The sequence below is a fragment of the Cottoperca gobio genome, chromosome 17 (assembly GCF_900634415.1).
Source record: "Cottoperca gobio chromosome 17, fCotGob3.1, whole genome shotgun sequence".
In the NCBI taxonomy this organism is placed as follows: Eukaryota; Metazoa; Chordata; class Actinopteri; order Perciformes; family Bovichtidae; genus Cottoperca; species Cottoperca gobio.
Window position 1 is genome coordinate 8206371 of NC_041371.1, and position 69406 is coordinate 8275776.

Here is a 69406-nt window from a genome sequence, read left to right on the forward strand (position 1 = left end):
GTTGCTCAGTACACCAGTGGTTTCTTTCTTCTTCAGGACATTCCAAATGGTTGTACTGGCTATGGCCAATGTTTGTGCAATGGCTCTGATTGATTTTCCATCTTCTCTCAGTTTCAACATTGCTTGCTTTTCTCCCATAGACAGCTCTCTGGTCTTCATGTTGGTTACACCTTTAAAACTATAAATGCAGTCTGCACAGGCAAAACCCAAAGCTGAAACTGAGAGTAGACATTCAGTACTATTTATTGTTTGAATAATCAATGTACAGGACACACCTGGGCAACAAAAAACACCTGTCAGTCACATGTTCCTATACTATTGATCACTTGAAAAATGGGTGGGTTCAAATAAAAGGTGCTATCTTCTAAGTTGTTGATCAGATCTAGATTTAAATACCTGGAAATAGAAGCTGAAAGACTGATCTTATTTTCATTTGATGTCAAACTCAATTGTTTTCAGTGTACAGCAACAATAAAAGAATTGGCCTCGCTGTTCCAATAGTTTTGGAGGGGACTGTAATATCAGGGAAATCTGCTGTTGCTGTGAGAGGTTTTGATATTTGATGTCAGCTAATGTCCCGAAAGACATTACATGTTATTATCTCGTGTGTGCAAATGTTGGAGTGTGAACTCTTGGTGCTACTGTGTCTTATTCCCATACGAAGAGGAGCCAGTTGGAAAAAGACTAGTGTAAACTTTAGATGAATCTTAGACTTGTTTGAGGAAGACAGTCTGTTATAGTAATATTACTTTTTTCTTTCATAAATAACTTTAAATTAAAAACATTTGGGTTTTTGACTGTTGGGCAGATAAGAAAGATTAAGACGTCACGCTGGGCTCTGAGTAACTGACGGCATTTTCTTCACTATTTTCTGATGTATCTAAATAATGAATACAAATAAATAAAAGGGAGAAAAGTAATGTGCCACTAGGTGGAACTGTTTTGTTACACAAATCTTTTCGCTTCTGTCAAGTGTGTCATTTTACCCACAATGCACTGCGTCAGTCTTACCTTAGTCACTACTAAGTTACATTCAACAGAAAAGGTTCAACGTCTATTACAAGTGGAAGACTAAGGTCTATCTTTGTGCAGCTGGCTCCAGACAACTTCTTTTACTTTTTATTAAAGCAAAACAAGCAGTGGCTGAAAACTAAATGATATGCTATGTGTCCCTTACCTGGTTCACCTGTAGTAAAATAAACCACGAATACGCTCCTCCTGGAGCCCTGCCTGAACGCTTTAGAAAAACAATCTTTGTCGTAATTATAGAAGATATGTGGTGTAGGCCTATATTAAATGCTTTTATGTTCTGATTCTCAGCTGGACTGAGATGAATGATGCAGAAAATCAATAAAAAAATCAAGCTGTCTTAGTTGTGAAGATGATGCCTTCAGGGCTGCAAACATAATTATTGAGATTCATGCAACACTGGGACATTTCCAAAACCGCTTTGTTGCTAGTTTGCTCTCATGATTTCGTAATGGAAGTTTTTTTTTTATATAACAGAGGCATAGAAAACAGGTAGGCTATCTGCTGCAGCAAGTTAACCATTTATAAAAACTGAACTATGTCTTATATTGTACTTCTTCGTGTTCTTGCTCTGCTGTTGTTGCTTGTGGTCCCATACTGTGTCTATGGTAATAACCTGAGTGAGGCTTCTTGCAGCGGACGTATTTCCCCCGGAGTGAGCCGTTCTCCTCTCAAGTTCTCAAAGACAAAGCTCTATTGTTGTGTTCTCCGTCAGGGGATGGAACCATTTCATCTCTGTGTGCGTCAGTACTGCTTTTTCCTCTGCTCTTGTTCTTGGTCTTGCCCGTTTACGTAATGCTATTGATCACATTTTGAGAATTCACTGTTGTCTTGCGGTTTGCTGGAAAACATACTTACATGTGACCGTTTGGTTTCACGATTCAGCACCCCGATGGACACACCCTGAGCTTATGTGCTCATTAGACTCAAATGAGTTGGATGATCCATTTGTCTTTTTATTTATTTATTAAAAATGCTGGAGCAATTATGAAAAAACAAAGGTTTCACTGTTGCATCTATTAAAACGATTTTCTGAAGGTATAACCTTTGTTGGATGGAGAATAAACTCTTTACACACTTCATATTAGATCAAAATAACATGAATTTTCCATTAATCTTTAGAAGGATAAGGACGAGTAATGAGATGATATCAAGCTAACACAATATTAAGAGCAACACATTTCAAAGTTCACAAGTTCTCCGTTCTACATGTAACATATCTCTGTTGAAAGTTTAGACTATTCTCTATTACCCTATAACTTCTTCTGAAAACAAATGTCTGCAGCTTGTGCCCAGCATCTGTCCAACAGCAGTGAAACCACTCAACACGCTCATTCCCTTCAGCGGCATGTCTCCGAAGTGGGTCAGCCACATGCAGTTGAAACAGTTGAGATAATTTCCTACTAAAAAACTTTTACAACAGACCCCCCAAGAATTGTTTTTCAGATACTTGCAAACCCCAAATGATTTGCCTTTTTCCTTAAAATAAAAACCCATTAAATAACATTTTGAAACTGCAGTGTTTTATGTGTTTATTTCTGAAATGTTTTAACATAAATTTGACAACTCTGCAGTAAATCGGTCAAACTTGCATACGGTTCAGTATATTTCCATTCATATTAAACCATTTGTAGAGGTCAAACCAATATTATCGTACAATATCCCATGATTATGTATCACAGCACATTGAGCAAAGTATGAAACATTAATAACCCTTATAAATAAAATGAATAAGTAGAGTTTATCAACAGAAACATGGCGACATATGTGTAACGACTGATTTAGTAGCTGCCATGGTTTGTACGTCATTTCAATGTTGTCATGTGACATGTCTCGTCAAGGGAGGCTTAAATATGTGGAGTCAGTGTACAAAAGGAAATGATTTTATTTAACTATAAAAATAAGATTTTTTTTTCACAGAACTGCTTCAACAAGAAGCAAACCACAAGGCTCCAGTGTTATGAAGCAAAAATCATGAACAATACTGTTCAGAACTTCCTCCTGCTGATGTCTGCAACCACAAAGTGCACATATTTCTATCAGTCAACAATTGTTTTCCACTTAAACTCTTGAGCTTTACATGTTCAGGTTGGTAGATATCGTTATAAAGTCTTTTGCGGGCTGATGTCTTTTCTTTGCTGCTGGAGCAGATGAGGTTACACTTGCAAGACTCAATCGTCATCACCATCCTGCTGATGATCTCTTCGTTTTGGCATCGGAAGTGGACAGGCAACGTCTGGGTCCGGTGAGGCCTGCAGCACCGGCCGTCCGAGCAGAACCCACAGTACCTCGGCTGGAACCTCTTCAGGCTACGGCAGCCTGCGTAGGACAGTTTAACTGAGCGTCTGGCCTTCTCTACGTCGCTACATTTTTTACCTTTCTGTTAGAGGGAAGACATAAAAAGCATGTGAAAATGTCATTTGTGTTTTAGATTACAGACAAGCATGTAATGAAATAATCAAATTGTATCATGTTAAAAACAAATAGGGACAAGAAAAATGCGGAAATGTACCTTCAATCTGATGAATGGTCCTTTGGTTGCATGGCCGGACTTCACAGATCCGAGTCTCCTTCACCAGTTTGCACTGGGTGTTGCTGTTGGTCACCCTGGTGGATACTCCAGTGCCGCAGGATTTGGAGCAGGGAGACCACGCTGTGGTTCGAGTCACACACTTGACTCCTCTGATCAACATGTGGCCCATTGGGTGACTCCTAAAAGCTGCAAAGAGGAAAGAAAGTTAAATAGAGTTTAAAAGGCAAAACATCTCATGCACATACAAGAAAATGTGAAGAAAGGGTATGTACATATCATAAATCTATTAGTTATTATTGCCACATTTTATATACATAAGTGTAATGTTTTATTGTTTTTTTCCAAATATTTTAAACTGTACATAAAAACTATTAAATCCAAAACAAAGACAACTGTAAGGGCAGATATTGCATTTAAAATATGTAAGTAATTTAAAATGATTATATTATATATTATTATTTATGTATTAATTGTTAAAATATTTGGCATGTTTTTCGAAAGTTTGTCTGTACTTCGGATTGTCAAGATGTAAAAAAACATTTGTTTTCCCCTAATGTTCGTCTCCTCAGACACTTTAACAATGTCACTACAGAAGATATGATGTAAAACTGCTCACCAGGTAAAGAATTAGATTCTCCTCTCCACACAGGAGCCAGCTCATTCTTACTGGTGAGGTCGTCTTCAGACGGTCCGTCTTTGCCGTTCTTTCTTCTGTGTTTCTTCACCACAGAGCTCTCCGTCTTTGCCTCCTCGGGGCAGACGAGTTGTTCACAGCACCCTCCCTGTACCTTCACGCGCTTGGGCTCGGCACAGCCCAGTTTGTGCAGCGTGAGCTGATGTGGGCAGAGGGACACACATCCAACAGCACCGTCCATGCAAGTGCACTGGTGTTTGCAGTTTGGACGGAAGATTTCCCCGTTCTGGTAAATCTTGTTGTTGTACGCGCATGTTCTTCCATCTGATGTGGCTGTTGTATAGAGAGAGAGAGAGAGAGAGAGAGAAAGTAGTGAGTAAAAAGAGTCAAAAGACAAAGTGAGTAAAAGTCCTAAAGGGAACAGACAGATGTACCTCGACAGATGCCATGAGCAGAGCCATATCCCCCTCCAAAGTTACACTCCAGTCCCTTTGTGTGGTCACATGGCTGCTTCTTGCTGCAGTCTTCAAAGAGCTGTCGTGCACACACTTTACAGCATCCACAGCCATCCAGCGTGAGACTGACTCCCGCTGCACATCTGGAGGTGTCGGGGAAACACCGGCAATCCTTCGGGCACAAGGCTGACACCTGATAAAAACAGACATTTCAAATCGAAGGTTCGCTTCCAAATACGGTCCTCTTATAACAACGAAACAAGCAGATTATGAAGTGACAGTGATTACTTCCTCACCAGCGTTACGCGGAGGATCACAATGACACAGACTTTCCACATCTCTTCAGAAGTTGAAGTTATCTTTCCTCTCTATCAAACACCAGACCTGGCAGTGAGTTGACGAGTGCTTGCTCTCCCTCTTTTGGAGTCCCTATCTCCTTTTTATACGCTCCGAGCAGATCTGACATATGCGCGGTCTGAAGAGGTGTCCAGAAACTATGAGAGGAATGCTCTCCACCCATAAGAAGTCTCCCCCTCCCCTCCCCTCCTCTCCTCTCACTCAGTGTGCCAAGAACCACCCAGTCTAACTTCCATTCTTTCAGGCATTTCTCTCCAAAGTAACCATGTTATTATCATTATTTCTTTTATATATATATATATATCTGTTCTGTAATCATGAAGCGACTCTTCTGTCATCAATAAACCAGTTCCTGAAATTATTATTTCTCTGTGATGAAACACTATAAATACAAGTGGCTTAATTACACGTTCTGCACTGGGAACGTATTTTCTAGTCAAGCAATGTTTTATATTGTTATTGTCATAACTCTAAATGCATCCTTACAGGACGTTATATGTGTACGTATGTTACATATGTGGTTTGAGTTGTATTTATTGTTTTTGTGCCACCTGCTCGGCCAGGTCTCTCTTAGTCTTGAATGAGACTTTACTTTGTTAAAGAAAGAAAGAAAGAAAGAAAGAAAGAAAGAAAGAAAGAAAGAAAGAAAGAAAGAAAGAAAGAAAGAAAGAAAGTGTACTGGTGTAATATGGTTATGCAAAGGACTAAATAAATAAAGTATGATACCTGAAATATTAGCCTCATGCATGTGAGCGCAGCCCCCACAAGGGATTCAACATCGGGGCACCACAAGTTCTGACATAAATATTGAAGAAAAGCTACATATTTCTGTGACCAACTGGATTTCTACCTTGGTGGGAGCAGTGTTTAGACTGCTGCACGTTGTCTGTGATCGGTGTTAACATTCCCTAACCTCACTACTAGTGTTAAAAGTCACAGATGAAATCCCCGCCGGTCACCTATAAAGGTGTGGATGGATTAGAGTTTGTTTGACTTAAATATTTAAAAAAAGGAAAAAGCAGTCAACAGCCTGGTGGAATGTTTGAACCCGTAGGAATCCTTTGTTGGGCCAGATTGAGAAACACACACACACACACACACACACACACACACACACACACACACACACACACACACACACACAAAAAGAAGAAGAAGAAAGAAAGAAAGAAGAAAACTTGAGAAATGCCTGAAGCAACATTCCAGTCGGGATGAACTTAGAAGGCTTCCTTTGAAATAGCTGCCAGGATAAAACGCATCCTCTTCTTTATCCACATGAAAGAACAATGCGAGTTATCAGGGGGTGAAAAAATGCCCTTCCTTTCATTATAACCTGTGAGAACGAGGCTGAGCGGCGCAGACTGGCACAGCCTCCCCTTTTATCTAACTGAGGTTACGAGGGCCAGTTTGAATCAGCGCCAGTTCAGGCAGACGGAGAGCGAACAAGCGTGAGCTCGGTGCATCTACGGATGCCTAGAAATTGCTGACTGTTGTGGTTCTGAGTGGAAAGTTTTCCCTCCAAAGCTCTAATATAAAGAATTTGCAGAACCATGTTAAGTCAGAGGAACATATCGGATATATATAAAGGCAGCTGGAGAAGTTCTGACTCAACCCGTAAAACATCCATATCCCAAATCCCACAGAGCAGCATGTGACTGGGGCTTAAAGTGTTTAAAACTCAAATGCAATCCTCACTGATTTTTCTCTCCTCTTTATTAAAGTCAGAGGTCAGGGTGAGGGGACTAAGACTTGGTGTCATGCTCAAGGCCATGTAAGCGAGGCAGAAGTTTGTCTCAACTCAAAAGCTGGATATTACACTACCTTAAGAACAAGTGATTACATAGAACAACTGTCTTTGGCTGACTTCATGCATCAAATATTTAAAACGCCTGTCAGTGAATCCACCAGCGTGAACATTTGAAATGCTGGTGTGGGACCTGAAGGAAGTCACTGTGCTGTTGCATTGTCAACAAAATACTTACACCGTGTAGGATAACTGCACATACAAGCACAGCATTGTTCTGACATATACGTTTGTGGTTGCGTATGAATTAAACAAATGTACCTTAATTAATCAGTAGGTTTTAGAGATACTAGGAATCATATTTTTGTAATTTTGAACAGATTTAGCTGTTTCCCCCTGTTTCCAGGCTTTATGCTAAGCTAGCTAATCGCCCTCCTGACTCCAAGCTCCGTACTTGCGGAGACATCCGACTCTTGGAAAGAAAGCTAATATAGAAGCATATTTCCCAAAATGTCAAACTTTTCCCCAAACAAACTTCACATTTTGTGAAAGAAAAGTCCATATTTGGAGCATTTTCTTTCATCTTGCAGCCAAGCTCCTGCGGTCGCACGTAGCAACTGTAAAGCCGGATTTAGCTTTCTTATAAGAAATGTTATGAAACCCATCCCGGAGATTATCCTGATTGTCCCGTCGGCAAACACTTTTATCTTATTTTATGTAATACTTGATACTGCAGCGCCCTACAGAAATGAAATCCCTTCACAGTTTTAGATCATTACACGTCCCTACGCACTTGAAGATGACATGTCAGTGAAATGTGGTTGGGCAGATAGATAAAAGTGTAATAAAAAGTAATTTCATGCTAAAATACAAATGCAAAAAAAAAAGAGAAAAATAGACAAAATGTGGGATTCAAAGTCTGTGTTGCGTAAAGGCTGGCTGCAGATAATGGAAAGTCAGTAATACATTTCCAGTGCTACTCAGTGTAAAACCACAATGGGTCCGCTTATCCCGGCTGTTATGTGAGAGTCACACACCGTACGGCGGACGGGAATGTCTGCAAACCCAGTCCATTACATCTTTTTCTCTAAATGACTTTCCCCTTTCTTTGTGTCTCTTTCACTGTAGAGGCCCCGCACGAGTCTGAATCTCTCACAGCTGATTCAACATCAGTTCCAGTCGAACTCTCTGCTGTTTAACAGGAATGTTGTGAATCATCATGAAGAAAGAAAAGCGAGCATGTATTGTCAGTTTCTGTGGATGCTTTGTTGCCATTTAACAAATATGTTTTCTTGCGTTAAGAGGCTGATCCACATACAGTTTGACCTTTTTAACACCTGACATTTAAAGGGCATCTTTCAGGGCTGCAGTTCTCCTCCAGAAATGGCTGGGGTGCAACAGCAGCCACGTCGTTAGTGGAGCCTGTATTTCCCCTCCATTTCAAATGATTATCATTACACAGAAAAAGCTTGGAGCGTGCAACAGAAGGTCGTCGCCTGATTTACAGATAGCATAGCTTACTGTTTGGTGTTTTCCAGATACACAGTATATTAAATTGCAGGACATGACAAAACAAGCCTGACAACAATCTCCTCGGGGAGCACCCGTCCTCAAACAGTCTGTGGCATATCATGATTAGAGGGAAGTGGAAATCTCGCTTTGCTATTTTGCAAATTTATTTCATGTTTACTGGGTTGTTATTTTGGTTCTTCTCATGCACTGCAGTTCATCGGGACATTACGAGGACGCTTCGCTCTCTATGCTTTGATTCACACTTTCCCTACCGATCCTCTATAACAGTTTACAGTTGCTACTTATTGTGTAACTGTTGCTATCTTTCCAATATGTAATGCCATGGGCTGATAAAGTAGTATGCAACACAAATCAATAATGTGTGATAGCTGATTGCAATAATAACTGTAATATAGGTGGCATTCAGACAGTGTAGGTGCATTCACTTACGTACAAGTTTTAGATAGTTGTAGTTAGTTATACTTTGCAGATTAAGATATATGATCGTTTTATGAAAAATGATAATGTTAAAATCAACTACAGTATTAAAATTCTTCCCCTTCATTAATGCATCAGTAATTATAATTAAATAATATAATAAACAATATATAATAATAGAACACTCTGCATATATTTGCACTTTTATTTTGAAATGATTCTGAATGCAGGACTTCTACTTGTACTTTTCTTAAAGACCCCTGAATACTCACACAAGTGTTTTCACTTGGGTGGAACTACTGTATGCTGCGAATTACATAAGGTCCCCAAACTCAATGCACAGTACCAATAAGAACACTAACAGTGTAAATCATCCTGCTTTAACAAGGAGAATGAGGGAGTTGTTAGTCAAGCATGGTCTGTACACGCCCACACGGACTTAAAAAGAGGTCTAATAAGGCACAATAAATGAAAACACCTGTGTGCGTGTGTGTGTGTGTGTGTGTGTGTGTGTGTGTGTGTGTGTGTGTGTAGGAGCTTTAAGTGAGTACTTCTTTCACCACTGCATAGTAAGTGCAGTTGCCACTTTATGAGGCTGCATTCAAATGTTTAGGACGGGTGTTGATTAACCTTTATGGTCATTTTGGAGGTAGTGCTGTTACTAAGAGCTGTTTCTAATATTTTATCCACACCATCAGTCAATATACATTTTCAAAGCTGGTGCTGTTGACAACTTGTTAACTATATTTTGTCCAACCATAACATATTTAGAGTAAAACACATCTATATAAGCAGATACATAATTTAGTTTTGAAACACATCTCCAGTGGTACCGGAGGTGTTCAGTTAAGTAAAAATATGAATGCCATAATGTACAAATACTCCAACACAAGCAAAAGTCTGGCACTGAATCAAAAGTAAAAGTACTCAATGAATAAAAATGGCAACTGTGAGCGTTATATACTATTACATATAGCCTACTGTATGTGTAAATTGCATTTCACTGATTTTAATATTTCATACTGTTTTGACGCTTTACTAATTATGTGAACAACAATAGAGATTTAAATTAAACATATATGGCAATTATTTTATATACTGTTGGGTAGTTTAACCTTTTACACTGCACCATATTATATAAGATTACATAATGTTTTGTTTCTAAAATTCTCCAAAGTAGCTGCAGCTGACAAATAGTAGCATTAAATGTAAATACTACAACACAGTACATCCTGTTTCAACGTAATCAATAATCTAATTATACAATATAAAGGCTAATAAAGCTGTAAAAGTCAAAAGGGACATTTTTCTACATTGAATGCTTTTACTTTTAATACGTTAAGAACATTTTTTCAGATTATATTAACACACTTCACCTGTGTGAGGTCGAGCAGCGCCCCCCAGTGGACTAAACCGGAACATCACCCCACCTGCATACACAGTGAATCGCAATTAAAAACACGCATCAACACGAAGAAAGTTGCACAATTGTAGTTTAGTCTGCGGTTGTAGGAGAAGTTTTTATCTTGATGTAAGACTTTTCAACAGACAATAAACTGAATCGGCTCTTAGTGTGAAACAGGACTCTGCTGTCTCTACTTCTCTTCTGGTGTCGACGTAAATCTCCACAGAATCAGGAAGTCCGGGGGATTTTTTGAAACGTAAAAGTTGAATGGACAAGTGGATACGCCACCTTTTTACCGAGAAACAATGAATAGACACCTTTGTTAACGCTTAAAGATTTATCGATGTAGTTTTATTTACATTATTACTATCTTATTACCTTATTTAAATCGTCATTCGTCAACCGGAACACCTGTATTTTCACTTTTCGGGTGAGAGGGATGAATGTTCCTCACCTCACTGAAGATGAGATGTCAGACATTAAAAAAGACGTGAGTACGATAACTCATCCAAACCTTGCTTCCGAATAAATAATCACTCTGATACATTAAAGTATGTGGAGATTACAGACTGATGTTTTGCTCTGCCGACGTTATTTGTTGCCTTGTTTGGCGTTAAAGGCCTGCTAAAAATGAGGAAATACACCACCACACCTTCTCTGTGCTCAAATCTTTTATTTAAAAGTAAAAGTAACTTCAGCAGGAGACCTACCACTGTAGCAATACTTTGTTACAAGTAAAAGTCTGGCATTAAAAAGCACAAAAGTGTAACTTAAAGTATCAAAAGTACTCATTTTGCAGAATGGCCATTTTCAGACTTTGGCTACATTACTGGATTAATCATGTTGCAGCTGGTAAATGGGTTGCTTAACCTGTAATAATGACACTTTATTAGTTGGTTTTACATTTGTATTAATCTAAATCTGCCAAGTGACTAGTAACTAACGCTTTTAAATAATAATGCAGTCAAAGTACTTATATTTACCTCTGAGATGTAGTGGCGTAGAAGTATACATGAAATGGAAACACTCAAAATAAACAAGTACTGTTACATTGTACATAAGTACTTAGTTACAATCCACCACTGGTAGGATTTGACAAACAGTGATAGACAACTATGTGTGCCATGGAGAGCAGAACCAGGCATGGTTAGAGAAGTGATTTCAGATTTTCACCTGCAACAGACTTTTATGAATTTTAGGCTACCTACTGTAGTTTGTTTGGGTGAAAACCTGCAGATTCTCAGCCTTCCCTCCCCTATGCAAAGAGTTACCCCTGCTGTTCAGGGCCTCTACAGCTCACTTTGTTCCCCTTTTTGCCTCCAGGTGCTGGTCAGACTTCGGCACTACCTCTGCGAAAAGATCAGAGCCGAACGCCACCTCGACTACCTGCGCTCTCGTAGGATCCTGACACGAGACGATGCGGAGGAAATCGGCTGCAGGTCCACGCAGACCAAGAGGACGGCCATGATGTTGGACATGCTGGCCGAGAACCCCCGGGGCCTGGACGCCTTGATTGACTCCATTAGGGAGTCGCGCGCACAAAACTTCATCATCACCAAAATCACAGATGAGGTGCAAAAGGCCAAAAACGAGAAGGTCGAGTCTCTCAAAGGTAAATAGGCAAAGTCTCAACGTCTGTTGTGTATTTCAAACCTAGTATATGTTCTTTAATTAAATGTTCCTCTCTCCTCATCTGTCGCTTCACAGCAGGGGCTTCCAGTTCCTCGTCTGACAGCAACCTCAGCTCTCCGAGCACAACCAGCGACCTTCACCCAAGTTTCTCAAACAGCTCCACCCTGCTCTTCCACCCGGACGGAGAACGAAGCCCTTCCACTTCAGGCTTACCAGGCTCACTCAACATGCTGTCGTTACAGAAAATGGAAGATTCGCCCTCTGTGGCTGGTGCTAGTATCAGCACGGTTTCCTCCACAACCTCCTCCATCCTCCCAAGGCCCGGAGACCCGGGAGCTCCTCCTCTGCCAGAGGATGTAATGGTTGAATCCCCCACCAACATAGATGCCGGAGCGCCGGGGTGCACCAGCAGCGGAGGGGACCCAAACATCCAGCCCCTCCGATCGCGCTCTCTCACCCCGACGTCACATAGGAACATCGTTTAATTTCACATCTCAATAAGACACTTTCAATGCAGTTAAATGGACATACCAACAGAATCCTCAGTCATTCGAACTAATGTACACATTGTTGTCTTGCTCTTTTTGGTGTCTTTGCCTTTAATTAGGCAGAGATTGCTGTAAATGGGATTTACTACTACTATGCTGATCAGCTTTCAACAAGGATAGGAACGATTTCTCACTTGGGGTAGATCATGGTTTGATTTATTTTTTTTATACCATTGCCAATTTGTTACCTTAGTTTTGATAGGAGGTCAAAATAATACCAAACCTTTCAACATGAACAATCACAGGTGTTTAAGTGTAGCAGGTGTACTAGAGCTTTGCTTAAATAAATGCAGGTTAATACTGGCAAAAAACATGATTTCAATCTGAAACTGTCTGATCAAAAAATTATTGAGGTTTAATACCCACGTCATGAGCTAAGAAAACTTGACTCACTGATTCTGAACTCTTCTTTTACCAAAGGTGTGATTTCCTGATAAACTGCTGGGTGTGAAAGCATGGCAGCTACAGTTTAGGTGCGGTGAGAGCGTTTTATACACAGGAGCGTCCTGTGTACCGAGCCAGTCTGATCTAATAACATGCTGCCTTTGACCAGAGCACTGTAGCTCCAAGTGATGATTTCATTAAGTCCACAGGAAGTTGCTTTACCTTTCCGTCACTACAGTCTTAAATCACAAAACATATTGTGAAATAACACACCATGTCCCACTTATTACTTCACTGGTCATGTACTATAATCTATTGCATACTAAAGGTTTTCTATATGCATTCAACTCGTGTTTCCTTTCTTCACTGGTGACTGTGTGAGTGGTTTAGGACAGAAATAATGTAATTAGTGAGGATACACTATTAAGGTAACACTAATAAATCCTAAATGCTTTCTAGTAATATGGTCTGCAACATAGCATCTGAGACTCTTGACAGCTCCTCACAATACAAATATGAATTCATTGCGGAAGTCTGCAAACCGTGTCAGTGTCTGTGTGTGCAGAGATTCTATAGCTGTTTTGGAAAAACTGGAAAAGCTTTAAATGACGCAGAGGAATGAATGACATGTCATTGTGGTGGAAGCTGCTGTGGTGACTGCACTGTCTGATCTTCATAGACTGCGGAGAAGACCCGAGTGTTAACACCCGTCGCTCTGTGGCTCGCTGGTGCACGGCAGGTAATTCATATAAATATATATATATATATACATATAGACATTTTCCTCTGTACTTAATACATATCTCAGCATGGGGTTGTAAAACATATTGTAGAATTACACTAGAATAGTATCAATCTAAGTGCCTTTAACTTTTATTCCATTCTTATTGCTGTCGTGATTTTCTGCAAATACTTTCAATCTAATATGTTAAGTCATTTGTTCCACAAGAAGTCTGTATTTGCTGTCTGCCACATGGTCGCTGTTGCAGGCAGGTCTGCTACAATAAGCTGTGGTTGAGCTAAAATGGCTATTGCTTAAAAAAGAACATGTTTGTCGAGTATTGTTTTAACACATTCACTTTGCACTCAAGACTAAAGAAAGTTGAAAGAATGTGAGCACATGCAGGCAAACCCGTTTGATACACATCAACATGACTGGAATGGTTGAACCCTTCACGTCATCTTCAACACACCTCCGACATGTACACTTAGCACTTCTATTTCACGAGACAGGTGTGTAGGAGAGAGACGGACGAGTAGATCAAAAGTTGCAAACAAAGCCCTGCGCTCTGTCTAACTTGCCATAATACATTTATTTGCAACGTTTCGGTGCTTCATCTTCATCAGATGCATTTGCCTGAAGCGTTGTAGGCCTGCATGAATAATACTTTTGCAAGTTAGACGGTGAGAGTGAGATTCTGAACAGCTGTATTCAATCTTTAACGAAAATGATTTCCCAAACTCTCAGAAACAGTCTAATTCTATTCTGTACTTGAGTATGATGGAGGAATCTGAGCCGCTGTCGGCCTCAAAGTCAGAGGAGAGGCTTAACGGACACTGCAGGTGGAGCACTCCCACTCAGAACCTGCAGTCGAAGGTGGTGGAAGACTTCAGACGGAGGCTCAAGTACTTCTTCATGAACCCCTGTGAGAAATACAGAGCCAGAGGTCGCAAGCCATGGAAACTGATGTTACAAATATTTAAAATTGCACTCATCACAGCCCAGGTACTTTACAGAATGAGTTAAAATGTTCCTGTCATCAGGCATGAATGTGCACTGAGGGAAGATGTTTTTTTTCCCCCTTCCGTGCTTCAGTTGGTCTCTTTCGGCCTGAGCAACGAAATGATGGTCACCTTCAAAGACGAAAATCTGATGACGTTCAAACATCTGTTTCTAAAAGGATACAAGGATCACCGGCTGGGAGGCTACGCACTGTACACGAGAGCAGATGTGTACGATCACATCTACTACATTATCGACAGGGTACTGACATTTTACATTCAGGACAAGGGATTTCATGTATGAACACAATGTGTTTCACTCTTCTTTCTGCATTTCTTTTCAGTACATCAATCTCCAGAAGCTGACTGTAGGTAATCTTGCATACGAAAGTGTTGATGGCAAGAACACTCCTCTGTCTGTCTGTCAAGAGTTTTACAGAAACAGCAGCATCGATCCTGGAAATGAGACCTTTGACATTGACCCGCATATTGTCAAAGGTACAAAAAAAACACAAAGATGCACTGTCATAAATACATGAAAAGGAAATCATCAAATTGAGTCATAAGTAGCTGTGGAACTTGTGTATTTCTGTCTAATAGCTACCACGAGTTGCATATTGTTTGAAGTCTTTGTGGAATCTGATTCATGGCACGAACGGGAAAAGAAAATCACAATGTGGATTAGACTTGTGACTCAAAGAAAAGAGGAAGTGGCATATTCAAAAGGGATAAACACTGAGTAATTCCTTTGTTGAACTATCAAATTAAGTCTAACTGCTTTTTGGATTTATTGCCTGTATTTCCGCCTCACAGATTGTATTTCCATATATCCTGTGCGGTCGTTCGACAACAGCGGTTTGGACACACATGTCAACTTCTCTTTAGATTTCAAAAGGTGACTAAACTGAAAATGTTTATTTCATGGCAGGCGATGAGAGTGCTGCTTGCTAATTCATGCTTGTGTGTCCAGGCTGCTGTCGGTGAACATCTACCTTACTCTGAAAACAATCAACATGCAAACTGTGCGGCACCACGAGCTACCAGACTGTTATGACTTCCATATAATGGTTGGTGACGATGTCTGATGAAATGCCACACACTCATCTAAGCTTTTAGGATAGTATATGTTCATACATCATTTCTCTTTAACTTGCCACTCATACATTAAATGCATGTTTTTATACAGATCCAGTTTGACAATCGTGCACACAGTGGAAAGATAAAGGTTGACGTTGAAAATGATGTAAGAATTTATGAATGCAGAGACTGGAATGTGGAAGGCACTTGTAAGTTTCACCCAAACAGAATTTCATCTTAGCCTTTGATATATTAAGAAAACAAGCAAACAAAAAATACTCATGCTGGTTATTACATTCAACGTCCAGCAGGGGGCGCAGTGACATTATTCTGTAACCTTTGACACCTGTATTTAGTAGAAGCAGCAGCAACAAACAAACTAATAACGCCATCTGAAATCTGTGTCTCGGGTTTCTAGCTGGTAAGAACGATTACCTCCTCCTGTTGTTTGATTCTGTGGTCATCCTCGCCTGCTTCATCTCTCTCATCCTCTGCACGCGGTCTGTCATCAAGGGCATCCAACTCCAGTTTGTAAGTTCATGAGGAACAAGTCAATCATTACCATCAGCACTGATGAATGTCCAGGAATTTACATTCTGCTACAATTACAGTTTAACCATCAGGTCATTCATTCAGTAATACATGAGCGATTTAATCAGCACATAATATAAAAACCAGCATTACATGCAGGACGCTGAGGTCATGTCCTCCATTTTTTTAAGTAATTTGTGGGTTTTAAGTATATTATTTATTATTATGAACTTAAAAATGCACGCATAATCTCAAATGTAATACTTTTAAGCCAACAATACATAAATAACCTTATAGTAGCTTATTATTGAGGGGTCAGCGTCGTAGCCAGTATTTTATACTGATCAGATAATATAAGAGTAAGCACCTCGTCCTCAAATAAAAAGTAAAAACCTCTCATTAGTGTCATCAACCTGTGACATGTAGGTATAAATCCTGGTTTGTTGTGTATCGCTTTTACAATATATGAATTTCTCTCATGCAGGAGTTCAACATATTCTTCCACACTTACTACAATAAAAGTGTGTCTTGGTCAGACCGCATGGAGTTTGTGAATGGCTGGTATATCCTCATCATTGTGAGTGACACATTAACCATCGCTGGGTCAGCGCTCAAAATTGGAATACAAACAAAGGTTTGTTCTTCATTGAGCTTCTTTTTTTTTTACTATACTTTTTAATCAGATTAATCACTGGTAGGAATGTTGTAATGGGCTTTAAGGGAATGGGTGATGAGTATAGGCCCTTAACGTGTTCCTATTTGATATCTATTTCCTCTTGCAGTACCTGACAAACTATGACGTCTGCAGTATCTTGTTGGGAACAGCCACCATGCTCGTCTGGGTCGGCGTGATTCGTTACCTTGGTTTCTTCAAGAAATATAATGTAATTTTTTTTTTGCATAATGCATCAGCCAACCGGTTAAAAGTAGCAAATAAAAATCCAGAGGAACTAAACATCTTTGTTCCTTTCTAGATATTAATCTTAACCTTAAGGGCGGCGTTCCCAAATGTGATCCGATTCAGCTGTTGTGCGGCCATGATCTACTTTGGGTATTGTTTCTGTGGCTGGATCGTCCTTGGGCCTTACCATGACAAAGTACGGCAATTCAAATCATAATCAATCTTTTTCAAGTGTCAGTGTGGCCTAATACCCCCCCTCCCTCCCCCATGCATCGGGGAGCTCTGTTCTGGTGTCACTGAAATATTTGAAACTTTGTTTTGTTCCAGTTTCGAACGCTCGACAAGGTGACAGAGTGCCTCTTCTCTCTCATCAACGGGGACGACATGTACGCCACCTTCCTGGAAATGAGGCACGAGGGCTACATGGTGTGGCTTTTCAGCAGACTTTACCTCTACTCCTTCATCTCCCTCTTCATCTACATGGTGCTCAGCCTGTTCATCGCTCTCATCACTGACACCTATGAGACCATCAAGGTCAGTCTGAGTCACAATACTGAGAAATAGTCTTTGATCTTGCTGCAGAGAAATGTTTTTCAGGACATAGTTTTGATTTACATTTGCCTGCTCTAATATGTTACAGCATCACCAGCAAGACAAAGTGCCAGTGTCCCAGCTTCAGGCCTTCATAGCAGAGTGCAGGGACCAGCCTGAGTCTGGAAGATACCAGACTGATGAAGAGTCAGCTACCTGCCTGCCTCGCCTCATGCTGCTGCTTCGGCTGAAGTGAGAAGATGGTGGCGTTTAGCTTTGCCTTTGCTAAATTTGGACAAAGAGTTGGCGTTTCGTGAGACTGAATAAGGCCACAAAGATTCCCGAGTCTGTCTGCTTTGAGAATTTAGTTTTAGCCTAATGATACATGATGAATATCTCCATACTAAGGTAGAATGTCTTTTTTTTTTTACTTTAATTGATGAACATTGCTGAAGTAAAATGCTCAGAGGACCAGTTAGGTCACCAGTGTAACGAGCTGTACTTTCAACATGAATATGCTCTTACAACTAACTCCTCCTCAGCTCAGTGATGCATTCAAACCTCTAACCCCATTTCTTTACAAGATAGATTTCTCAGAGATTACCTGAAGAGGAATATCCTTCTGACTGCACAATATCTGCAAAGTTGTCGGCTGTCTATGGATGTGAAGCACTTGAATAAAAAGTGAAAGTAGATTGTGGACCCTCTTGTCCACAGTCAGGGATAATTATGACAGAGAGGAGGGGTAGTGTCACACACACGCTTTATTCTCACACAGGTACGGGTTATACACAGGCACAGCTGACACAGGTCGCTCTCCTGTCGGTCGGTCGCTCTGCTGCTCTTCGGCTGTCCTGCGTCGTGGCTGCAGAAGCGTCTCCGTCTAGTCTCGAACCCAGCCTACTGCAAGAGAAACAGAACCAGGCCATCACCGTGCATTTATTATGTGACTGATTACCTGATTCCGTTCAGCTGTCTGGCCTCCAGCTGGGACACTCCTGTCTCTCCCCAGCAGCCGGCGCCCTAACCACACCCCACTGCCACATAGATTTACTGATTTTAAAATCTAACTTACCCAGACTGTACTGTATAATGAAAAAAAGCTACTCAATTATTATGTTCATTGTAATTGGTTGTGTTTTATCCTTATCTTGTTGTACTGTGCATTTTTCTCTCCATATATTCTGTATTTAACTATATTAATATATGAACTACATAAATGGACTGCTTCTTTGTTGAATTTTTTTTATCTTACAGTGTATCAATAGTGGTGGAAGAAGTACTCAGATCATTTACGCAAGTAAAAGTAGCAATATCACACATTCAAAATATACTTAAAGTACCAAAAGTAAAAGTACTGATTCTTTCAGAACAATGTATATTATATTATTGGTTTATAATCTATTATTTAATAGATTAATGCACATACTATTTTAATATTGGAGCTGGTAATTTTAATTGTTGTGTATACTGCTAATGTTGGAGCTGGTTTGTATACTGCTGTGTAGCTTATTCTAAATAATAACAATAATAATAATAATAATAATAATAATAATAATAATAATAATAATAATAATAATAATAATAATATAATATATAATATCTTATTTGTTGATCATATTTGGTATTAATATTTAGAATCTGTAAAGTAACAAGCAACTCAATTTATCAAATAAATGTAGTGGAGTAAAACGTACAATATTTCCCTCTGAATTGTAGTATAGTATAAAGTAACATACAATAGAATTACTGGAGTAAAGTCAGCTACAAGTACCTCAAAACTGTGCTTAAGTGCAGAATTTAAGTTTGTACATAATTACTTTACACCACTGCGTATCAAAAGTCTCTACTAAGTAGTGTGGCCTGCTCCAGTAATAACTCTATGTTATACAGTCTATGGTAATGTCGTTTATAATGCAATGTAAACTGGGTATTGTATTTATAAAGGCAAAACTAATAGGTGACACTTACCTCCGGCTGCCACAGCATTGCTTTATGACACCTGAAAGCATGTCTCATTTGCATAATCGTCCACTGCGCGTGTTCATATCCAATGCATGGCTCAGATACTGGTTACCTAACAACGCCGCATCCAATCACAAGACGTTTGGTTTGAGGGCAGCGGAGGCATAGACTTAAAACAAACTACAATCAGCTGCAGCAGCAGCCTGCCTACTGTCGGGGTATCTCTCTGCGTAGGTGAGATTTGTGATGTGCTGCCGACAAGGTGACGACTAAACTCCGCACGGAAGTTACTGTTGTTTTCGATGACGGAGCATTTTGTTCATTTTGACAACACTCCCAAACCTGTCGGTTTGAGTTGACCCACTTCACGCCGCTCCCGTGAGTATGTTTAACTTAGCATACAGCTCGTGTCCAGGTTAGCAAACAGCATCGATAGCAGTTAGTTTGTAAATTGTGATATAAACATTAAATTAATGTTAGAAATCATGACGTTTAGGTTAAAGTTGCCTACCTGAAGTAAACTAACCAACTAGTGTTACTAAAGTTGATTTAAATATTCCACCTTGTAATGAAAACACAAGGGTTTAACGTTAGCAAACTAGCTAACGTAAACGTTGTAATTTAACGTATGTGTAACTTTAGCCAACTTGACAGTTAGTTAACCTAACTGTTAACTGTAATGTATGAAGACACCTTTTTAAACTAAAATATCATGTTAAAGTAAACCAACTAAATGTAACCAAAGCACACTTTATCTCAGCCTCAGTTAGTGTAGCTTTAGATAAGAGTTGTGCATGTGTTCTGGTTAGATAACAACATTAAAGAGGGTTTACTGGGATGCACAGAAAAGCAGACACTCCTAGTGACTGATAGTTATGTCCTCACCAACATGTTGCCCTCAAGCTTTGACTGTTGTATTACTTAACATGACTCTTTTGTTCATCAACACAAAGTGCTTGACAGCCCCTGAACACAACTTTGAACATTTCAGTATATTGTGGGAGTGGCAGTATAGATATCTGGTTCAGCTGGTTGCAGGATCATAATATTGTCCTGAAGGCACATCAGCAACAAAAAACACACGCACTCTACTATTTAGCCCGTTTGCAATGGATTCCCTCATTTTTATCTTTGTAAATCTTTTGGGTTTATGCTGGGATCGTTTTGCCACCCTGCAATTTAGTTGTCAGTGGCCAATAGGAGGGTCTAACCCCCCACTGGCACACATCGGACGGTTAATCCTGTGTGGTTGCAGCAGCAACCCAGATTATCTAGTACTGGTCCATCTCATGGCTTGATACTTCATTTCAGGGCTCAATTCCAGTGGGAGCCTCTGATCCACCGCCTGACTGCTAATCCATCTCCCAGTTGGTAACTCATGACCTTGCATCCCTGTATCCTGATGTGTCGGTGATATGGGAGAATGGTGGACAACTGTGCCATAGGGACATCTATGGGTACGTTTCTCTGCTAATGCTGGGATATATTTGGTAGAATATGACGAGAATAGAAAGGCTCATCAGCTATGCTTTTTTTTGGGATCTGCTAGAGGTGACCCATATTTCTGTTCTCATTTTAGAGCTGCAACCTACTTCAAGCCTCTCAGAATGAGAGCGTACAGTAGATGTAATGTGAGTTGCCATAATTTCCCTGTCTCTGTTCTCTGTTTTAAGGAAACTATGAGATCTCCAGCATATCGCATGTGACAATGTCCCCCTCGAGACAGAACAACTTTGTGTCAATGTTGTCTTCTTTGCCCCTGTCCAGAAGCTCCTACAATGTGATATGTGCCTTTTGCACAGAGGATAATATGCCTCAGTGCATGTCATACATTAATCAGGTACAGAAATGCCCGGCTAAATGCTCATTCTTGCCATAAATTATTTGCACTTGATGTGATTTTATTTTCTGGAGGGATCATTCCCTACTATAGCGACATAATTCCTCTTTTCTTTCACAGGAGCTTGACTCACTGGGCCTCTGCTCCCCACGTATTGAGGCCAGCTCACCAGGGGGAGCTGGTCTGAACACAGTGCCAGCTCTGAACGCCATGTATGAGCTAATGCAGATTCACCGACGCAATATGTGCACTTTAGAAGAGCTTGAGAACGATCAGCTGAAGAAATCCAGCACCTTGGACCACATGCAGATGAACAATTCCAGACTCAAGGCACGTATGACAGGACGGTTTCTCTGGGTTATGTCTGTCTCAATACAAGACCGTGTCTTGTTTTAGTCCTTCTTGGATTCAGCTCTGTGCACGGACACTACAGACTAAAGTCTGTGTCTGTAAGGTGCAGTATTGGATTGCTGACCACTAGAGGGCAGAAAAGAAACTCACAATTCTGTATAATTTTGAAAAGCACAATAATAGTCATGTTGACTTATTTCAAAAGTTGTCTTTGCTTGCTAAACTAAACTTACTTATTCTATTTAAACCTACCAGTGAAGAAGTTGTGGTTATTTCTATAACTATAATAACTGTAGAGGTAGGAGTGGTGCAGGGGTGCTTTATTGTACTGCACATTTTCAACTTTTAGGGCGGTACTGAATAGTTTGAAGCTTCAGTCATAACGTTGACATTTGAATGCTGCGCAGCTTCTTTTTGCAAGTTTTTAAAGCCTGTATTCCTGCATAGTTACTGATAATGATAATGCAACACTAATATCATTAGTATTGTACTATTTGTAGAATTTAGATTCCAGTGGTGGCTGTGGAGGATTGTTTCCAACTTGTATCATCACTTTTCCAATAACTGTGTTTTTAAAGTCCAAAAGTCATAATTTATCAAAAACGATTGATTTAATAACTTCAAAGATGTTTTTTATCTCACGAAATATTCTGCTTCAATCCATATTTGTTGGCTTTTGCCTTCACAAAAACATTTTCATTCTTCTCAAGAAACAGATTGCTCTCCCAGTTACATTTATATAACCACAATATTCAAATTGAGGATTTTGTTTGAGGATTAAAAACATTTATTTTAAGGGTGATGACATCATAAAACATGTCGACGCACATCTGAAGCTAAGAATGTTGAGGGTGGGGGGGAAAATATGTTTTAAAGACATTCGATACAACCCTTCTTCATTTAGAAAATACTTGTCTCACATTTATTGATCTATTTGGTGCATTTACAGTCTTATTAAATCCTCAGACAGCCTATGCCTCTTTTAGGATGGGGAATCCATTCTTGTAGTTTTCACCCTGAACTAATTTCTTGTGCAAAACATTGCCACCTCGTTGTGCTCATCAACAGAGTTATGTGTATTTCTTTCCAGGATCAGTTGGAACTGTCCATAAGGGAGAAATCGGGTCTACATGAGACGGAGAGGCAGCTACAACTCAAAATTAAGACTTTGCAGAGCTGCTTGAAAACAGAAAAAGATGAGGTATAGTTTTACTTTTATAAAGACCAACACATGTTATCTTTTTCACAAAATGTGCAAGTGCATACATTATGCATGAGCTTGCCCAACTCTTGATTTCAATCACCCTGGACAGGTTCAGAAGCTGCAGAGTATCATTGCCAGCCGTGCCTCTCAGTACAGTCATGATGCCAAGAGAAAAGAAAGGGAAGCGGCAAAGCTCAAGGAACGCCTCGGCCAGCTACTGGTCGACAGAAAGGATAAGAAACTAGGTAAATGCACTAGTCTTCAGCAAAAATATATTCCGGGAATTTCAGAACAAGTTAATTTAATTTGACCCGCCTTATTTTTTCCCAACTAGCTCTGGATGTACTGAATAGTTTGGGACGTTCAGATGGAAAAAGGAGCCACTGGAAGACCGCAAAAACGACAACAAGGTATCAGGAAAACCATCTCGTCAACCATGTTTGCAAAATGTGTAATCATCAGTCGGATAACTGTATTTGTAACTCGCTGTCTGCAGCCACGAGGATGAGATGTACAAGTCGTTGCTCAATGACTACGAGGTGAGTCAGAGGTCCTTGTTGCTGGAGAACGCTGAGCTTAAGAAAGTCCTCCAGCAGATGAAGAAGGAGATGATACATATCCTGAGTCCACGCCTGCCTTCTACCAGAGGAGCCGCTGCTGAGAACAGTCGGGAGCAGGTATTTCTTTCTCATTGTCCTAATGCCACAAGTCTTGAAAGTTTGGAAAATGCTTAATTTTGACTGCTATGTTTTCAAAGTTAGGAATATGCTTGCATTTCGAATATATTCATTGAAAATTGTTTAATTTTTAATATCTGTTTTCATTTACACAACCACTCATGTTAACCAAAAATGTTTAAGATTTTGAAATGACACAGTACTGTCGTTATATTTGTTTGCTGTCTCCTGGTGTTAACAGCTGTTAAAGACAATAAGTGATTATGAATTGATTGTTGTGGGTATAAGGAATTCAGTAAACTTATTATTATTTATTTTTTTATTACATTCATACTAACAATTTGATAAATACTTCGGCAGGCTGGGCATTTTTGGTTTATTTACCTTGAAAGTGCTTGAGTTTTACTCATTGAAAGCTGAACAAACTCTCTAAAGGTCAAAAATAAACTTTGTAAATGACCTGCGAGTATATGCGTCACATTTAATGAGATAAGGTGCTTGCATGTTGAAGAGTTTGTTTCTGCTGTATGCTCAGGCTGATTCAGATGGGGAGGAGAAAGCGGGTGACACTAGCAGGGAAACTCTGGACCAATCCTGTGAGCATGCCAGGGAGCAGCTCACCAACAGCATCCGCCAGCAGTGGAGGAAACTGAGGAACCACATGGAGAAGTTGGACAGCCAAGGTACATGCACCACTGTCAAATACCCTCAAATACTGCAAAAGTAACTGATGTTCTTCTGGTGGTAGTTTTATAGAGTAAAGGTTTGTCAAACTACTTTACTGTGAGGTTCTAATAAAAAAAGAAAGAAGTGTAGCTGTTACAGACATAGTATGCCCGGAAGAGAATTCAAATCATCAACTGTGTTGGCGTATTTCTGTTTGTCAAGCCTCGCTAGTGCATCATCAGCTGGAGTCCAATAAAGAGGTGATACCAAGGGAAACTCACGAGGATGAGATGGAAAGGATGAGGCGTGAAGTGCAGCAGTGCAAAGAGTTCATTCATGCACAGCAACAGCTCCTCCAGGTCAGCTTCTGCATGTTTGTATAAGAGCCGAGATGGTCAACAGGTCTGTGAAGGTTAAACATTTCATACAAATGTAAGCTGCTTCTCATTACGAGGGCATATTATGGGATGAAATAGCAGATAAATGAGCCCTTGTCTGTTTTATGTTATTGTTATTATTATTTGGAAATTCTAAAGAATAATTTGGTCAAACGTTATGAGCGTCTGTTTCTGCCCATCCAGCAACAACTCAACACATCCTTTGATGATGAGACGGCAGCTCTTCTTAATGACTGCTACACACTGGAGGAGAAGGAGCGTCTCAAAGAGGAATGGAGGCTCTTTGAGGAACAGAAGAGAAACTTTGCGCGGGAGAGAAAGAACTTCACAGAGGCTGCTATTCGCCTCGGGCGAGAGGTAGTCCAGTTCTCTGATGTTGTACAACAATTTTATTCAACATGTATATTATGGGTGTTGTTTTTGCATTGCATTCCTTTTAAAAAATATATATATTTTTTTTTTTCTACTCCACAGAAGAAGGCATTTGAGGAGGACCGTGCCTCTTGGCTCAAGAATCAATTTTTGAACATGACCCCCTTTACAGACCGCAGGAGATGTTCCTCGTCGGACGGTCAAAGTGCCTTATCAGTCAGTAAGTCGGCGTAGTAATAAAAATGTAAATATTTATTTTAAGGTAAATAATGTTGCTTTAGAGAGGGATTTGGAAACGCAGACACAATTGATGACAGGATTTAGAGAATAAAAAATGTGTTAGAAAGCTACAAACCGGAGCAGCAGCGTATGCTACAATCAGTATGATTTGGGTGTGACTAACAGTGCTTTTAAATTTAAGAAAAGCGATTATCAATTACTTATGAATACGCTAGTTAGTTAATGTATAACAATATTGCATGTGAAAATCATTGACTGTACAAAAAGACTATATGAATATCTTTCGCATTGCAGGAAGTGAGCCAGAGATGAGGATGTCTTCCACGAAAGCTCAGCTGGCCAAGTCATCAGCCTACGCCACGTTCTCCACTCCGAAGTCTACACAAAGTGCGACTGTGCCATCCACAACCGAACTTTACCGGACGCTCCGCCTGATACCAGACAGCAGGTATTATTCAGTCCCTTAATTACTATTATTCATATTTGTGTTTCCTAGGCATGTTTTCAGTGCTGGGATTTAATGTGAATGCTTTTGTTTTACTACGAATGCTTCAAGCCCGAGTAGGATGTGACATGTTAACCTTAAAACTTGAAAGTGCCTTCTCATAAGTAACACAAATGTGTTCTGTGAGGATTACGCCCTGTTGTACTGGTTCAATGTCACAGTCATACCTATTAATGCTCGTTTTGTTTTTCATTTTAGTTCCTCCCGACATTCAAATCGAGGATCCTGGCAAGAGTCCAACACCATTGACGATGGAGATTTTCGGGTCAAATCAAACAGAATTCAATGTAGGGACTTGAGTATCTTCTCTTTGGGTGGAGATGAGAACAGCCTCACTTGAAGAACTTTCAGTGCCTTTCTAAAAAAGAAAAATCTATAATTTCACAGTGGACTTGAGCAATATTTCCTGGCTGAATCCCATCACAACTGATGAACACTACTTTTCTTTTTTTTGCAGCAGAAGCATTTAAGTCACATCACATTGTTATGGACATGCACTGATCATTCACCAAAGCTGATCAAACAAGAAAGCACTTTAATGATTCTGCCATTGATCATGTTTTTCCTTTTTAACAAACAAATCAACACTGACAGTTCAGATTTTAAACTATATTCAAAGGAGGGTATCTACCAAGTAGTGATATGAACATATTGGGGTAAGAAATCTCTTTTTTACATGTGGTTTAGTTTTAATGTGCAAGTTTTAGTTTTGAAATTAACTTTGATAAGATTAAATAACTATCTGCTTTGCTGGTATAATGGCACAATAAAGATATTTTTAATGAAAGGTTTTTATTCTGTCTTTAATCTGGCGCCCACTAGTGTGTTTAAATAAGAGCTGCAGTCACAAGTTTCAACAACCGGAATCCGGATGTCATCATCTTTTGCTTTTGTCTCTCAGCATCCAGCCCAGAATCCCACCCACAGCTCGGCGTTTATTTTTTTCCACAAAAAAACATCGAAAATGTCGGGTTCCTCTAATCTTGTAGCCATGAAAAAAGTCGTACAGCAGCTCCGTTTTGAGGCGAGCATAAACAGAGTGAAGGTAATTTGTGTTATTGTTTTTCTGCTACATAACTGAGGGGGTAAAATCTCAACCGTTAACCCGATGCGCTAACAACGCTAGCTTCGTGCCCATAGGCTAGCGGCTAAATTAGCCGCTAGTCAACAGGCGTAGCAGGGCGTTGCTTGGACTCGAGGGAAGTATTTCAATCTGCTTCACTGTTGAGATTAATCACTCAACATCTGACACAGAAGATATCATGTCGAACTTGTGACACTTGGCATCTGTCAGTTAATTTAAGATGACCAGACCCGGGTTGTAAACTTGCCTCAAAGTAAAACTACCTAATATTAACCTACTGAATAACTGAAGTAAAATGTCATTTATCCCCCATTATCTCCATTATTTTGACCAGCTAAATGCATGTATTGCAGACATTTTTACATAGTTTCAAAGCAAACTGGACAACTCCTTGATTATATAAAATGAACCAAGTGATTTAAACAGAAGTGATGTGGGTGTACTGACTGAATCTAGAGGGTTATGTGTTGCTTTTGAATATTCAGGAGAGTTTAGCAGTACTTTCTGCAAGCAAAACGTACAATACATCCTATTCCCTCATGGTTTGAGAAGATTTTAGGCTTATTTAGATGATTTTAGTATTGCCTTTCCACAAAATAAGGACTCACAAGTTAAAGATGTATAAAAAATATATATATAAGTGGCTGAAATTGAAGTAGCAGAGGCCTATATATGCTGACTTTTCATCTCTAGTATGGATTATTTTTGAAACACTGGATCCTACAATTTCCATAATGTAATTCTGCACCGTCTTCCCTCATAGTCACCAGGATTATGTTTTCAAACTTTAAAAAAAGCTCCCTCGAAAGCCGCAGAAGATATTAAACTCCTCTGTTCACTGGCTGAGTAGTACCCTGTATTCAACCCTGTCAAGAGACCCCCCCACATGAATGTATCTCATGGTTTACATTATGGTTTCTCCTTTGTCACCAGGTCTCCCAGGCAGCTGCTGACCTTCAACAGTTTTGCATGCAGAATGCCTTGCAGGACCCTCTGCTCACCGGTGTGTCCTCCAGCACCAACCCCTTCAGGCCACAGAAGGTCTGCTCCTTCTTGTGAAACCTCTGCATTCATTGGTGAGTCCAGCACCCTGTTGACACATTGAATCAGTTACATTCTCATACATATACTATACATCCAGCACTAAGTGGTTGGTTTCTACTTGAAGTAGCTCATGTACTGGTTAGACATTTTTTAATGCATTTTTAGTGAGACAAGCATTCCCTTAAGTTCCTCTTAAAAGGTTGTTGTTCAGTGACTTTAAATCACTATAATAAAGGCCTTTTAATTTGAAAGGTAACTGTTAAATGATGGTGGTTTCCTCCACAATTAAAACCAGTGACTGTGGTCATCTTGAAAATGGCAACGTTAAGTTTTAACTGGGGGAAAAAAACATCTAAATATTCATAGAAACTTACCAGACCTCTCCAGCATAATTTACTTTTTTGTTATCTAGGCTCAATCCTAAAAATTATGATCCACGCAATATTTTTCCAACAATTTTACTTCATAATGTTGCAGTTACTTTTACTATATACAATATATGCAGCGATAGAATACAGATCACAGTAGAAAACAATAAGGCCTTTAACTATTGTCGATGGATTAACATGATTCATTTCATTTATCTGTAATCATTGAGCTTCAAACTTTAATATCATTTATTTTTCTTTTACATTGGCCACACATTTTTAAAATGTGCTCCTTTTATTATTATACAATGCGTCTCTATATGTACAAATTAAAGTTAATTAGGATAACCTTCATCCTAAAAAGATATCGTATATAATATTTCTTTACAAAAACAAACCCTCTTCCGTTCATTTAAATACAATTCTCAACCATACAGTTTTCTTTTCTTGTCCTGCAGGCCTTCATTTTGATGCTACAGGGAAAAGTTGACCTCAACACTGCTCCTCATGCCAAGCCATTATACTGCCACGGGATCTCTCAAGTGTCAAACACATTGGAATCATGTCAGGAAGATGACCATCTATTTTCAGCCACCGTAGAAGAAAGGAGACAGTTTTATTTTTCATGGCACAGTGTGATTTTCAAGTAAATAATTGTGCCTTTTCTATTGTTCTATTTTAGTCATCACTGTTCTGGACTTTTTTGTATTTAATGAATAAAAAAACATTCTTTACTACTCCATGTTTTATTGATTGCCATTTTCTCTGTTTTTGCAACTCTGCAATTATTTGACAGCATTGCATGACAGACATAACTGTCCACATTATGCTGTCGGAAGTATTTTAATGTATTGAAATATTAATAAAAGCACCTGATATGTAGATGATGGAATAGACATGCCTTTCCTATGTTTCAAGACTAAGAAGAAAACGAGATTAAACAATATACATTTTTGGGCCCAGCTGCCTAATCTGTTTGTAATCGTACAAAAATTGGATTGTGGGGGACTATGACCAATGATGGACGAAGTAAGTATTTCTACTTGTAAATTATACTCCATAGGTCTATGTCACAGAAAACATTTTGACTTGTCGCAGTAAGAAAAGCACAGGTGTAAATAACAGAATTACCAATGGCATAATTCACTAATGTTAATGGTAACGCCTGTGCTTTTTTTTTTATACAATGACACGTAAAAATGTAACAAGTTGTGCATTCTAAATTGTACATATGTATTAACAGCTAGATATACGTTTGGTGTGAGACTAGTATAGAGATAAAATAAGTGACATGAATTACATTGACTTGAATGAAGGTGGAAAATGACCATTTAAATTGAAAAAAGACTGCAGTAAAACAAACTCGAAACAATGATTCATGAGTGTTTTCCCCCCACAATGCATTGGTTATTTTACTGTGTATATTCAAATATTCATGATTATTTCATTCTATCATATTTAATATTAAACGGGTGGAGCTCCATAGAGTAGAACGTAAGGAAAAATACCTCAAAGTGCAGTAGTTAATTGATTAAAATGTTTGTAAATGTACATATGAATCATAGTTTTGGGTAGTATAATGTAGTAAAAAAAAATAAAAATCAAATCTCTTAAATAAATAATCTCTAGCATATTCATACTCTATTAATTCTCTTTGTAAATTGGATAGATTCAAAGTAGCTTCCTAAATTCAAGGTTTCAACTGTTATGGTTTTCGTTTCGTTTCATAGTAGTCGTCTAGACGTTTAGTGTTTTCTTCATATTTACAAAATTCACATTTTCACAAATTCTTTAGTGGGATAAATAGTATGCCCACTTTTGTGATGTATTTCTTTCCATTTGTTGGGGATAACACATTTATATAGGTGAAGCCATTATTAGTACATTTGTCAATTTTAATATTTATTTCGTTAGTAATCAAGTACTCAAACTGAGCAAAACATTAAGGAAGTGTATTATTGTGGGCATAGTTCGGAGCACGTGATCAACCGAAAGTGACTGATTTGGCTCTCGCGAGAAAAGAACTAACGGTTGCCAGATCCACGAACTCCAGGCACTGAACCCAGGTCAGTCTACTCGTCCCGCTCCTTCAGCGGTTACAACAGACCTCGTATACCATAACTGCAGCTCGACCAGCCGAATGAAACCGCCCTCACCAGTGTGAAGAATGAATCATGGGACAGCGTTACTGTGGAAACGACGGTAACTTCCTTTTGTTAACCTAGCATGTTAAATACGGTAAGCTAACAAAAGCAAGTGGTTAGTGAACCGACGATATGTTCAAGGTTTGCTGCATGGTATGATATATCCTGTCTTGCCGTTGTTCGTACCGGTATCAGCCTGCTGCTTGGAAACGGTTTAACGTTAGGTGATGCTAACGGCTCAACACGGTGCTCATCCTCACTGATGTGACGCTAGAACCTATTGTTAGCTGGTCTGTTTGGTCAAGAATCGGCTCAATGAAGACCGTTAGTTGAGTGGCTCCATAATCTGCTGCAGCTGAAAACAACACAAGACCACAGCTAGCATGATGATGCTCCAGCATGGGTCAACACAGCTCCTCTGCCTCACAGCCAGCAGTGGGGTTCCTCTTTTCACAAGAGGAGCCTCCAAACAGCTGCCCTTCTCTGTCATCGGCTCCCTGAATGGTGTCCACATGTTCGGGGGTGGTCAGGAAGTTGTGTTGTCCTCGTGTGAGACTGAAGGCGGGGGTAGAGTGGTGTGGAGAGTTTTCCAGGACAGTGTGATGCTCATTGCTGTGAGTGGAGGTGGACAAGGTAGTGGAGGTGGACAAGGTGGTGCAGGTGGCAGCAAAGAGGAGGAGGTCCGTTTACAACGCCTCCTGGAGAATGTGTGGAGCTGCATGGTGCTGGTATTGGGCCAGGATGAGTTGACTAATGTCAGGAATGTTGAGAGGCTGAAGAGGGACTTGCGGTCCTGCTTCAGCCTCATTGATCAACTGTTGGAGGACAGGCAAGAGGGCATACTGGGTAACCTGACACACTGCGCTGATTCACTGCTGCCTCCAAACCCCACTCTTCTTCAAGAGGCTGTGGATGGCTTTGCTCAGGCATCAGACAGTGAATTTGGCTGCCTTATCGTCCATGGCCGGATAGCTGCAGCAACTGAGAAGTGGTGGCGCCTGGCACCACAGGAAGTTGTGCTGCTCTCTGCTTTGATGCGGTCCCTCTCAGCCTCTGGATCAGCCTCTTGTGATTACCCAGTTTTCCTTCCTCAGGGCAGCCCCACCGTGGCCCACCGCCTGCTCCGCTTCCAGCTGCTCCCTGGGGCAGATGTGTGTGTGCTGTGCGGCCCAACACCTTCCCTGCACAGAGCCGAGAGTGGGATAGTGGGTCGTTTCTGGACACCCCTTGTGGAGACCCTGAGAGACTGCCTGGCTGTTGGAGAGCGCTGCTTACCACCATCTGTATCATTGCGCCCTGATGTGCTGGCACTTCTTCTCATCAACCGTGAAACACGTCGCTCAGTCTCCTGTGTGCGGACTTTGACTAATCATCCACTCGGTGACCCTCCTTTACCCTCCAAGGCCCGCTGTTGGGAGCTACTGAAGCTCTTCTACATCTTCAGCACGACACGCTACTTCACCCAGGAGGAGGCTTTGTGTGTCTCCCCTGAGGAGAAGGCTCAGAGAGGCAACACTGAAGACTTTGTCCTTGGATTTTCCCACCAGCCGCTACAGTGCTATCTAGTTACAGAAGAGTGCAAAAGCTATGGACTTCAGACTCCACAACACCAACTCTTCCTGCTCATCCCACTGTCAGTGCCCACCTTTGCGCTACGTACGGTGGCCACACAGACTCTCTCTGATATAGTTGCAGCCCCTGGGTTTTAATTGAACAATTTACTTAATTGACGGTCAACTCACCATCTTTGACCTAATAATATAAACTGACAGGTGAATTAGCCGCTGCTGTTTAGATTTTTCTTATACCTTTATTGATGACTATAAACATATGTACAAGTTGACTAACTGATCTAGAGGCATACAAATTACCGTCCATCTGTTTTATATTTCGTAAAGACAATCATAAATAGACCAGTGGTAAGAGATGCACAATATAAAAAGGTTATCAGTGGTTATTTTTTACTAAACTAACAACAATTAAAAATGTCATACCAAAGTGAACTGCTTTGAGCTTTGTTTTGCATTCAAGAGACAAAGTCACTGTTGCACAATTGTGTCTAACTTCACTGGCTTCAAGGCTGTCTCTGCCAAAGTAATGAGGTTAGACCTACTGAATACTAACATCATCACTGAGATTGCAACTGTATTTCAAAATGTATTGGAGAATCATGGGAACATGTTACGCTGGCATGAATAAGTGCCTGCTGTTTGTTGTTTTGACATGTTGAATCCTAAATATAGTTGGTTACTTTCTGTTCTGTTTTTGAGTGATCTATTTTCCCTTTCACTAATGTGATAATGATCGTGTTTGGCCACTATTGGTTGAGCGTTTCACAACAAAACTTGAAGAAAAATGAACCACTTGCCAAAAGAAGGCAATTAATTATTGATCAAACTGCTCACAAATTAAAGTAAACTATCTGTATTCCCCACCACATAATGCTAAAATAATAGTGGCAGCGACTTTTGACAAAACACACCATTGAATACGTCATTTCATGTTAATTGCAATGCTATTGTTGTCACATACTCTGCTCTCGATATATATATATATATATATATATATATATATATATATATATATATATATATATATATATATATATATATATATATATATATATATATATATATATATATATATATATATATATATATATATTCTGATCATCTGAATAATACAGATTTTGTCAGAGGAATATGCATTAAATCACCTGCGGATAGAGGAAACTTAAATGGGCTGCAGTCGATATAGGAGGAGCATCCACAATGATTTTGTTTCCCCAGTAGCTTTTCTAAGTCTCCACCCAAACCGCATGGAGCACCCAGAACAAAACAAGAGAGGCGCAGTGAGCCCGGGACACAGTTGGAAGCTGCAACTGGTTCGCTGGTAACTTCGCTGGTAACATCCCTCTGACCCACGTCTGTAGTCCTAAACTGTGTCAGCTCGGTAACCGGAGAACCGAATTGATTGACAGCCCTACGGTGAGATAACGGAGGAGAGGGGGTGGGATAACGGGCCACACAAAGGGGAGGGATACGCTCGAACTGGCTGTGGTGTTGCCATGTGTGCAGGGACTATACCCCAATAATCCCAGAGTTAAAAGCTCAGTGTATGTGGACGCAGCCAGGGTCTTTAGAAACATCCAGGGATTTTTTATCAAAATTGTGTCGAAGCCCACTTGTAGGCTAACCCTTGAACGGTCCAAAGGTCTGGGCGCTTAGTCATTTTTCGGAGCACGGTGCTGACACTTGCACAACTTTTTATTTCACTCTTCTCGAGTGTAGTACCGTTTACGTCAAGTTACGTTACGTTAAGTCACTGTGCACCTTTTTTTTTTTTAGACGCTCTAAAAGTGACCCTAGTTGAAAGAAGTCCGTGTAACTAACATGTCAGCAACACGTATGCAGTTGCTATCACCCAGAAACGTCCAGCTTTTAAGCCGGGGGCGAAACGAATTGTTAGCCGGTATCAGTGGAGCGCAGCGCCCCGGTGTTGGCCCCAGGATCCACTCACTCACCTCTCCCCTTCTGTCGTCCTCCTCTCCCGGCAGAGCTCTGTCGAGTCTGAGTGCGACGCGGCGTGGGCTCCCCAAAGAGAAAATGTCCGAGAATGGAGTGTCGTCCCGGGCCAAAGTGTTGACCATCGACACCATGAACCCCACGGTGAAGAAGGTGGAGTACGCCGTGCGGGGGCCCATCGTGCAGCGGGCTTTGGAGTTGGAGAGGGAGCTCTCTCAGGTTTGTACAGGCCGTCTGATCTCATCCTCTATGGACAAGACTTCTATCTGTTCTTTCATTGAAACCTCCACTCACTCCACGCATTGTGTGTTGTCTGTCTTCCATGACATCAGCCTGTTCTTCTATAGGGCAGGCTGGCAAAAAACCTGTGTGCCTTTAGTAAATCTACATAAACCAGTGCAATGTGCCCAGAAAATATTATATCAGAAGACCTTTAATTCTCCATCGAACTGTTTGAAAGCAATTGTAATGTTAGGGTATTGGAAACAGAATACTAACATTGTTCTTCATATCAGTCAGGACTTGCCTGATCTGTTTGTATGCATGTGGATCTTATGGAGCTTTAATTGGTCTTTTAAATAAAATCCCAATGATGAATGGTATGATTCAGTTTAAAGGGGCCTTTGTATGCGTAATTGCTGCTGATGACTGGTTATGCTTTTAGGATGAGAGCATTCAGCAGGTTTCCATTCCTGGTTACGCTCTCACTATTACCAAAGAGAACTGCTATCACTTTCTGTGCCACTTGCTTACGCACCCTCTTATCAAAGTCCGTCAGTTAGTCAGTAATCCTGAGGAGGCTGATCATGTCGGATAATCTGTCGGCTGGTTGATGTTAATGTCTCTAAACCGCAGTTGCGTATAGAGAGATCCTCGGTGAGAGGTTAAATTCCATAGACTAAACCAGATACTGTTTATTTTCTTGCTGTTTATATCTGTGTCTCCCTGTCTGACCTACTTGTGATGTACTATCATATGTTGCCTCACTTGAACTTGAAAGCCTTAATGTTCAGAATGTCCAACTTGGTTGATCCGTCCAATATAGTACCTTTCCTTTTTAGTGAATGGTCCTCTCAAAAGTTTAGAAATCAGTATGAATATCCATATTAGGCTCTCAGCTCTTGTGACCAGCATTTTAAATCAGCTCTTCTAATCCATTTTTTTTTTCCATTCAGTATATTATAGGTCCTTTCCTGCTTATTGGCATTATAGATACAGACCATTTGTGCATTTCCATTTTTTTGTTTGTTTTCTCAATTTAAAAGAAAAATCTATTTTCAATCTCTTCCTCTCACACAGTTTATGGTGATGTGGCAACCAGCTGTTAGTGTACCGAGTGCAGTCTGGTGTGAAAACTGTCCTCTCTTGAGTGCTTTGCTTAGGAAAAGGCACGAGTATCGCATACAGGTTCTTGCACAGGTGAAAGAGTCAGCAGGGACTAATGGCAGTGGGGATCGTTTTAACCAGATGGTTGACTGGCACCAAAGATCTTAAGTTGTGTTTGCTTTGATCAATGTCTGCAGCTGATCCCCTCTCTCCTTATAAGTGATTTATTTACTTCTTGACTGTACAAGAGTTTGATCAGGCGTTATCAAATTGATATGCAGATATTCAAAAAGCAGAAGAAATTGCAGTTGGATTCAACTGGTAAAACACAGTCGATTACCATACTTGTTACAACAGTAGTAAATGTTTTATTCATCACATTTCCAGCTAGGACGGAGGAAGCACTGCGATTTCTTTGTTCACAGACTGCAGATTGTCCCACTGCCAGTCTTTTAGTACAGAACCCAGCCAGAAGGCAAAAATGTGGCACAAGTAATCATCTACAGCCCTCCCATCTTTAAGACTTTAACTGCTTGTTGTTCCATCCAAAACAAATTCCCCTTTCATTTGAAATACTCCTCCCTCGCGGTTTGGATGGTGTTGCATTTCTTTGGGAAACGGGTCACAATGGTATTCTCACTTACATCGCACAGATAAACTTACGCTGTGATACCCTACTCCAGTTTCCTGTGCACCTTGTTGTTTTGAGATCTTTGCTTTTCATTTACACTCCCAAGTGCAGCCTTGTTCTTGTTATTTTCCCCAAATACTAAAGCTGTCAGATTTTCAGCACAAGGATTAGAGACAAGACCGACTTTGAGCCAGTTAACACATGCACGAATAAAGGCTTCACATTCAATTATTACATTGTGGTCTTTGTTTGCCCTAATGAGCTGCTAGCTGATAGTGAATGGGGACCTTTTAGAGAGCGTCGCTATGGGGACAGCCCATAAACGCACAAGGCTAGTTTTTGTCAAATTCTTTCCACATATTCTGGCAGAAGGAAAACCAATATGCAAACCTCTAAAAGAAACTGTAATGAGTTTGAATTCCATGCATTAATTATTGAGTGTATTCTCAGTTTACTGAGAACTAAAAGAAAAAAATTAAATTACACAGTCACATTATGAAAAGTGAATTTTTTTATTATCTTTGTTTATGATTACATTTAACAGCTTAAGTCGCAACGTTATTTACAAGGACTTGTACTATGTGTCGTCATTATTAAACGTTTGCTTTGTAAAAACCGTGGGAGTAAAAATAAATACTGCCTGAGCTTTACATCAAGAGCAGTTCCACCTTCTGTATTGTTTGCTGGACTGTTTTATTAGCGACAAAAAGCACTGGCCTTTTCGAGTGGGTTCTCAGGAGCAGAGGTCAGTGTGTTTCTAAAAGATCCCTATCGTGGGCACTACTTTTGACCTAGGGGTGTTATTTCCCTGAGTACAATACTATTGGTCCAGCCTGAGAGACGCCTCTAATGTGTGACCAATGGGTGAGCCAGAGACTCGAGCCTCCTCAAGTCTGAACTGGATTGGGCAAACAGGCTGTTATGATTTCCGCAGGGTGTCAGTATGAGGTTCAACTTGTGGCTTTTCTGCAGTGTCACGCTGTTCCTAACATCTGGCGTTAGCACAATGTGTGTGTGCGTGCTTGTGTTTGTGCATGTGGCGAACAGCATTGCTGTTTGTCCTCTGTCAGTTGTCTCAGCTGCTCAAGAGATTATCTTGTTGGAAACATTATACTATTAGCCTCGAAGACAGTAAATTGACACCTTTTATTTTGGTAATATATTATCCTGATTATTTCTGATGTTGTTTACTGCTGCTTTGCTTTCATACGTACTGTCCTTTCCAAGTCTGAACTAAGGAGTATAAAGGCCTCTGTGTACTCTATGTCTCAGAAGGTTAATGGTATCAGTATGATAAGGTAGTGTGCACAGGTCAAAACTTTATCCTGTGTTTGCACATAAAGTACTATCACCAAGGTGTGTGTGTGTGTGTGTGTGTGTGTGTGTGTGTGTGTGTAATAACAAGCTGTTTATTATGTCCTATTGTCTACATCTGCACCCTTGTGCGCGAAATACTAATAAAGCGGAGCCTCAATCATAGAAAACAGTTCAAGAACTCCACGCAGTACATTTAAATGGTGCTCTTCTTCGGAAACTGAAAGAAAAAAACACATTCTTTTATTTATTACTTTTATTATTGACTAAATCAAATGAGAATTTACCTAAAAATAGAAAAGTTTGAATCTGAAATGTGCTGTAATGTACCTGTACAGCTTGTATTATGTGGATATTTTCATTTCCACAATCTCTTTACAGACCGGTCACTGGTTCAGTCCAACTAACAGACTCTATTCCATCCCTCAAAGTGGTTACGTGTAAACCACCAAACCCCGCTGTGCGCTCAGCAGCTGCTGGGCTCTCAGTCTCTTGTTGCATGAATATTTATGGAAATCTTCTATATGTACACAGAGCCATGGTTGTTTAGGTGCAGTGGGTGTTCTCTTAGACACATTTAGCCAGGTCTGCTAAGGTGTGCAGACACTGGACATTTCCATAAAGATAATTAGATTCTTTCTTGTGTACAAAGTGAAGAAATGCTTTCATTGTTCACACTTTTTTCCCATTCTTCAGATGTATAATAAATCTTATGTGTTGTGTTTATGCTATGCAGGGAATGAAGAAGCCCTTCGTAGAGGTCATCAAGGCCAACATTGGTGACGCACATGCTATGGGGCAGCAGCCAATCACTTTCTTCCGACAGGTCTGTTCCTGATCCTTAGCCCTTAACCTCTAATCTAAATTTAGCACCTCCCCTCTGACTTCTCAGTGTCTATGAAACCGATGTCTTCCTACTTAACAAAGTTGTTGTCTTGTGCAGGGTTTTGCATAATGTCCCCTCCTTTATCCTCACACCTCCCTCTGTTTCAAGGTCTTGGCGCTCTGCTCCTACCCTGAGCTGCTGAATGACACCACATTCCCAGAGGATGCTAAAAGTAGAGCACGCCGCATTCTGCAGTCCTGTGGAGGTTACAGTATGGGTGCGTTGGCTTTTACACAAGCACAGTGAGCTTTATATAACCCCAGTAGCTAATTATCACCTTTCTCTTTGTTTGTGTGTTAAATGATGCTTCCTGGTGGTTTGGCTTTTGTTATGTAAAACCTTTTAAGTTTAACTAACTTGTATTGTCTCCATTTAAATCTCCCTCAGGCTCCTACAGTGCCAGTCAGGGCATAGAGTCTGTGCGTCAGGATGTGGCCCGCTACATTGAGCGAAGAGATGACGGGGTGCCCTGCGACCCAGACGACATTTACCTCACCACGGGCGCCAGCGACGGCATTGTGGTACAAAACCCGTCTCATCTTTTAAACCCATACCTTTTAATACCTTTAATCATGTATGTTTGTAAGTTTAAAGTTCCCTGATGTCTCGATCACTTTGCGGGGAATTTATTTACAACATCGAACTGACAAAACGGATGTATTTTGGAGCGAACCCTTCGTGAGTTTTTAAAGGACACATCACGGGGAAATAAGTGCCTGTGAGTGCAAAAAGTTGCATTTATTCAAGATCAACAAGATCAAATAAAAAGTGCTGAAATCAGATCAGAATTATTGGCTTGTCATCTTTTTTAAAAGCCAGTTATAACATACTCACAGCCCCTTCCATAGGTAATCTATGAGCTACCTGTCTATGAGTTACAGAATGATGCTTCCTGTTTGTAGTGTTTAATTTCAAATAGTTTGCACGTGTATATTCATGATTCATTAAGAAAAGAAACTCAAATCCAGTGCAGTGCACCTGTAAACAACAAATGTGTATGCCTATAAAGTGTCATGCAGACAAAGCTACTCTGTGCTAATCCTAAAATATACAGCTGGCATATCTTTCTTGACTTCCACATCATGCACTTTCAGACCGTGCTGAAGCTGCTGGTGTGTGGCGAGGGTGCGGCCCGCACAGGTGTCATGATCTCCATACCTCAGTATCCCCTGTACTCGGCCGCTCTGGCCGAACTGAGCGCCGTGCAGATCAACTATTACCTTAACGAGGAAACGTGCTGGAGTATGGACATCAGCGAGCTGCAGCGCGCCCTGGACGAGGCCCGCCGCCACTGCAACCCCCGAGCCCTGTGCATCATCAACCCTGGAAACCCCACAGGTAAAGTTTACTTCCTGCTTTTGGTTAAAGTGACCACTTTTAAGTTTTGTCTGTTTTAGGAGACAAAAGAACATAAACATTTAAAAGGACTTTAATTTTGACGTAACAAAGAAAATGAAAGTGTCAAATTAGGTCTTAGGCTATTGGTAGTATCTAATGTATGTACTCTTCAGTTTAAATGATTTAGCAGTTGAGCAAGTTACATTCATCACCATGAAAACAGTTACTTTGATTAAAGAAAATCTGCCAGATGGGGTTGAAAGCCCCAGAAAAGTCTAGTAACTGGATGTTGAGTCGAGCTGTATTAATTCTTTAATGTAGTCGCAGATGATTTGGCTTTAATGTTAAAGTCTTACATAGTTAGATAGATTATTTTACATAATTAGAGACAGGAAACACGGGGGGAAAGGGGCTATGAAAACAAAGATCTAACAAATGTTTGTGGCTAGAATGGATCTGGGGATGTTGCGGCTGTATGGTACACACCCTAAACCACTATGACCACAAAGATGCCCAGGAGTGAAGCCCAGGAACCTTTCTGCATAAGATCACACATCAGTGTGTCCTGCTAAGTGTCTCTATAACCACACATTTCATGCACTAGTGAAAGAAGAGCCACAAGATGGCAGCAAATGGACATGCCTGCCTGGCTAACCACCACTTTCAAACCTTTCTTCTTAATGAGCCTCCGTTTTCCTTCACAGGTCAGGTTCAGAGCAGACAGTGCATTGAGGACGTAATCCGATTTGCAGCAAAGGAGCGTCTCTTCCTCATGGCTGACGAGGTACTGTCTCTCTTCCTCTCTTTTAACGTCTGCCTGCTTCGTTGTTTTCTGTGCCCTGTGACATCTGCCATTCTGTCTTCATCTTCCAGGTGTACCAGGATAATGTGTATGCTGATAGTTGCAAGTTCCACTCTTTTAAGAAGGTTCTGTTTGACATGGGGCCGGAGTACTCGAATACAGTGGAGCTGGTGTCTTTCCACTCCACCTCCAAGTGTTACATGGGAGAGTAAGTCATTTTATTCTATTACATTTTCCGGATAAATCCTTCAGACCTTGTAAAAATAACATTTAGTTCTTTGTGTTTACTGTAACGTGTTCTATTTCTGTCTTTTTTTTGTTTTCTTTCTTAGAAATAGCAAGTTTATTTCTATAGCACATTTCTTACATCGGGGCAATTCAGTTTGCTTTACGTAACTAAAACCAAAAGGAACATCCGTATATCAAATCTAATTAAAAAACAGTACAAATGACATACAGTGTTAATTTAGCAGAGAGTGATATAATTAAAAGATAAGTAATATAAAAAGAAAATACAATAGAACATAACAAAAACATTGTTGCATAGAAATATATATTTTTATAAATTGCTACGTTTGGTGCACATCTCAGATCTTCTGGCTGCTGAATGCTGCTTCACCAGGTTTAGTTCAGACTCTTCCATAATTGTTTTGTCACATCCGAATGTTTTCTCTCCCTGTGAGGTGTGGCTTCCGCGGAGGCTACATGGAGATCATTAACATGGACGATGAGGTGAAGGCCCAGCTGACCAAGCTGGTGTCCGTCCGCCTGTGTCCTCCCGTTCCTGGACAAGCTCTGATGGACCTGGTGGTCAACCCCCCGCAGACTGGGGAACCCTCGTATGATAAATTTATCAAGGTAGAGAGTACATCCCACAAGCAGGAGGGGTGGGACACATTAATCCATACACAAATATATTGCAACATGCTCTCTTGAGGTACAATATCAATACACCAGCATCATTATACATTCTCTCATCAGAAATGCGATGATCGCTTGCTGCTTTCAGACGGTACAGCCTTCGATTCTTTATGTTTTATAGAATAATGTCCGCTACATGTACACGTGGCTGTGTTACAATGGCCACGACTGTATGCACTTTGTTCTAAAAATCTCTGTGAAACTGAAATCAATTAAAAATACAGTACAATATGCACTATATCTTGTTCTATCACATTATATTATTGTTTCCGAAAAACAACTTTGACAATTCTCTGTCACACCATGCACAAAGCTGCTTTGGAAATATTTGATATAGTATCATAGGTTACTTATGAAAAGCACTTTATGACAGAACCCCTTGTAGACATTATTCGGTGTGTAAGAGGATTCTTTGTTCACCTCATGGCTTTCATATGATCTCTGTTGCGGTGGCCATTCATTTGTCTTGTGGAGCTCACAGAAGTCTGGAGAAGATGTTAGAAGAATCCAGAGACACAGTCAGGCCGTCATTTCACTTCCAACTAATAAAATAAAGCAAGGGGACGATTTAGTGGTACTTTAACACAACCCTGTTCAGAACGGGTTATTTTTAAACACTGCACACATTTTTCTGTACCAAAGATTTCCTCCTGACCTCCTTAACGTTACAGGGAACTGCTGCATGAGATAACTTATTTTAGCACAGAAAGCGTTTCCTCATCCTCTTTTTTTTCTTCTCTCTCCCACATCCAGGAGCGCACAGCCACCTTAAGTGCCTTAGCAGAGAAGGCCACGCTTACAGAGCAGGTTCTCAACACTGTGCAAGGCATCAGCTGCAATCCTGTGCAGGGTGCTATGTACTCCTTCCCTCGCATAACCATCCCTGAAAAGGCCATCAAAGAGGCCACGGTGAGTCCTTAACCTGCTCTCGTAAATGCTTCAATGAGTGATGATGGTGAAGTTTGAGATGGATGCTCACGTTCCACTTATACACAAGACCAACATCTCATACTCTACACTGTGCTTTATCCAGGTTCAGTCCACAGAGCAAAGCTGAAGGGAACAAAAGATTTCCAATAGCTTGTGCTTTCAATTCTGTCCCGAGGTTGACTGCTCAGTAGGAATTTTCCGGGAGGGCTGTCGAGTCAAGCCACTGAGAATCTGATTATCCTTACAGGAGAAAAGGTCAAAGAACAGACAACTTACTGATCAATCCCAGTGACTCTGATCACCGTCTTGATCACACAGTTGTAGCATTGCTTTGTTTTTGGCTGTGTTCTTCCCAAAAACATAAACACAGAGCTTCTTTAAAGGGATAGTTTGGATGTTTTGAAGTGGGGTTTGCTGTCAGTCAGCCCTTTCCCGCAGGGAAATCCATGCATGGATAACTGCTTCAGTTTCCAATCAGTGTTCTGTCTGACGGCAAGGTAAAGCAGTGAAAATATTATAAATATAACCTACACTTGAACTGATATACATTTTTATAGGTGGGCCTTTCTTTCTGGTGGCTAAAATATGTTTTGCTTACATTGCTTTGCTTCTGTGCAAGTACGAAAGCCGTCTACTGTACACCGGCTATGAATAAGTACCTCATACAACCGTACTTCAAAAGATCCGAACCATACCCTCTAACAGCACTCAACATTACCATTGAGCTTGTTTTTGATCTCAGAACTCAGCTTCTTCTAAGGCTGCGACAGTTTAAAAAGGTTTTTACAAAAGCTTTTGATCCAGAGGAAATTCAATTAGTACTCATCTCTTCTCTTTTTTTTATTCATATCAACCTTCAGTTATGTTTTGTACTCTGAATGGCGCCTGTGCTAAATAATTTTGAGACACAGACAAAAGGGAAACTGTTGCCATGAAACTGCAGAGTAGAATTATTAACATGAAGAACTTTTGAGGACTTTTTTTCCAATGAAATAAGCAGTGTATACTTAATGGAGATTGCCCATTTTAATGTTAGGAGTGCAGGAATTTCTGCTTTCATTTGGTCCAATTCTGCTTTAAATTAATTAGATTTTCTACAAATTGAAAATCTTTCATAGCCAATTTAAGTTAAGAATGAATAAAAAACATCATGTAGTGGACGAACATAATAAATTAAGCAGCTCAATGGGGCAGTACATGCAGTACTTTTAGTATGAAAGTTATACTGTGAGTCACAGCGGTCACACGGCTTTAGTTCCAGCAGAACTGCAAATAAAAAAGTATTTCCTGAAATAGTGTCATGTCACTTTAATATGAAGCCTAACTTTATGTTTATCTTCCTCTCTGTCAGGACAACGGTCAGCAGCCAGATATGTTTTACTGCATGAAGCTGCTGGAGGAGACGGGGATCTGCCTCGTACCTGGAAGCGGCTTTGGTCAGAAGGATGGGACATACCACTTCAGGTATAGAGAGAGAGAGGTAGAGAGAGAGAGAGAGAGGTAGAGAGAGAGAGAGAGGTAGAGAGAGAGAGAGAGGTAGAGAGAGAGAGAGAGGGGTAGAGAGATGACGAGAGTTAGAGATAGAGAGAAAGGTAGAGAGAGAGATGTTGGTATATCTCTCTTGTTAGTAGTACTCTCTCTATATAAATGTATCTTTCTATCTACTCTCGACCCTCTCTCTCTCCTTTCTCTCTCTCTCTCTTTCTCTCCCCCCCCTCATCTATTTCTTCTCTCTCTCTCTTTTTCTCTCTCTCTTCTCGTTCCTCTCCCCCTATTCTCTTTCGCGCTCTGCTCTTCTCTCTCTCTCTCTCTCTCTCTTTTCTCTACTCTCCCAGCTCGCGCTCTTCCGAGTAGACACTCGGTCTTCGCCCTGCGCGCTTTCTCTCGAGAGGGAAAGGAGTCGTGCTCTCGGAGTCTTGAGGATTCTCTCGCTCTCCCTCGCGCTTCTTCTACTCTCTCTGCTCTCTCTTTTTCCCCCGCTCTCCTCGCTCTCCCTGCCCTCCTCTGTTCGGTCGGTCCGCCCCTCTCGATTCCGTTTCCTCTATCTGCTCCTGCTCTTGCCGTCGCTTGCTCCCGCTCCGCGGCGCTCGCGGCTCGCTGCTCCCTGTTCTACTGTTGCTCCCGTCTCTCGCTCTCCGCTCCTCTTTCTCTCTCTCGTCTTTCTCTTCGCCTGCCCTCTCTGCTCTGCTGCTCCTCCTTGCGCGCTTTGCCCTCCTGGCCTCTCCTTCGCTCTCGGCTTGCTGGTCTCTCTCGCTCCCCTCACCCTTTGCCTACTCCGCCGTCCGCTCGCGTCTAGCTCTCCCTCTTTCGGCTCTCCCTGTCCTGCTTCCTCTCTCCTGCGCCTCTCTCTCACTTTCTCTCTCTCCCTCTCTCCCTCTCTCTTTCTTCCTTTTTCTTTTTCCCTTTTCTTCTTCGCTCCTCCTTTCTCTTTCTCACCTCTCTCTTCTCTCTTACTCTCTCCCTCTGTTCGCTCCCTCTTTCTCCTTCTTTTTCTTTCTTCCCTGGTCAGTTTCTCTTAGATACTCTCTTCAGCTCGACCTCTTTTCTTTCCTCTGACCTCCCCCCCTATTTTTCTTTTTCTCTCCTCTCTTTTTCGAGGATTGATAGATCCTCCTTCCCCGCTCTATAGTTCTTTCGAAGATCTCTCTGCGGTCTTAAGCGTCTCTCTGCTGTTAGTTTTTCAGAGATTATCTCTCTCTCTCTCCTCTCTCTCTTCTCTCCCTTCTCATCTGCGCTCTCCAGCTTCTTCTCTTCCTGCTGCTCGCGCTCGCCCTCTCTATCTCGGCTACTATGAAAACTCGTCTCTCACTAAAAGGGTACGCAGAATGCTTCGGAGATCACGCGTACTAGGGAAGTCACTGTCGTCTCGGCTCAGACATCTTCTCATTGCCTACCAGGGATTAAGGGTGACGATGTTCATCCCGATTACCTTGCGGTCGTCTCATGAGCACTTAGCTACAGGTACCGGGCTTATGTTCTAGTCAGGAAGAAGAGGCTAGTATGATAAGTGCTCTGATCACGCTCCCCGACTCCGCTCACCAAAGTCACTTCTAACACTGTAGGGTGAAACACGGTAGCAAGGGGGATCGGGCGGCGTTCAGGGTAAGTAGTGCGCTCGATTCTGCATAGGACTAGAGAGACCTTGGCAAAGTAGATTTGTCTGATGAATCTAAAGGCTCTAGACTTCAATCTGATGCTCATAATGGAATGAAGTCAGTCACTTTCCCTGTCTGAAAGCTGCAGGAAAGATGCCTTTATGAAAATGTGACCATCTCCCTTTAACTTTAGTTATTGAATTTACTTTCCAAGATGATTCTTAAGAGCGTTCTTCAAAATCCATACTAATCTTTAACTCTCAGTTAAAAGCTAATGTTTGTCTTTCTTTTCTTTCCCCTCCCAGAATGACCATCTTGCCACCGAAAGACAAGCTGACGATCCTGCTGAACAAAGTCAAGGAGTTCCACCAGAAATTCACACAGCAGTATTCTTAAATTGCCTGTTTGCCACATCTGTTCCTCTATGTACAAAGGGAGGAACCCACCAACCACAACACAAAGAACTCAGCCAATCAGAATATATCTGTCACTATTAAGTGCCTTTCCTACGGCGGCTCTTGTGGTCTCTGTGATGACACACTTTAGCCTCGACAGCTATCTCATTCGGGCATTCGCAGATTGTATACAAGGCACTGTTTTGTGCTGGAAAACAAAACAAAACTGGAAATGAAGAAATTAATTCAGAGTCGTGTGTAAAATGTGGTTTCAACTTTGAAGGATATATGAACTGTAGGTCTGTGTATTTGTGAATATGAGCAATAGATTGTCTATGTGAATGCCAAGATAAAATAAAAAGGTACAATTGAAGGAAAATGATGCTGCTTTAAAACCATTTAGTATATGTACAACTGGTTAAAATATTACATTCCTGCAGGCAGTACTTGACAGGGAGAATATGTAGAAAAGTCTCCCATTTGCATGATGATTCAGAGATGATTTTGTAGAATCAAAATAAATGTAACAGTTGCTATTATGTCTCGTTATTTTTGGAAAGAGCTGGACCGTGACCGTGGATCACAAAATGTCATAGCTGCATTATTTAACATTATTCCTTCAAACCTCCAAACTTCGCTCAGGAAGGGATTAGGCAATACCAGTTAGTCTTTATTCAAAATTCTCTCAGAAATTGTCCCTTTTTTAAACTCAGTTTGCAACATAAACATATCTCTGTACTCATTACACTGTTAAAGGCCAAAGGAGAATGTTTAAATCACAAAATGTTACTCTTTTAAGTTAAAGTGAGTCATAAATGTAATGTTTGACAGAATCTTTTTTAAATGTCATCTTACAAATGAAAAGTTGAATTTATGAGCAATGACACTGATGCTTGTTCAATTTAATACACTTATTTGGTCTGATATGACCAGTAGCTTTTGTGTAATTTAAACTGATATTGCTCTGTAACTGACAGTTACTTTATTACCTTCGTCAAAGTTAACATGTAGTTACTTTGTGCTACTGTTACACTACATTACAAGTCCTAAAAATATAAAACTTTAAGTGGTTTTATCAAAAAAGTAAGTCAAGAAATGAACACTGTGCCCATTCCACTTGCTCTCAATAGAGATACTCTTTCGATTATCCTATAGCAACTGACCTGGGCTGCATTACTTGATTTTTTATTATTATTATTATTTTTGGTCACTTGAGGACTGCTAAATAAGATGAAAATTAAGCATTGACATATCATCTTATAAATCCGTTTGTTGTTTTGTTTTTACATCCAGCAGACAATAGCATTAATTTAGAGTCGTGTTTCAAGCCACCTCATGAATATAAGTCCAATATTCACTCCTCTTTTAAATCTGTTTTGGTATCCCCAAACATCTGCGTAAAATATCTGGCTCCCCTCTGTACACCTGTGTTTGGGAAAATTGGGAAAGCGGCTCCTTTCACATTACACGTCATTTAAGTCATTGCTGATATAAAAACATTGATTAGTGCAGCTTCAAAGGTGGAGTCTGGGATCCTGGAGAAAGATTGTTGACATGTGTCCATCTCGCTCCCACTACCTTTCTCTTTATTCATCTATAGCCTTTCGCCTGTCCTGTGCACGAGCGTGAACACCCACTGTTGCTGATTTGCTGGAATAGAGGGTATGCACTGAGCCAAATTCCCACCCTAACACACCCACCTGAGGGCAAAAGGGCAACACAACATCCAGCAACATAGCTGCTTTTTGTAGGGGAAACTGGAGAAATAATTACCTGCTTAATTTAAAGGCAGTTGGACTCGACTGTGACACTTACAATTTACCAAAAAAACAATAGTCCATGGACATTGGCATGTGGCCAGGAATCTGAACAGTCTCCCTACAGCAGTTTGAGCTGCTCTGTTTCAACATCGATGAAACAGGCTGGAAAAACGTGCTATGGTGGCTTAAAGTCAACCTTGTTTTTCTGTCGGGGAAATGCAGTGACTAAAACTATCCATCAGTGCGCTAGAAAAAGTATAAATAACCATTTGTTTAGCCACAAGTAGAGGTTAAGTTTGCTAGCTGTCGTAAATGTTGTACGCTAATGCTAATAACGTTAGCATGCTGTACATGTGGTGAAAACGTGACTAGCTGAACCTTGTGAGTTATAATAGTAACTGTAACTGTAACTGCACTTTACAAATAGAGAAATGGCAACCGCAAATCCACGTTCAGCTGCCTGGGTTACAGTTATTTTTGTCTGTAAAAGAGATAACGCTTAACTGCAGTGATTTCCACCTACGGTGACGTCAAATGCATGGCCTCTAAACCCTTGTGTGGCTGGTTTGAGCCACTTTATTTCCATTCACAGAGCCAGAGCTGTGTGAACACCGGATCTTTATTTCAGCACACATAAGAAATGGACAGCTACCGGATTATGAGGAGATATTCGCTGACTTTGACAAAAAGTTTATTGGATAAGAATTGCTGACTCCACCTTTACAGAAACTGACAGATTGAATGTGAGGAATTGAATGTGCTATTATCCTGCATACGCATTTACACGCTGGTAGTCACATTAGTTTACACATCAAATAGATACATCTTTCAACAAGCGAGACATTTATTGTTTGCACAAGAACAGTTAAAGAGTGTGTGTTGAACCAATTTATGGATTCATTCTCATTAGGAGAGGCTGACCTCATTTAGCCAAGTAATCTAGACAATTTCCACTTTAAAGAGTGAGGCTGCTCCTCAGGTGACACACACATCTGTGAGATGGGCAACTGTCTGCTGAAGCTGTCACCTCTGATAATGTTGTTCAGCTTGATTTGAGGCTCAAAATGCTGCTGTACGTGGAGATCCAACAACTGCCTTTATTGTCTCTATTAATCTGTCTTCGATTTTATTGCCTAGTATACGGTTTCCGAGCAAACTGGGATGATGGATGGTAGTGCAGGTGTGTGTGTGTGTGTGTGTGTGTGTGAGTTATAGAGCTTGAAAGACTATGTAGAAAGTGTGTTAAAATAAAGCATGTAGTTTGAAGATGTTTTCTGCTCTCTTCCTCTCTACTCCACAGTGGCTGTCAGCTTTAATTATCTTTGACAATGGGCCTCCTGAATCCTAATTATACTGAGTCTTGTCTTTCCTGGAGCTCCTCACCGTTCACTCCGGCAGCATGACGCGCTCACACGTTCCAGTCCTCTTCACCCTAAATTAATTGGGTGCGTTTGCCTTTTTTTTTATCTCCTCTCCTGACATCTTTTGGGAATCAAAGGTCATCATTAGTTCGGGTGAGGATGTAGGGCGACAGAGAGACAGTCATGCATCAGGCAGCAGCACTGTCCTGTTTGTGAGAATGACCGCTCTTTATTCACTGTGTATATGACAAGATTCATATGACTGACCTGAAAGGCTTATTGAGACTCAGTAGTGTTTGTGAGGTGACAATTATATCGTGTTCATTATTCTGTATGTGTGGACAGTGATCACCATATGAGTCTTTTAGCTGGTCCAAGTCTTAACTTTGGCTGGCATTTAGCATGGAAATGAAAGGTGTTTCCACAGGAAATGTCACAAAAGACTCACATTAAAGGTATTCGATATCTTAACTCAAACTCAAACTGGCTATTGTGGGAAGTTAATTTGTTCAGGTTATTTTCTTTACTTTAAAACACAAATCTGGTTAAAATGTGGAGGGTTATGTTTGTAATCTGGAAGCTAGAGGATTTGTCTTTCTTACCATGATTGCATTTATTTATTTATTTTGCTTGAATGAATCAGAGGGTTTATCATGTCAGGAGGATTTACACAGAGCAGTGTCCGGTAAGATATGTCTGTGATTTCCAAAATGTCTTAACATTTTAACATTTTGCAACGAGGAAGTCGACCAAAGTTTGCAGAATACTAAATGATCCAGGTCTGTTTCTCCCTTTGTCCTGCATATTGTTATTATCAGCATCTCCAATCAAAAGCTACCGCTTTTTCTGTTTTCTTGAAGGTATGAAGTGTGGTTATTACTAAACTTGAGCTCAACTCTGTGGTTGCAATCATTATGTTGAACACATTAATTGGCACTTAGTTGTCGTGTAATTGCAGATCTGAGGGGACACAAGAGATTTCTGCTTCCTGTGCCATGTGATTGATTGTGGTTCATGTGAAGGAGAGCCTGATTTGCATCCATATAGGATAAGTATTATGTCTCAGGACTTTAGAAAGATGATTTGTTTTCAAATGCTTTAAAAGCGGGAGATCTTACAAATCTACATTTGCCGGCTAATTAAATTGTTGACAGGATATTCAACCTCGCAGGTGTCCGTACGGCCCAAAGTGATGTCACACCATCAGACCTGGCCCTTCGGAGGGATTCCTTTGCACTGCTGCGTCTGGTACATGACCCCTCCTAAAACGGTGAATTGTCATTGGTCGTTGGGCCTCATTAGGTGTTACTAACCCTGTGCTTAGTTTTATAACCCTTATTGGTGAATAGAATCATTCAAAGCTTCCTATTTGAAGCCTATATCCTTCTGAAATGTAGGTTATGGATCTTTAAAGAAAAAGTAATTCACACTTTCATATGACATACTCAATGGAGAAGGGCAGCTTAAAAAAAAAGTAAGAGAAAAGAAAACAGTCAGAGGGAGGGAGTGATGATACAGAGATTGGGTGATAAATCTTGTTCTGATCAGGTTTCTCTAGTGCCCTTACACCTCAGTCTCTTTCTTGGGGTAATTAATCAATCCCAGACTGGAGGCATTGATCTGCCTCTTGCGGCCCTCGGTATGTTTACACTCCTCGATTGTATTTGCCACTAAGCCCCTCGCTGCCGCTCAATCTCATCGGCAGAAAATGTGACACGCCGCCTGCTGACGCCATGAGCGAAACGGCACATCGATTGACATCTCGATGAAAATCAATCTACTTATTTTTTTTTTGTTGCACGGGGGATTTGGTTTTGTTATAATCCTTTGTTGTAATCCTGTATTCCAGGTTGCAATACATAAAGTTTTATTGTAAGCAAATAAAAACACTTCTGGAATGCAGGGGGCGAGCATTTCCTCAGAGACAGTTACACACACCGCCAAACATCTACAATATTTTCTTATGTCAATTTATGTTTCTCACAAATATAAAGTCATAAAAGAGACTACTTGAAGTATTTCTATAATTTGCAACATAACATTGACCCTTTAAGTACGTCATGGTTTATCAGCCAGTCCTCAGATTGCATTTTAAAAGGCAGTGTAGAATATACTGCATTAGGTAAAAGCAGGGCATTCAAAATGTTATATCATGAAGAGCACAAGTATTATTAAAATATAAAGTAATAAAGGTCAAATTACTCTTTAAACTGAATTTTCGAAACTGAATGAGTTTTATAATAATATCATTATTATGAACATTAGGCAGCATTTGAATGTTGTAGTTATTTGAGGTGGAACTCATTTTAAACACTTTATGTTTAATAGTTCAATAAAATAAATGTTTTGCATTTCATCAAATCATATCTTATGTATTTAAAGTCTGCGAAGTAACTAAAGCTGTCAAATAAATGCAATGGAGTAATAAGTGCAATAGCAGTACGCACAAAGTAGCATTAAATGGAAATACTTTAATACTTTTCAGGGTTACGTGTGTCCCAGTTTCCCCTATTATTAAGTTGTTGCTATGGAGAGTATTAGTGTGTCATCATGGAATAATTTATTGCAGAGTATTTCAAACATGCTTTAAATATCGGCAATGAAAATATTAGGATTAGTCTTTAAAAATCTACTTTTTAAGCAGATTTTAGGCAGATCGCTGCACTACAATCGAGAAAAACAAATCCTCATTCTGCAAAATATCTGCAACATGCATGGAAAACAAGTGAAATATTCTTACGGTATTGTCAGTTTATTCATTTGTTTTGAGAAAATAAATATTTGGTGACTTGGAATGTATTCACTTTTGTATCGGTCTCTCTTGAAAAAGAAATTAGATCCCAAAGTTATTTTGATCTGGTTGAATAAAGAACAAATTAAATGAAAACATGATAAAAACAGGACAATATTGCACGTCTTTATGGACCGCTTGAAGGAAGTTAAAAGATGTACCTCTAGGAGGCGCTAGAAAATCCACAGCCAAAAGCATTTCCACTATAAAGGTCTTTATTACTGTTAAAATTCTCGAGTGAAATCTATGAATTATCATCTAGGAGCTCCTTAAATTTTATTTTACGAGTGACCTGAAGTACTAAAAGCTAATAAGACAAGTTTTTACTCTTCTTTTTTATTTGTCCCATGCCTTAACTATAATATATTTTAGGACCTTGTTTGTATTCTTTCATAAATCCACACAAAGCACATGAAAGCTCTCCCAAACTGTTAAAAAAAAAGAATGAAAAGAACAGCAGCACACTGAAACAAGGACGTGCGCACAAATCAAAACAAAGCTTTTAAAGTTATTCTTTGTCCGTCAATTGGGAAGCAAATAATTAAATCAAACAAGGCAATCATTTAGATTTTCACTTGAATGAAAAGCCCTGCTCTCCAGTGTGAAACTAAAGTCCCACCCTGGATGATTTCGATTGCCTCTCCATCTTAAATACAGTACAGGACCAGCTTTCAGTGGGTGGTGTGGTAACGCATTCTGTTACCCCCCTGCTGAGCTGAACTGTTGAGCCCAGCTTAGTCATTTGCTTTTCTGTGGAAAAAGAAACAGAAACAGTCAAATTCTGAAAGAGCAGAAGGTGTTAAAAGTGCTGAGGGACGTGCATCTTATCCGCTGCCCGGCACACATGCTGTTTTAACCGCACTTGGGTGTCAACGGTCACATAATATTTCTGTTTGTATTCCTGGCTGGTAATGAGAGGTCCATTCAGTATCCCTTCCCATTCACCACATCCATCCTTTGACAAACCTGTCTCAGCTTTGATTGTCATAAACACAATTGAACCCTGCTTAGCCACCCAGGTCAGGCTACATAAATGTCATACATATTTCATGCAGCATCACGCTTATTTGACAGAAGGATTCTTTTTTTTTTTTTTTTTTTTTGTGAATTGAAATCACGCCTCATATTTCATTAGACACTGAAAGTCTTCGGTCTGTGGTCAGATGGGCCGTATGTTTTATTCATGTCCTCTGAACATCTGCTTGTCCGGATGTCAAAAATCATCAGGCTCCCCCAGGACTCCTGCCTGACTGGTTGTAAATGAACTCCAAAGTCGAGACTCAAAACAACCTGTCAGTGCTCTCCACCACCAAAGGAATACTTCAATACGAGGTGAGCTGAGTAAATAAGATCTTGTGCTGGAAAAGAGAGATGAAAGTCAATTTTGGACACATCATTTAAAAACAGAAATACACAATGTGCCCTCATTCATTTGTTGCGATACTGTGAAAAGCTTTCTAATACAAGTTATGTCTTCTTCCCACAGCTTTTTGGTGGATTTTGACACTGCTGTTCACTTTGGCTCCTGGTCGACAAGTCTCCCTGAGTCACTGGAGGCTCGTGCCAACTGGAGGGAAAGAGCCTGACCACTAACAAGTGCTCACTGACTCATAGCAGCCACAGTATGTCCCACTGTGTTTGTGTGAGTGTACATGTGTGTCTACTATTCTATCATATACTATTCTATTTCTCACTTTACACCCATCCCACAGAAAATGTGTGGTCTTTTGGAAATGATAATGTAATTTAAATCACATGACGTGCCCTTCTCAAACTACTGTTGGCTGTAACAAAGATGTATAAATTATATATTAATATCAACACAACCAAAAAAAACGTATAATCTTATTTAGGGGAATTTGACATGATCCATGATCCATGCCCACAATGGCAACGCTAACATGCGGATGTTGAGCAGGCACAATGTTTACCACGTTCACCATAGTAATTTAGCATATAAGCATATAAGCATGCTAAAATGTTGCTAATTAACACAGGTATTAAACAAATTATAAATTTAGCACGATGATGTTCCAAGATAAAAGGTTTTTATTACAATTCATCCTGAAGGGGACATGAATGTGTGAACTAAATTTCAAGGCAATCCATCCAATATCTGTCGAGAGATCAGAAAAATATTTTTCTGGTGGCTTCCAATGAGAATACATTTTAACTGGGAACAAATTCATTTGCATTTTAACAGTGGGATTAAGATTTTGCTTCCTCAAAATTGAATTACTTTGACCTTTCATACCTTTACGGTAATTATGTAATCCACTCGACACCCCCCAAAAAATGACTTTAACTCATTTATGCCACTAGGGGGCAGATGACCAGTCGATCGAGAGTGTAGTGCGGGTAGATCGCGCAAAAAACTATATACATATATATTCCCCCAACGGCATTCACCTCCTCCGCTCTGTTTCGCTCCCGCACACACACCTACAGTCAGAGACAGAGCGGAGGAAAGGAGAGGAGAGAACTACGCACCACACAGCATTCATCTGTAGTTGTGTTTTTGGCCACTAGATAGTTAGTCTAATAGTCACTCTCCTTTTAGCTATTGTTTGGGCTCCACCAACTCCTGAGGGGAAGATCTGGCTCTTTACGACATGTTTTGCTGTTTTCACCTGCTGTAGTCGCTAACTGTGTCTGCTGTTTGGTGCTGGGCAGGTAGACTACAGTGGGTTCATTGGGGCATTGATTACAGCAGCTTTAAAGGTCATATCTCAATGTTAAATTATAGTATCCAAGCCATCTATACAAAAGGTGCAATGCAAGGCCTTGACTTTACCTTGACACCACTTGGGTCATTTTTGTTATTTATCTAATTCACTCCTTATCTATTTGCACACATGCAACAGTTCAAAGTGGTCCACTGTCTTTATAGGGAACAATAAAATCCCAACTCTGATATCTGCAGTAAGCAGCGGCCGTATGTTCTAGTCATGCATCTCTTTTAATACTTTCTAGACCTCAATATTGGAAATATTCTCATATAAAAACAAAACAATTGTTTCAAATCCATATACCAACATTTGGTCAACACAGTATAGCATTGTAAGCTCGGAAGGCTGCCTGTCCTCCATCTTTTATACAATGGATCAAAAGGCCATGATGTGACATCAAAAACGATTGACTTTAAACGTATCACATAAAAATAAGATAAAACGTGGCTTATCTTTATTGATTATGCGAAGAAGCTTTTCTTTACAGCAACTTGAGTGCAAATGTTCTTCTTAAGCAGGCATCTTAACATCTTTCTGTCTTAAGTGCTGACAACATCTGCACTTTCTCTTCCCTTTGTATTGTTTGTACATTGGTTTTGCCTCAATCCTTTGCAGTATTCTCCTACATCTGTGTAGTTTTGGCCCACTGTAATATGGTTTGCTTATTTGTCCTCAACGTGTATGAACAGGCTGTATGTTATTGTATCATTTTCTCTCATTGTTGTTATGTACCGTTGATACTGTAAATAAGACAAATGCATAAAAACAAATGTCTTAAAAGAATAATAACTGAGAAACTAGATGAGATAAATAGAGATGTAAATAAAACATTTAATTTGAGTGTGTCTTACTTAAAGTAGATACATTTACTTATTGCATATACACAACGGATAACTTTTATTCTGTGGCAGAATTAGATCTTCAATATTTGTAAAGCAATACAGCTCATAATTTGTTAATTAACATTCTTTCCTGTATGGCACTTTTTGAGGTCACGATTCAACAAACACCCCATTGAATTTGGGGCTCACATAGAATTCCATTCGAAATTCCAATCAAAGCCTCGCTCCTCCCAAACAAACAAGGTTATCCGTGTTCATCCATCTCTCCACCTGGCAGTGAGGTGCCATCGACACGGAGTGACAACCTCTGCATCCATGAGCACATCATCATCTGCCCTACTCCACACCAATCAACCCTTCATAAATCAAACCTTACAAAAGCCACTGTTTTATGTTGTCAGGATATTTTTGATTTAAATCTAAAGGAATCAATATGGACTGTTTGGATCTTGTTTTTAAATCATTTAAAATATAGTTTGACTTTGACTTATTTAGGCTGATATAAACTAAATAATTAGATGTTTAACATACTGGTCAAAATTCATTTAATTAATTAAGTGATCTCACCCTATTTCCCTTCTAAATGCCTCAGCATTCAGGCATTTCATCAGTATATTTGTGTGAAGTCATCCTTCACTGCCAGCTCCTAGTGACTCCCTCCTTCCTTTCAGTGGCTCTATAGATTTTCTCCAAGTGATAAATTGGACATGGGAAGCCACTGAGGTGTGACCAGGTGCCAAAGGAGTATAGCTTTCTGTCATTAATGGGCCTAATTATGCTTAAGACCTTTAGAGCTGTTGGGAAGAGTTCTAATGACATGTTGTGGGATGTAACGTTACAATCATTAATAGAAAAGAAAAGTGTTAAAACCCGTTGAATGATATAAAGTAGCTCTCTGACTCAACGAACAAATGCATAAAATAAAGCGGTCACGTTTCAGAGCTTCAAAGTTGCATCAGTGTTTGTATATGTTTCCCTAGCTCTCTTTTGATTGAAGAAATGCATGGCTTCTATCCCATCCATCACCTCCACCCCTCCCCTCACTCTCCAAACACAACAGTAACAGTTCATTTCTAGCCCATTCTCTCCTGTGGCATCGTGGTGGGCAGAAACTTGCGCAGCTGACGTTGTGCTTGATAACCACACAAGGCAGACAGTTTAATTCTTTCTCCCAGAAAGTTTTTTATTGTTGTTTTTCTTGCAGAGAGATAAGTGGAGATGAATTAGTTGGACGGATACTGCAGCGCGTAAAAAGTTGTGGATGGTTACTTTTGCGCATAAACATTTAAAGGACTATTATATCTCCAAAAGTTGCGGCATAAAACAAGAGCAAGTGAAATTTTTACCTCTGCAAAACTATCGTCCACAAGCAGGCTGGAAGACCATCCACTCCGGAGAACACAGCGAATCCGCAGAGCGCAGATGATCGCAACTGGTGTTTGTGGCGTCGCGCTGGTGCTGGTGTTAGTGGTGCTGATCCCGGTGGTGGTGAACACCGCCGGGACACCAGCCCGCTACGAGATGCTCGGGTCCTGTCAAATGGTGTGCGATTCCCACGGGACTGCAGCCACGGCCACGGCCAAGGCAACCAACCCGATCAAAGACAACCGCCTGGCTCAGTCGCTTCCGACTTTCATCCAAGGACCTCAAGGAGAGCCGGGACGCGTGGGGAGGATGGGCTCGAGGGGTCCTATTGGTGATCCCGGGCCACCTGGACCTACTGGTCCGCCCGGAGAGAGAGGGGCACCGGGTCCACCCGGAGCACCTGGATCAAACGGGCCTAACGGTGCCATCAGCGCCGCTACTTACAACACAATCCCAAAGATTGCCTTCTATGCAGGACTGAAGAAGCAGCACGAGGGATATGAAGTGTTGAAATTCGACGATGTTGTCACAAATCTGGGCAACCACTATGACCCCTCTTCAGGGAAATTCACCTGCTCAATACCGGGGATTTACTTCTTTGTTTATCATGTGCTGATGCGAGGCGGAGATGGAACCAGCATGTGGGCTGACCTCTGTAAAAACAACCAGGTAAGACGCTTAATGATATAATTACGTAACAATATTTTTGATTTGCTTTACTGTTTAGTTTTTGTTTATTATAAACAGTAACAGGCAATCATTTGGTGAATAAATGTGTACTTTTTCTATTTCACGCATACGTTTTACGCACGGTTGAAAGAGACATATAAACATGGTTACAATGAAGTTGTCTGAGTTGTTCTAAGTTTGAAATGTCGTCACTGGTGGAGCTGTCCCCGGTTCTGATTTCAAAATAAAGACCAGTTTCATCAGCAGCAATGTCAATTTCCCCCTTACAGGTGAGAGCCAGTGCCATCGCACAAGACGCCGACCAGAACTACGACTACGCCAGCAACAGCGCTGTCCTGCACCTCGAGCCCGGGGACGAGATTTACATCAAGCTGGACGGCGGAAAGGCGCACGGGGGCAACAACAACAAGTACAGCACCTTCTCCGGCTTTATGTTGTACGCCGATTGAAAGACGGAAAGGATCTGCTGTGCACATAGCTTGCTTCACTGCTCATGCTCAGTTCACGGTCAGATGGATTATGAGAGGCAGAGCTCACCATTTCCATATTGCAAAAACGTTCATAAAAGATGTGGAGGACGTCATGCCAATAAAAGAACTGTACTTTGCAAAAGCGAAGAGCTTACAGTTTAATTACAGAATAATGCATTTGAAAGTTTACAGCGTTGAATTGTACCCTTGTCAGTTTGATTAGTGTTACTAACTGCACCCTGAATGAACTGTTTAGCTTTACAACATGAGATATGTAAAACAACCTGTACATGCTGCTGTGGTAACACATGCTGAGTGAGTGTAGACTGAAAGTTCAATGTATCGGCCTTTAGCACCTAATTATAGAGGCACAATTATATTCACATAATCACCACTCTGTTCACAGTGTTATTAGTCCATGTGTGTTTTATTTCTCAAAAATAATTGATAGTTGTCGCATTTTGAGTGAAGAAATGTTAAAAGCCCGTCGTGATGCATGATTATAAAAAATGACATTTAAACTCTGTGCAGCATACAAACACTTCTGTAAAAGGGCCATTATGATGTTCATATTGAAGCACTGTGACAAAATCATCTTTGTAACTCATTTTTCGTGTCTCAAAACGACAGCTGGTTGGGGCGACAGGGTGGTCTGGTGGTTAGTCACCATCACAAAAACTGGACAGTCACACTGACAGAAATGTTTCCCCGACGTTCATCGATCTGCCTGCTGATTGCGAAGCCCCTCCACATAAGACTGTCAGCTAATGTGCAAACTATCGTGTCAAATTAAACCTTGCCGGCTCACTTTGTAATCCTCTACGAAGATTAATCAAAGTTATATAGTTTTTCCACGGCGCGCAGTCACTTGTGGCGATCATGCCATTGATCATGTGGTGAAGTCACCCTGTGAGGCCACCTGTTCCCAGATGAGAGGAGAACATGTCCTTCATCCAGTCAGCCTCCCATAGACACCCAGACACCCACTGAGGGGCAACAGGACAACTCATCTAGCACAGCCGCATTGTGTCGAGAGCAGAGCGGCATACTGATTACTACCACGCTCATTATTTTATTCCCCTAAAACGTGTTTGCAGAAATGTCACTTAAAAATGCAGCGAAAGCAACAACATTGACATTGAAAAATCAATCAGCACCATATTTGTGAGCAGCGCAGTAGAAAATACCTCCAGAGAAAGGAAAATATTTGTTTTAGATTGCATTCGCATTTCTGCAGGCAAGAAAAAAAAGAAGCAATTTTTTGCGATATAAATGGGACCAAAGCAAGACTGCTAATGAGAGGCACTGTTATCCTGCGAGGCTCTTTCATATTATTTGCTTACAAAGTGAATAATGTATAATCACAAATACAAAATCAAGTTTTAATTAATGAGGGCCTCTGTAAAAACTCGTTCAGCTGGATGAATCAACAGCCTGTAATTATATTCCATTACAAATACATTACAAAACATTTTGCTACGCTGGAAAGTTCAAGCGCTTTGCAATTAAAGACAAATTGATGCACAAACATTCACAACAAATATTTGCTAAATCAAAACGCTTTGGTCTCTCTTTTCGCTTTATTTGAAGGTCAGCCAGTGCTTCGGGTTGTCGATGAGGATCTTATCCACCTGGCGCTGCGAGATGCCCCTCATCAGCATCTTTGGCACAATGTTGTTGAGGATGTGAGAGTAGCCGTGGCCGCCGTACTTAGTGAGACGGCTCTTGGTGTGGATGTCATGTGCAACCACTATCTTGTCGTCGTAGCCCTCCTTCACGAGGAACGCCAAGCTGAGCATGGACAAAGAAACCGTGAAAAACGAGGGGCCTTAAACATTACACGACTGACCCATCTTGTTAGAAACAAACGGATATATTTTTGCATATGCGCGTCTAACATGCGGCCCGTCATTCATCACTCCTCCTTTGTGACACGCACCGTCCTGCGCTGCGGAGGGAGATTAGTGTCTCACATTTTCTGTGAAAAAACCCCGCAAAAGCAGCATTTTGCTCTCAATGATATACACCTGATGTGGCTCGCAATACATCAATATGAAAGAATATATTAAGGGATTTTCTCAAAGGAAATTTAAGATGGATCTGAGTTCGGATTTGAACAATGAAGTCATATTTAAATGTCAGTGTTACTCACGCCTTCACTCTCTGGCTGTCACTGGGCATGTCCACCTCCAGGTTATAATGGTAGTTGAGCATCTCGGTTCCAAACAGATCATACTCCAGGTAACTCCCCAGCTTTGCAAACTCAAGCAGCTCACCATCATCAAATATAGTCCTGCAGGAAGAGACGAGAAAGTTACTGATATGAAGGTGATGCATGCAGAATAAAAAAAGAAGTTTATCCCGTTTCCCTGTTTGTTTAAAAGAAAAGTTGAATAACATTACTGAATAAGGGTAAAATGCAATGCAATTTATGTAACTTTATTAAGAATGAAGAATACCAGTGTTGTGAAAGCAGCACTAAGAAATATTGGGATCAGAAGTAGAATGATAAAGCTTTCTGATCTAACATCACTGTGAGCTAAATGTTTGGAATGAAGACGGAAAAAGTAGCATGTGAATCGACATTATACATTTAAAAGTTCGTCAGTCAAAAGGGCACGTCCATTTAAACCCATTTAAAGATTTTTATCTCCCAATAGATTCAAAAGATATCTTTCGTGCTGCTGGAGGATATTGATCTCTGCTGTTTGCGGCAAACAAGATCCTGAAGAGAAGAATGAGGGGAAAACACAAACTGTTGACAATTGTGTACTAAATTCTTTAAAAACAAAACAAAAGAATTGTGTTAAAGTGGAAAAAAAACGTGTTAAACAAATGATATATTAAGATCAAATATTAATTTAAGTATTATTCACCCTTTTCTCCCTCTTCTGTCACATTTATTGATGATCTGAAGACAATCCGATACATTTCTAGAGTTTAAAAATAATGTTTCTACAAGTCTCTGAAGTTCAGTTTGATATCATCAATAAATACATATGCAATGAATGGTATCCATCTACAAAGATGGTAACGCCAGCCTCATTTAAGCTATAAGAACACTTTACCATTAATGCACTATAAACACAATAACTGAAACATTACTATGCTTATAGTCAACGATTAAATGACTATATGAGGGAAATGTGCAGCCTGTAAATGTCTCTATAATGCAGGAAGTCTGCTGGATGTTATCACACCAAACAGAGAAGGGGTGAGGGACACAAAGTAGTCAGAAATCCCTAACTGTGTTCTAGGAGCTTCTCACCTGTCCAGGTGTGACATGACAGTTTTGCTGATGTCACCTCCGGCCTCCTGAAGGATCCGGAGGACTTCAGCCGGAGCTTCGGGATTCCTACCGGGATGGATGATAACGGGGCAGCCCAGCTGGATCTGAGCGTGAGCTGTGGCCTTCAGCACCTTCATCTCACTCTCCGTGATGGGCCAGCCGGTGCCGATCTCTCCGATCACACCACAGCGGATGTCTGTACCGTCGCCGCCATGAAGCACCTCGCTGACGATGGTGTCTGTGAGCTGACGGGAAGGAAATGAGGAATCTTTAAGACGTATCGGTTCATTCAAATGACTCTTTTCTGACATCTTAGTATGTCCTTAGATCTTAGTCCCTTTAACAGGACACAGACACAGAGCACATGTTAGGTTTGAATAATACTTTCTAAACATCCTTGAAGATTACATGCACAGTCTCAGTGCACCGCTACTAAAGGGCTCAACAGAGCAGCAAGAAGCATTTCTTTAAATTTCCACAATACAGTTAAAATTGTTTAAAACCTTCTGACACAAGTATTCATGCCCGGTTTTGGCCAAACTGGCTGCTGTTACACTCAGTCTGGGCCTCACCTTCTCCACACTCATTCTCTTGGTGGCCTCAGTGTGGGTGGAGTCCACATAGTACCCTGCTCCTGCTATGACGTGAACCCCGGTGTCCTTAGCATGCTGCTTGAGGGTGGGCAGGTCCCGGTCGATGCCCACAGTGGTGTTCTCCACTATCGTGCCCCCACCGGCCTTCCTGTAGGCCAGCAGCTCATCCCGCACAGCGCTGGTCTCCTGCTGCAGCAGCAGGTTCTCGTGGCAGCTGTAGGGGTTCTGTCTCAGCCAGTGCATGTGCTGCATCTGAAACGGGTTCTCTGCCACCGCCTCGTCGCCCGAAGGAGGAGGGAAGTAGCCGCACCCAAATGACATGGTCAGGTGCTCGTGGGTCATGGTGCGGCCCAGCTGGTCCGGATCCACCAGACCCAGGACGGTCTGGACCTTCCCACTCAACTCAGACATGACTGGTGTTCAGGGATTCCAACAACCTGAAATGGCACATGTTATTTTTGTTTTTATACATTTAAGTTATACACATAGGACATCTCCCTGAATTATATAAAATACAGAAATTAATATTAATAAGAGAAAGAAAGAGAAAAATCACCGTAAATAAATAACAACAAATCATTAAAAGGCGAAACTTTACAGTCATAAATGGGATATATCAAAAATAAATCTCCTAAATATTAATAAACTCAGAAGCTTTCTTCCTTACTACATGTACGTACGACACTTATTACGTATGTAGTCCAATTTATAAATAAAACATAACACAAATATTAGATCTGGTAACGTTTGTGGTAACATCGTCACAGACAGGAGAGCACGCTTGTAAAAACAAAACTCTCATAACTCAGTGACCAGCTGACTTCACAGTGCATGCAGGAGAGTGACCTTTGGACTGCAGAGTGCAAGACATTATCTTTATGAGAACTAAACCTAGTGTCCGTCTAGGAGTTCAGTTTAGTTTGCGAAACATCAGTAGCCTATAATCCCTTCAGAAGGGTAGTCTAGTCGTTAATTCACAAAGAGCAACGTTTTGTGTTCGTGCAAAGTGTAACTCGTTGAAATCAACCAAAATGGTGTGCAGCGAAATGAGAGCTGCAGCACGAGATGAGCAGAAACTCAAAGTGTCATCGACTACAATCCTACAACGTGTCTAAACTGTTGACAGACAGTTTGCTGACCTTGTTTTCTGTTTATAGCCGTCCACTTCAACCACCAGCCGAGCTGCAGTTGCTCCGCTCACAGATTAGCGGAGCGATAAAATACAGAAATTGTGAATCATCGCGAGAGATCACGATACTACAGATCTGATGACGGGATTACAGCAGAAACTCAATAATACAACGTTTATTATTAAAATGAAACGGTTTCTATATTGTTTACTTTTTTAAATCATGTTTTTATTAATTAACACACGTGTTGGCAGACAGAAGCAAACATTGTCTAAAGAATTACACGTATGGAGTTTTAACCTTTAACAACAAATCAGTCTTTATCTTATTTAATTCTAATTTGCAAACATTTCCAGAAGATAAATCTGAGCATTGGATAAAGCCATGTTCAAAATTCTTGTTTCATTTTGTTGACATTAGAGTCAAAGGTTTGTACGAGGTATTTTTAGGTTTCTCTCTGTATCACCTAAATTAGGGAAATACTGTCAACAGCCATAAAATAAAAAATAAATCAAATTTCGCCATGTTTTTAGGATTTTATTTTTGTATAAATCAGGCTAAGAATGCTATATGAACAAACCCCTCTATAAAAACAAAATAAAAAGGAATGAAACTGGAGAGTTAGTTGAAGTATAGATTTCTGGCTAATGTTTTTTATTAGAGGTTTCTGAACTGGTATGTTCAAATATGCAAAAAATGCGTTATCTAATGGTATATATTATTATCCTATAATTTAGGATGAAATCTACAGACGCAAATAAAAAAAAGATATGTTATGGAAGCAAAATAGCCCAAAATCTCCAAATTGACTGGTGCATTAAAAAACAATATTTTGCTTGTATCTCTCCTTAACTACCATTTAAAAAGCAAATGTTACAACTAACTTATTAAGTGTAACTTATCAGAAACCACACATTTCAGACCTGTAGTGGTCACACAAATTCAATTACAAGCAAATAGTTAACAAATAACTGATCAGCTGTCATTTAAAATTGGATCGGATGAACAGGATTTGAGAGACAGACTGTGACTCTTGGTGTTTCTGTGCTCCGCACTCAGCAGATGGACACCACAGCAGCATTTGCCAGTCACCACTGACCATCCCTGCAAACGGCTGAGCAGATCACCAACCACATACTGTGGAGCCCAAGCTAGCTATTGTTGGCAAGATCACTACTCTGTAGATCAGACCAGCAGCTGTGAAGTTCATGTTCAAGGCTGTTTAAATCTTCTATAAATCGTTCTTTAAATCAAATAATGATTAATTTCAGTATTATACTGTATTTTATTCTTGTACTTTATTCATATCTTATCCTATTTTAGCATGTTTCAATTTCCTATTCTCTTGGTTCCTTTTGTGGATTCATTTGCACTTTGTTTCAATGCTTTTGATGTTTTATGTAAAGCACTTTGAATTGCCTTGTTGCTGAAATGTCCTATATAAATAAACTTGACTGGCTTTCTTTCTCTTTATTGTCTGACAAGTGGAAGATGTGGTCAAGTCCATGTGCAGGTGACACATTTTATTTATGTCTTAATTGAAAGAAAAAAAAAAGATTTACCCTGGTTAAAACAACCTGCCAGGAGGCCCCTCGGTCAAACATGAACTGTGGGCCCCTGGTGCAACCCATCCCCACTCAGGCCCACGTTGTCCTGAGCTGAGATGTTCAGATGTCTATTCTGTATATTTCTGTCAGTTAATTATAGTTTTTAGACACAAATATGTGTAAAATACACAACACAATTCAAACTGAAGCTAAAACCTGAAATAACTCCTCAAGACTAGATTAAATAACAGACACAGATCACAAAGTTTTGTAAAATAAAACTGATAAATTGAAAGTAAAGCACCACTAATGTGTTAAAAACAGCAAAGCAGTACAGTCAGCAGTTGTGACTGCAACAGTGATGCAAAATGAATGTTGAAAGTCAAAACATTACACTTTTTATTTATTTATGGTAAATGAGTTTTCGGAGTGCTGTTGCTCATAAGCCCAGAGCACCACACCACTGCAGGGTTCCTCGTTAGTGACAAGAGAAGATTGCCACTGCCATTTCTCTATATGGCTGACATGTTTCAGACACACACGACCACAAGGAGCTTCTGAAGGAGAAGGATGACTAAAAACCACGTCTCACATGTGGAGCGACCTCCTGAGACACACAGACATTAACATGATTATGAGTTTGATGCATGGTCTGTATACTTTGAAAGCTTGTTGTTGTTACCAGGTTTGTTCTTCAGGCCCGTTATAAGAGCTGTCAGATTCGATTCGGACATGTTTTAAAAGCATGGCCTATGCCTTAAACTCACAATTCAACTCACTTTAAAACACTGCAATTTCTTTGTTTTGCTATATTTAAACATTCTTCTGCAATATACAAGTATATATCAAGTACATACTTCATCAACGCAGACAATGTTTACAACCTAAAGAGAGGGAGTCTGGATATCCCTGTGACTGCCAGAGGCCCGGCAGGATTTCCAGGTTCGTCCGAGTGTTGTGGTCTGGTGCCCTCTGCAGACAGATATGAGGCACATATTTTGCAGTTTGATGTGGTAGTAAAACATCAGATTTTTTTTAAATGGCGGTATAGGTATTCAGACCCTAAGTAAACGCATTAATATAATTGGAAATATTACTTAAGTCTGAAAAATGTACTTAAAGTATCACAAGTTAAAATAATCAATTCAGAAAAGTGGTTCTTATACTATTCTATATTATATCAATAGATTATTATTACTCATGCATTAATATAAAAGCAGGATTTTACTGTTGTAGTTGGTCAAAGTGGGGATATTGTCTTTTTTAATTAAGGATTAATCTGCTGATTATTGCCTTGATTGATTGTTTGATTTATAAAACTTCTGAAATGCTCATCATAATTATCCAGAGCCCAGAGCAACACCTTCACAATGCTTTGTTTTGTCCAAACAATTGTAACCTCACAATTGTTAAAATAAATAAATAAATTGAATTATTTAAAATATAAAGCAACAAATCTTAACATTTATGAAGCTGGATTTACGAAATGTTTATACGAAAATGTTTGCATGAAAAAATACTGAAACAATTATCAAAATATTTGCCAATTAATTATCTGTCAATACATTGATAAATCATTCCAGCTGTTCTTGTACATGTCCCTCCTTGTTTTGTGCAAAAATCTTAATTTTGTAAATAAAATGATGCAGTTTAGTAAAAAGTACAATGTTTCCGTCTGAAATGTAGCTTTAGAAAATAAAGTAACATGAGAAGAAATACTCAAGTAAGTAAGTACCTCAAATGTATTCTTGAGTACAGTATTTGAGTAAATGTATTTATAATATATATATATATATATATATACATATAAGCAGACACGTGCACATAGTCCTGTTCTTGCCTGTGGGGGACTGGAGTGCTTTTAGTCAACGTGAATGATGTAAATGACAATAAAAGCCGGAAGTGGTTGACTTTCGTGTTCTGCTTGTTGTTTCTGGTCTTTTATGTAATGTTCACGCTGGTTGGGCTGTTCTGAGCCTCAAGCATTGTGAATCAATAGGCATGTTTGTTTCAAGAAATAACAGGGAGGTTATGAATTATAAGGACAAATAAACCGTGATGAATTGCAAACCTCACCCTTGATACATTTGGCAAAAACAGGAAAATGTGATTAACATTAGCCTTATCTTAGAGTTTTATACACAGACTGTTGTAGCATTTCAAGTAACTTTACTGTAACTTCCTCCTTCACTCCCTGTGAACTCTTAATATATACATTATAAGAAACAATAGATATCATTGGAATGCTTTGCTTTAAAGTAAAGTTTATGCTTTGTTTTTTGCAAATATAGGGACAGTTCCAGAGTACAAATGCTTCCAAAGGACATTAATGTCCCATCAGTGGTTCTCAATCTGTTTTGGGCCAGCGCCCTCCTATCCATTATCCAGGTCCCTTACCGCCATGAAATACATTGTAGGCTAATTGTATTTTAATGTTGATTATTATTCTGTTTGTATTATTATGATTATTATTATTATTTATTATATATATTACATATTGATTATATGAATTTTGTATTTAAATTCGTATATTATTTTTCTTATTATTAGGCTGCTATATTATGTTATTCTAAAAACTAAAATTCTCTGAGATTGAAGTTACATAATAACATTTCTAAATAATAATAATAAATATTATATTATTTAAATAATGTTCTTTTGTTGTCGTTGTTTTTACCTTCAATTGCCCTAATACACCATGTACCCAGGGAGCCATGAAAATAGACATTTTATTCAGGAGTGTTAAACAAATGCAAAGGTAAGAAGTTTGAGATTCAAACTTTATTCGGTGTCACAGACTGCAGCCAATCAGAAACGGGTCAGACATTCAAACTTTAATTGGTGTTAAACACAGCAGCCTCAGAACCCCGTCTAAAAAAATAATATATATATAAATATAAATATATATAGCGCCAAATCACAACTCACTTTTCACATTGAACAGGTGCTCTGTTATTAAATAAACTAGAGGCTTATGTTATTTATCTAATTTATGTGCACGTTTCAGTGTCTACTGCGTTGCTGCTTTACACATTCACATTCTCTCCTCTGCTCTGTTTCGCGAAGGAAAGGAGAGGAGAGAACTACAAGGTGCAAAAAAATCCAGCACCAGTGATGCAGATGTTAGCTCTGCAAAAAAAAACCACGCCAGTGGTTTTGCGTCTCGTTACATTCGACCGTCACATCAACCCACTTACTTTGTTACATTTTCCCACTTCTAATAAATTGAAAACGTGCTATTGCTTCATAATGTTTCACTCAATCATATTTTATTGTGTTATGTGTGGACACTTAGTGAAACAAGTAATTTGCTTGAACAGTGCAACAATACTGACACATTCTATAAGTACTAAAGCTAAAAGTATACATTTTTTGATTTCACTGTCAGCTGAAAACCAGACCATATTTCCATTTTGGGATATTTTGCTACTTTTCACTTTACAATTACAAGTTTGACACACTTGAGTTTAAATGTAAACATGTTTTATTTCACTTATTGTTATGTTTCAACCTGCTAATACACATATTTTGTCACTGTCTAGTAAAAAACTTGTATGTTCGGGATCATCATGATCTCAGAGCACTTGAAGCATTACAAGCTTCTAAAGGTTGGGTTAGGGTTAGGGTTAAGTTACTTTTTGCATTTGTTTGGAGGTACTTGGATGAAGAGTAGCTCATTAACATAATTTGGAAGTGTCTTTAATACATCACATGGCATCGGAACTGTGGAACTTTGGAACTGTGGATTCTGGAACTCATATCCCAAGTACAGGCTGGGTGTGCACGTTTGTCATTTGATTTTGTGCATGTGAACAGAGCACATCATTAAGGCTCAACAAAATCAACTTCATGTCCAATAACCTCACCTCAACTGATTTGACTCAACAAGTCTTTTGTGATACAGGTAAGTCACTGCTTATTTCTCCTTCATGTAGAAAGTGTGTGAGAACTTGATTAGTCAAATTTACAATGTGCAATATGGAGATACAGCTAACATGCGAACACCCTATTTAACTTATTTCCGTAATGCTAAATATGTCTGTTGGCTGTGTAATTATCTAATGTTAGCATAATAAAATCGAAATGCATTAGAGACAGAAGGTGTATGCAATTTCATACTATTAGTGCTGTTTGTAGGGAGGAGGGTTTAAAGAGACAGCCGCTAAAACGGAGCGTTTCGGACAGAAAGACCATTTTTATATGAAAGCATTAAAACATGTTCTAGTAGAAACCCAAAATACAAGTATGAACCTGAAAATGAGAATAATATTACCCCTTTAAAAATGACTCGTATTGAAAGTTTCTGGATTCTTCTACAAAACGGTTACAAATGTGATGAATTGCTCATGAATTACTTCTACTGCTGTCTCATTGTTTGTAAAGTAGTTCTCACAGAATTATATGTAGATCGATCGATCGATCGATCTACAGTCGATCGATCGATCTATCTATCGATCTACAGTCGATCGATCGATCTATCTATCGATCTACAGTCGATCGATCTATCTATCTATCTATCTATCTACAGTCGATCGATCTATCTATCTATCTATCTACAGTCGATCGATCGATCTATCTATCTATCTACAGTCGATCGATCGATCTATCTATCTATCTACAGTCGATCGATCGATCTATCTATCTATCTACAGTCGATCGATCTATCTATCTATCTATCTACAGTCGATCGATCTATCTATCTATCTATCTACAGTCGATCGATCTATCTATCTATCTATCTACAGTCGATCGATCTATCTATCTATCTATCTACAGTCGATCGATCGATCTATCTATCTATCTACAGTCGATCGATCTATCTATCTATCTATCTACAGTCGATCGATCGATCTATCTATCTATCTACAGTCGATCGATCTATCTATCTATCTATCTACAGTCGATCGATCTATCTATCTATCTATCTACAGTCGATCGATCTATCTATCTATCTATCTACAGTCGATCGATCTATCTATCTATCTATCTACAGTCGATCGATCTATCTATCTATCTATCTACAGTCGATCGATCTATCTATCTATCTATCTACAGTCGATCGATCTATCTATCTATCTACAGTCGATCGATCTATCTATCTATCTATCTACAGTCGATCGATCTATCTATCTATCTATCTACAGTCGATCGATCTATCTATCTATCTACAGTCGATCGATCTATCTATCTATCTATCTACAGTCGATCGATCTATCTATCTATCTATCTACAGTCGATCGATCTATCTATCTATCTACAGTCGATCGATCTATCTATCTATCTATCTACAGTCGATCGATCTATCTATCTATCTATCTACAGTCGATCGATCTATCTATCTATCTACAGTCGATCGATCTATCTATCTATCTATCTACAGTCGATC

The 69406-nt window shown here is 40.0% G+C and overlaps 10 protein-coding genes across 14 annotated transcripts in view; 8 read left to right on the plus strand and 2 right to left on the minus strand.

Moving 5' to 3' along the window:
• LOC115022767 (outer dense fiber protein 2-like) overlaps positions 1-1486 on the plus strand; it is an 8586-nt gene extending 7100 nt beyond the window's left edge. Inside the window, 1 exon segment of the mRNA XM_029453855.1 lies at positions 1-1486. This exon segment is cut by the window's left edge and continues 945 nt beyond it. The gene's annotated coding sequence lies outside the window, so the exon portion shown is untranslated.
• Positions 1487-3017: 1531 nt separating this feature from the next.
• Positions 3018-5104, minus strand: LOC115022324 (protein CYR61-like). Its single transcript, XM_029453291.1, is given in 7 exon segments — positions 3018-3040; positions 3097-3409; positions 3542-3556; positions 3558-3748; positions 4179-4529; positions 4631-4844; positions 4948-5104. Coding segments are annotated over 7 exon segments (1149 nt in total). The 5' UTR covers positions 4990-5104.
• A 5127-nt stretch (positions 5105-10231) lies between these two features.
• bcl10 (BCL10 immune signaling adaptor) lies at positions 10232-13203 on the plus strand. Of its 2 annotated transcripts, none has more exons than XM_029454251.1 (3): positions 10232-10597; positions 11431-11719; positions 11818-13203. In XM_029454251.1, the coding sequence occupies exons 1-3, from the start codon at positions 10547-10549 to the stop codon at positions 12222-12224; spliced, it is 747 nt and encodes a 248-aa protein (XP_029310111.1). In that variant the 5' UTR covers positions 10232-10546; the 3' UTR covers positions 12225-13203. The 2 variants fall into 2 exon arrangements, with proteins under 2 accessions (XP_029310111.1, XP_029310110.1); XM_029454250.1 differs by having other exon boundaries at positions 10246-10597; positions 11815-13203.
• Positions 13204-14157: 954 nt separating this feature from the next.
• On the plus strand, positions 14158-18899 carry mcoln3a (mucolipin TRP cation channel 3a). The gene is given in 13 exon segments (XM_029454249.1): positions 14158-14397; positions 14488-14655; positions 14738-14891; positions 15207-15288; positions 15364-15460; positions 15580-15679; positions 15889-16001; positions 16486-16635; positions 16784-16885; positions 16976-17098; positions 17230-17436; positions 17543-17653; positions 17655-18899. Coding segments are annotated over 13 exon segments (1665 nt in total). The 5' UTR covers positions 14158-14169; the 3' UTR covers positions 17685-18899.
• Positions 18900-21071: 2172 nt separating this feature from the next.
• Positions 21072-26438, plus strand: ssx2ipa (synovial sarcoma, X breakpoint 2 interacting protein a). Its single transcript, XM_029453672.1, has 12 exons — positions 21072-21238; positions 21359-21568; positions 22680-22790; positions 22903-23038; positions 23128-23203; positions 23290-23470; positions 24006-24153; positions 24359-24495; positions 24718-24891; positions 25009-25126; positions 25441-25594; positions 25850-26438. The coding sequence occupies exons 1-12, from the start codon at positions 21107-21109 to the stop codon at positions 25989-25991; spliced, it is 1719 nt and encodes a 572-aa protein (XP_029309532.1). The 5' UTR covers positions 21072-21106; the 3' UTR covers positions 25992-26438.
• Positions 25546-28884, plus strand: gng5 (guanine nucleotide binding protein (G protein), gamma 5). Of its 2 annotated transcripts, XM_029453673.1 has the most exons (5): positions 25546-25594; positions 25850-25938; positions 26553-26696; positions 27669-27811; positions 28606-28884. In XM_029453673.1, exons 2-4 carry the CDS (start codon positions 25903-25905, stop codon positions 27792-27794), a joined length of 306 nt encoding a protein of 101 aa, XP_029309533.1. In that variant the 5' UTR covers positions 25546-25594; positions 25850-25902; the 3' UTR covers positions 27795-27811; positions 28606-28884. The 2 variants fall into 2 exon arrangements, with proteins under 2 accessions (XP_029309533.1, XP_029309534.1); XM_029453674.1 differs by lacking the exons at positions 25546-25594; positions 25850-25938 and adding an exon at positions 26167-26307.
• A 1273-nt stretch (positions 28885-30157) lies between these two features.
• On the plus strand, positions 30158-45989 carry gpt (glutamic--pyruvic transaminase). Of its 3 annotated transcripts, none has more exons than XM_029453549.1 (12): positions 30158-30349; positions 33848-34034; positions 37823-37912; positions 38081-38189; positions 38360-38493; positions 39067-39310; positions 40015-40094; positions 40184-40320; positions 40796-40970; positions 41787-41942; positions 43315-43427; positions 45364-45498. In XM_029453549.1, exons 1-12 carry the CDS (start codon positions 30315-30317, stop codon positions 45452-45454), a joined length of 1551 nt encoding a protein of 516 aa, XP_029309409.1. In that variant the 5' UTR covers positions 30158-30314; the 3' UTR covers positions 45455-45498. The 3 variants fall into 3 exon arrangements, with proteins under 3 accessions (XP_029309409.1, XP_029309410.1, XP_029309408.1); XM_029453550.1 differs by lacking the exon at positions 30158-30349 and adding an exon at positions 33123-33278; XM_029453548.1 differs by lacking the exon at positions 30158-30349 and having other exon boundaries at positions 33346-34034; positions 45364-45989.
• Positions 30356-32547, plus strand: fuz (fuzzy planar cell polarity protein). The gene has a single exon (XM_029453551.1). It carries the CDS (start codon positions 30675-30677, stop codon positions 31998-32000), a length of 1326 nt encoding a protein of 441 aa, XP_029309411.1. The 5' UTR covers positions 30356-30674; the 3' UTR covers positions 32001-32547.
• A 10049-nt stretch (positions 45990-56038) lies between the features above and the next one.
• Positions 56039-57440, plus strand: c1ql3b (complement component 1, q subcomponent-like 3b). The gene is made up of 2 exons (XM_029454174.1): positions 56039-56970; positions 57261-57440. The coding sequence occupies exons 1-2, from the start codon at positions 56359-56361 to the stop codon at positions 57438-57440; spliced, it is 792 nt and encodes a 263-aa protein (XP_029310034.1). The 5' UTR covers positions 56039-56358.
• A 429-nt stretch (positions 57441-57869) lies between these two features.
• On the minus strand, positions 57870-62577 carry pter (phosphotriesterase related). The gene is made up of 5 exons (XM_029454173.1): positions 62483-62577; positions 61323-61780; positions 60730-60995; positions 59614-59754; positions 57870-59252 (listed from the first exon to the last, which is right to left on the minus strand). Exons 2-5 carry the CDS (start codon positions 61752-61754, stop codon positions 59042-59044), a joined length of 1050 nt encoding a protein of 349 aa, XP_029310033.1. The 5' UTR covers positions 61755-61780; positions 62483-62577; the 3' UTR covers positions 57870-59041.
• Between the last annotated feature and the right edge of the window lie 6829 nt (positions 62578-69406).

What these genes read in the sequence shown, in the direction of transcription:
- pter (XM_029454173.1), bottom strand. Translation starts at nt 61,754, where the DNA reads ATGTCTGAGTTGAGTGGGAAGGTCCAGACCGTCCTGGGTCTGGTGGAT. An exon ending in GTCATGTCACACCTGGACAG is followed by an intron (nt 59,755 to 60,729) that starts GTGAGAAGCTCC and finishes CTCTTCCTGCAG; the next exon opens with GACTATATTTGATGATGGTG. An exon ending in GACAGCCAGAGAGTGAAGGC is followed by an intron (nt 59,253 to 59,613) that starts GTGAGTAACACT and finishes GTCCATGCTCAG; the next exon opens with CTTGGCGTTCCTCGTGAAGG.
- fuz (XM_029453551.1), top strand. Translation starts at nt 30,675, where the DNA reads ATGATGATGCTCCAGCATGGGTCAACACAGCTCCTCTGCCTCACAGCC.
- ssx2ipa (XM_029453672.1), top strand. Translation starts at nt 21,107, where the DNA reads ATGTCCCCCTCGAGACAGAACAACTTTGTGTCAATGTTGTCTTCTTTG. An exon ending in ACCGCAAAAACGACAACAAG is followed by an intron (nt 23,204 to 23,289) that starts GTATCAGGAAAA and finishes CGCTGTCTGCAG; the next exon opens with CCACGAGGATGAGATGTACA. An exon ending in CGCCTGATACCAGACAGCAG is followed by an intron (nt 25,595 to 25,849) that starts GTATTATTCAGT and finishes TTTTCATTTTAG; the next exon opens with TTCCTCCCGACATTCAAATC.
- bcl10 (XM_029454250.1), top strand. Translation starts at nt 10,547, where the DNA reads ATGAATGTTCCTCACCTCACTGAAGATGAGATGTCAGACATTAAAAAA. An exon ending in TGTCAGACATTAAAAAAGAC is followed by an intron (nt 10,598 to 11,430) that starts GTGAGTACGATA and finishes TTTTGCCTCCAG; the next exon opens with GTGCTGGTCAGACTTCGGCA. An exon ending in GAAGGTCGAGTCTCTCAAAG is followed by an intron (nt 11,720 to 11,814) that starts GTAAATAGGCAA and finishes GTCGCTTCACAG; the next exon opens with CAGGGGCTTCCAGTTCCTCG.
- gng5 (XM_029453673.1), top strand. Translation starts at nt 25,903, where the DNA reads ATGGAGATTTTCGGGTCAAATCAAACAGAATTCAAT. An exon ending in CAAATCAAACAGAATTCAAT is followed by an intron (nt 25,939 to 26,552) that starts GTAGGGACTTGA and finishes TTTGTCTCTCAG; the next exon opens with CATCCAGCCCAGAATCCCAC. An exon ending in CGAGCATAAACAGAGTGAAG is followed by an intron (nt 26,697 to 27,668) that starts GTAATTTGTGTT and finishes CTTTGTCACCAG; the next exon opens with GTCTCCCAGGCAGCTGCTGA.
- c1ql3b (XM_029454174.1), top strand. Translation starts at nt 56,359, where the DNA reads ATGATCGCAACTGGTGTTTGTGGCGTCGCGCTGGTGCTGGTGTTAGTG. An exon ending in ACCTCTGTAAAAACAACCAG is followed by an intron (nt 56,971 to 57,260) that starts GTAAGACGCTTA and finishes TCCCCCTTACAG; the next exon opens with GTGAGAGCCAGTGCCATCGC.
- gpt (XM_029453548.1), top strand. Translation starts at nt 33,684, where the DNA reads ATGTCAGCAACACGTATGCAGTTGCTATCACCCAGAAACGTCCAGCTT. An exon ending in CGTATGATAAATTTATCAAG is followed by an intron (nt 40,971 to 41,786) that starts GTAGAGAGTACA and finishes TCCCACATCCAG; the next exon opens with GAGCGCACAGCCACCTTAAG. An exon ending in GATGGGACATACCACTTCAG is followed by an intron (nt 43,428 to 45,363) that starts GTATAGAGAGAG and finishes TTCCCCTCCCAG; the next exon opens with AATGACCATCTTGCCACCGA.